This window comes from Ostrinia furnacalis, unplaced genomic scaffold (genome assembly GCF_004193835.3).
Source record: "Ostrinia furnacalis isolate ACB-3 unplaced genomic scaffold, ASM419383v2 OfSCF3837, whole genome shotgun sequence".
Lineage (NCBI taxonomy): Eukaryota > Metazoa > Arthropoda > Insecta > Lepidoptera > Crambidae > Ostrinia > Ostrinia furnacalis.
Window position 1 is genome coordinate 29,257 of NW_021134076.1, and position 71,128 is coordinate 100,384.

At 37.0% G+C, this 71,128-nt stretch overlaps 8 protein-coding genes across 8 annotated transcripts in view; 6 read left to right on the forward strand and 2 right to left on the reverse strand.

Annotated features, from left to right (window-relative positions):
* LOC114358295 (uncharacterized) overlaps positions 1-2,373 on the reverse strand; it is a 6,252-nt gene extending 3,879 nt beyond the window's left edge. Inside the window, exons 1-2 of the mRNA XM_028312228.1 lie at positions 2,252-2,373; positions 1,450-1,682 (exon numbers count right to left, since the gene is read on the reverse strand). Of these exons, the coding sequence (XP_028168029.1) occupies positions 1,450-1,676 (227 nt within the window). The 5' untranslated portion in view covers positions 1,677-1,682; positions 2,252-2,373. The remainder of the gene's footprint in view (positions 1-1,449; positions 1,683-2,251) is intronic.
* A 6,045-nt stretch (positions 2,374-8,418) lies between these two features.
* LOC114358293 (uncharacterized) lies at positions 8,419-14,239 on the forward strand. Its single transcript, XM_028312219.1, has 5 exons — positions 8,419-9,105; positions 9,877-10,018; positions 11,199-11,419; positions 12,725-12,832; positions 13,990-14,239. Coding segments are annotated over exons 1-5 (651 nt in total). The 5' UTR covers positions 8,419-9,103; the 3' UTR covers positions 14,168-14,239.
* A 4,422-nt stretch (positions 14,240-18,661) lies between these two features.
* LOC114358282 (uncharacterized) lies at positions 18,662-20,858 on the reverse strand. The gene is made up of 4 exons (XM_028312198.1): positions 20,657-20,858; positions 20,000-20,160; positions 19,157-19,258; positions 18,662-18,779 (listed from the first exon to the last, which is right to left on the reverse strand). The coding sequence occupies exons 1-4, from the start codon at positions 20,804-20,806 to the stop codon at positions 18,662-18,664; spliced, it is 531 nt and encodes a 176-aa protein (XP_028167999.1). The 5' UTR covers positions 20,807-20,858.
* A 1,604-nt stretch (positions 20,859-22,462) lies between these two features.
* LOC114358297 (uncharacterized) lies at positions 22,463-29,460 on the forward strand. Its single transcript, XM_028312230.1, has 5 exons — positions 22,463-22,616; positions 24,150-24,354; positions 26,518-26,748; positions 27,983-28,093; positions 29,322-29,460. The coding sequence occupies exons 1-5, from the start codon at positions 22,463-22,465 to the stop codon at positions 29,458-29,460; spliced, it is 840 nt and encodes a 279-aa protein (XP_028168031.1).
* A 6,040-nt stretch (positions 29,461-35,500) lies between these two features.
* Positions 35,501-41,930, forward strand: LOC114358314 (uncharacterized). The gene is made up of 5 exons (XM_028312245.1): positions 35,501-35,783; positions 36,548-36,758; positions 37,234-37,449; positions 38,228-38,335; positions 41,794-41,930. Exons 1-5 carry the CDS (start codon positions 35,612-35,614, stop codon positions 41,918-41,920), a joined length of 834 nt encoding a protein of 277 aa, XP_028168046.1. The 5' UTR covers positions 35,501-35,611; the 3' UTR covers positions 41,921-41,930.
* A 4,023-nt stretch (positions 41,931-45,953) lies between these two features.
* On the forward strand, positions 45,954-50,058 carry LOC114358298 (uncharacterized). The gene is made up of 5 exons (XM_028312231.1): positions 45,954-46,130; positions 46,536-46,749; positions 47,584-47,790; positions 49,044-49,151; positions 49,944-50,058. Exons 1-5 carry the CDS (start codon positions 45,959-45,961, stop codon positions 50,056-50,058), a joined length of 816 nt encoding a protein of 271 aa, XP_028168032.1. The 5' UTR covers positions 45,954-45,958.
* A 1,260-nt stretch (positions 50,059-51,318) lies between these two features.
* LOC114358311 (uncharacterized) lies at positions 51,319-57,814 on the forward strand. The gene is made up of 4 exons (XM_028312243.1): positions 51,319-51,524; positions 52,155-52,339; positions 53,258-53,368; positions 57,670-57,814. Exons 1-4 carry the CDS (start codon positions 51,378-51,380, stop codon positions 57,812-57,814), a joined length of 588 nt encoding a protein of 195 aa, XP_028168044.1. The 5' UTR covers positions 51,319-51,377.
* Positions 57,815-62,481: 4,667 nt separating this feature from the next.
* Positions 62,482-65,577, forward strand: LOC114358299 (uncharacterized). Its single transcript, XM_028312232.1, has 4 exons — positions 62,482-62,634; positions 63,452-63,633; positions 64,561-64,671; positions 65,436-65,577. The coding sequence occupies exons 1-4, from the start codon at positions 62,482-62,484 to the stop codon at positions 65,575-65,577; spliced, it is 588 nt and encodes a 195-aa protein (XP_028168033.1).
* The last annotated feature ends 5,551 nt before the right edge of the window (positions 65,578-71,128 follow it).

Sequence of the window (71,128 nt, forward strand, 5' to 3'; positions counted from 1 at the left end):
GTTTATTAACTACAAGTTATCTAACCGTCAATAAAATTAAATGTTTTTGGTTTATTAATCTTATTTTTGACTTGATTATAAGTTGCCAGCGTGCAAAACAAAACTTAGGTACTTTACATACTATAAATAAACCCAAAAACAAAATTATTGAGCTTACTTAACGAAATCGCGATAAACAACAACTCTCAAGTTGTAAGCCGTGGCCTGTCCGTAAGTTATGCCTGGCTTCCACCAAGGCGGAGCAGTGCGGAGCGGAGCAGAAAAGGTTTTTGAATAACGAATCAGATTCCATTATTTGCACATCTCTACTCCGCTCTGATTCGGTGGAATAATGGATCGGCGGATAAGTTTCTGACTCACTTGTTTTTCTATAGAATTAAGGTGCGGAGAAGGGCGAAGAAGAGCGATTCACTTGTTTTTCTAGAGAATGAAGGTGCGGAGAAGAGCAGAGAAGAGCGAAGAAGAGCGGAGAAGAGCCGAGAAGAGGGGAGAATAGCGGAAAAGAGCGGAGTAGTGCGTAGATGTGCGGTTTTTCATAGATAGCAATAGACTGTCAGCTGACAGCTACGCACAGCTTACACATCTCCTCTCGTCTCCGCACCGCTCCGCTCTTCTCCGCTTCGCTTTGGTGGAAATAGCCTGCTAGCTTGCTCCACAGCACCTTGGTGGAAGCCGGGCCTTATTTACTCTAACAATAAAAATGTTATTCTTCCATTCGCAATTTAAATACCAATTTATGTTAATGAACAAAGTCCAACGCTGAGTTAAACAAACGTTATTATTATTCCGTTGAGTAAATAGCAATAAATTACCTACAGTATGACATTCGGAAAATGGGAATCGACTAAATAAATTTATGTGAAAATTGCTTCCCGACGTAGGTATAATTGCTGGATATATAAATCGACAGTATCTTTCTGTTGATTTAAACCACAATTCAGAGAGGAGCAGAAAAATCCATTTTGTTTTGATTTGTGAAGAAACAACTTTTAGGTAAACTCATATTTTTAGGCGAGTCATGGCAATTTTCTTAAAGACTTGGTGACATTTTGGTATGAAAATGAATTAAAAAAATGAGCGAAAGCCTTCACTAAAAGCTCTTCTACACATTATTAAATGGATTTTTAACTTATTCGAGTGGTCTTTCTGTGTAGTTATAATTTTTGTTAAGAGTTAAAACAGGTGTACTGATAAATAATAATCCATCAATGTCTATGCTCATGCAGATGCGAATTCATATTTTAACTTTCTGTCCATAATAAATTGTCAATATTTATTGACTTACAAGTCCAAGTGATAAGGTAGCAGGAAGGTGCTGGATGCAGGCCGCTACCAACCGTGCGATGTGGAAGTCATTGGGGGAGGCCTATGTTCAGCAGTGGACGTCCTGTGGCTGAAATGATGATGATGATTGACTTGCAAAGAAAAAGTCGTAATTTTTTCACTTACCCATCCAAAGCCCCTTCCACATACTTGTAGAAATGGTACAATCTGGAATCATTTTCATAATCGCCTATCTCATCCTCTCTCTTTTTCCTAGACGATGTTGTTATTCCATTATTTGCGACCAAAATGTCAAAAGGTATCTGAGATCTATTCCAAGGCAGTTGGAAGTTGGCCTGGAATGCCCAGTTGACGTTTATAAGCGCAGCAGGAGACGGCGTTCCAATACCCATATTGAACTGAAAAATAACAGCCAATGTTGGAGCCAATTGGAATGAGCAAATGTTTGGTCAAATGCTAATGTTGGGGGAACAATCAATCAATGGACGTCACATTTTAACAGTCCCGCGGGTATCATTATTTGGTATTGTGGCGATTATGGCAACAGGACGATGTCAAAGCTTTTGATTTTATGCATTGTGTGATTTGATTTGAAACTGATTTAGCAACAGTAGAGATAGCTATTGGTAAAAGTAGTTTAGTAGCCCTTGCCTTTAAATAATCTTATCATAAAACAATTGGCGAATAATCGGGACTTAGGTCATAGTTTAGTCTAAGTGCGACCTATATCCATCAGTCAAAAAGATTACAGCGGCGTGTGCTGATTCATAATCAAGATTAAAGACAGAACAATAGGTGAAATTCAGTGAGTAAAAGTACCGTCAAAACAATGATTAGCATACATTTCCAAATCAAGCTCTAATAAAGAGATCGTGATATCAATGAATTTTTAATTCAGGACATCAAACCGGATGTTAGGAAGGATGCAGACTTAACGGTTCATAAAAAATCCGTTAACTTTATTTACCTGTAGCAACGTAGAATTTGGAAATAGTAGTTGCCTCTTGCTCCTATGTATTGGATCGTCTATCGTCGTCCCACTCACACAGCTGACGAAAAATAAGATATTTGAAAGAATTAAGAGGTTATTCTTCATGGTGGTGTACGAGCGACTAAACCACGAGTGAGATTGTGAATGGCTAAGATGTTTGCATTCCGTGTTGCAATGGAGATAGCCATTGGCTAATGTATTGTATACATTACTGTTAGTTTACAAGTTCAAAAAATAAAGGCGGATATATGTACATAGACTTGGTGGTGTCTTCGCAAACATTGATGATGGATATTAGGTATATTCTTTTTGAAAGTTGGTTTTCAGTTTCATTGGATTTANCAGCCGCAAATAATGTAAATTAATTAGTAAATTATAGTAGTGTGACATAGTTTTACGTGATGATTGACAGATCATGTACAGCCACGACCTACTCACTTACCTACATTAAATGTATTTAAAAAATACTTTACATATAACTTTATGCATATTGTTTCTTAAGTAGATGGATAGTAGGTAAGCGCAAGAAATTATTTAGCGCACTGGCTTAGTTTTTTCCATACATACGACGACGTAAGATGACAATGGATGGCACATGATTTTTCCTCACTTTAGACGAAGCGCTTGTATGAGGACTATCCTCTCTATCTAACGTATCTATCTAGGTGTTAATCTAAGCTTAAACACTTCAAGAAAGTGTAATCGAATTCGATAATTCCTATTCCATGTTCCTAACTTAAGTCATCCAAATGATCATTTCAAATTGACCTCGACGACAGAGCGGGGGCAATCAGTAATGTATAGCCATTGTGGATTAATCAACGGGGCAAACGAGGCGGTTACCAACCCATCAACACGCATTATGATGTGGCCAATCAATTCACTAGCAGGTAACAGACATGTAAGTACGCCTTGGTTGAGAAAATGAAATAATTAGAATTTTTCTGGATTGTAACTTAGTGATGTAAATTCTATGATACCTATTAATTTTTAGGGTTCCGTACCTCAAAAGAAAACGTTAATACGTCATAAATTGTAAACCGCTACGTTTGTACGGCGGAACCCTCGGTGTGCGAGTCCGACTCGCACTTGGCCGGTTTTTTGAACATAATTAAGCTTTTGTTAAATATTTAATGTGTTGGCTTTGAAGCAGATACAGTGTAAATGCGATCTTTAATGAAGTGAGCTTGCCTAGAAGATTTAGATGGTTGAAAATATTTCGAAAGTCAGATGCAGTGTGGTTTCGGAAAAGTACCTATAATAGAACCAGTCACTCTACACGTGGATATTGTAAAAGGCGAATAAAGGACAAACATGCGAACATCAGGCGTGCCCAATGCGTTTTTCCAGCCTGGGATACTTCAGTTGCGTTACAGTGGTACGCGTGTCCCATGATGATGATGACTATTATGAAAGGGAATCCTAAAGATGTAGAGCGTTTTATAGGTACGTCGACAGACCAGTTATCTTGCAGTGATGGTCTGTACTTTTAACAGAAAACATGAACGTAAATAACTCACTTTAGAACATAAGCAGCTATCTCATGCAGCAGATCATCGTCTGTAGAGTGTAGTGGTTCCGCTCCAAGTTGACACAGCGTCCGAAACACGCAGGCGGTACCGTTGTGACCGAAACTGGAATGAATACATAAACATTTGCAATCATTGGTGAGGAATATTTAAAAAGTACGTCTAACGAGCTTACCCTACCAAATATCTTACAAGATTATCCATCATCATCATCATCATCATTTCAGCCATAGGACGTCCATTACTGAACATAGGCCTCCCCCAATGATTTCCATGGCCGGTTGGTAGCGGCCTGCATCCAGCGCCTTCCTGCTACCTTTATGAGGTCGTCGGCACGACAGGATTATTACTATAAATAAACATTTATTCCTCGTAGAAACTGAGGTCTTAGCGGTAGACCTCGAGTAGCCACTTCAGATTACAAGATCTTGTGTAAGTAAACTGAAGATCTCGCGAAGGTCACTAGAATCACCTGGACGCATCCAGACAGGGAGCGCAGGACGGTTGATGTGGAAAACCTTGTAGGCGATCTTTATGTTAAAACTGTGGTCTATGTGAATGAAGTAAAAGATCTCTTATAAATAGATATGTGCACAATAGTTTGTAGTTTGTTTATAACGAGTAACCTAACTGTTAATAAAATTAAATGCTTTTGATAAAACAACATTTATTTATTCATCTTATTTTTGACTTGATTATAAGTTGCCAACGTGCAAAACAAAACTTAGGTACTTCACATACTATAAATAAACCCAAAAACAAAATTATTGAGCTTACTTAACGAAATCGCGATAAACAACAACTCTCAAGTTGTAAGCCGTGGCCTGTCCGTAAGTTATGCCTGGCTTCCACCAAGGTGGAGCAGTGCGGAGCGGAGCAGAGAAGTTTTTTTGTATAACAAATCAGAATCCATTATTGCGCACATCTCCACTCCGCTCTGATATGGTGGAAATGTATAGGCGGAGAAGAGCGGAGAAGTGTCGGACTCACTTGTTTTTCTAGAACTTGACAGCGGTGGCGGCGCAGTGCGTAGAGTGCGGAGCGGTGCTGTGTTTCATAGATTTTTTTATTTTAATGTAAAGATTAATTAGTAATTTCTTTTTAAACAAATTACTAATAGTCTCATTAGCCCCTCGTGCTAAACTAAATATGCTTGTATCACGAGTGGGCTAACCACAATAGTTGAGCGGCGGAAACTGTACCCGCGTTCCCCGGATCACGAGTCGGCCAGTCCGATCCCTTCACCGTTCGGCTATCGTGGCATACGTGGCTTCAAGCGATAGATAGCAATAGACTGATAGTTGACAGCTACGCACAGCTCACACATCTCCTCTCATCTCCGCACCGATCCGCTCTTCTCCGCTACGCTTTGATGGAAATAGCCTGCTAGCTTCACCGCACATATTCTCTCGTCTCCACAGCACCTTGGTGGAAGCCGGGCCTTATTTACTCTAACAATAAAAATGTTATTCTTCCATTCGCAATTTAAATACCAATTTATGTTAATGAACAAAGTCCAACGCTGAGTTAAACAAACGTTATTATTATTCCGTTGAGTAAATAGCAATAAATTACAGTATGACATTCGGAAAATGGGAATCGACTAAATAAAATGTGAAAATTGCTTCCCGACGTATAATTGCTGGATATATAAATCGACAGTATCTTTCTGTTGATTTAAACCACAATGCAGGCAGGAGCAGTAAGCTTCATTCTGTTTTGGTAGGAAATGAATTGTTCTATCATCCATTATCTTTACATTCCTTAGAACTTTTGACAAAAAGCTTTATAGGGAAACTTACATAGGGATTTTTGTCTGGATTTTTTGTCTGAAAATGGGCGAAAACCTGCTTCACATGTTTTTTATTATTCTGAAAAAGTACTAGGTATGTCTAAACGTTAATGGGTATTCTATTAATAATTAGACATACCTAGTACCTACTTTAAATTAGTTAAAATATTTTTTTATTAATAATTTAAAATTTTTACTTTAAAATAGTACTTCAAACTTGTACGACTGGTCTTTCTGTGTATCATTTTTGTTAAGAGTTAAAACACTGTTTTATAATAGTTAATCCATCAATGTATTCGATGGTTCTGGTGCAGATGCGAATTCGTATTTTAATTTTCTGTCCATAATGAATTGTCAATATTTATTGACTTACAAAGAAAAACACGTAATTTCACTTACCCATCCAAAGCCCCTTCCACATACTTGTAGAAATGGTACAATCTGGAATCATTTTCATAATTCCCTATCTCATCCTCTCTCTTCTTTCTAGACGATGTTGTGATCCCATTATTTGCTTCCAAAATGTCAAAAGGTATCTGAGATCTGTTCCAAGGCAATTGGAAGTTGGCCTGGATTGCCCAGTTGACGTTTATAAGCGCAGCAGGAGACGGCGTTCCAATACCCATATTGAACTGAAAAATAACAGCCAATGTTGGAGCCAATTGTAATGAGCAAATGTTTGGTCAAATGCTAATGTTGGGGGAACAATCAATCAATGGACGTCACATTTTAACAGTCCCGCGGGTATCATTATTTGGTATTGTGGCGATTATGGCAACAGGACGATGTCAAAGGTTTTGATTTTATGCATTGTGTGATTTGATTTGAAACTGATTTTGGCAAAAGGGGTCAGCTATTGCTAAGAGAAGTTTTGTAGTTCTTGCCTTTAATACTTGGACAAATTACCAAGCATTTAATACTCTTAGCATAAAATTGGCGAAGAATCGGGACCTGATATAGTTTAAGTGTGACTTATGTTTATAAGGGTAGATTCGATCAAACAAGAGTAAATATTAAACTCAGAATAAATCGTCAGTTTTGACCTATTTTCCATATTGAAAGTTATACCAGGAGTTATTCTCAGATAATAGTTTGGTCGAATCGGGCCTTAGTAAAAAAGAAATTACAGCAGCGTGTGCTGATTCATAATCAAGATTAAAGACAGAACAATAGGTGAGGTTCATTGAATAAAAGTACCGTCAAAACAATGATTAACACACATTTCCAAATCAAGCTCTAACAAAGAGATCGTGATATAAATGAATTTTTAATTCAGTACATCAAACCAGATGTTTGGAAGGATGCAGACTTAACGGTTCATGAAAAATCCGTTAGCTTAAACTTTATTTACCTGTAGCAACGTAGAATTTGGAAATAGTAGTTGCCTCTTGCTCCTATGTATTGGATCGTCTATCGTCGTCCCACTCACACAGCTGACGAAAAATAAGATATTTGAAAGAATCAAGAGGTTATTCTTCATGGTGGTGTACGAGCGACTAAACCACGAGTGAGATTGTGAATGGCTAAGACGTTTGCATTCCGTGTTACTATGGAGATAGCCATTGGCTAATGTATTGTATACATTACTGTTAGTTTACAAGTTCAAAAAATAAAGGCGGATATACATAGACTTGGTGGTGTCTTCGCAAACATTGATGATGGATATTAGGTATATTCTTTTTGAAAGTTGGTTTTCAGTTTCATTGGATTTAATGGTGGAATTGAAATACTCTATCTTATCGATTAATAGGTAGGTATTTGAAATTATATGAAATTTAGGTGAATCCTAGATAATGATAGGGCAAGCTAATTATTATTATATTTGGGACGTGTAGAAGGGTCCTGAAATTGGCCTTTGTGAATTTGAATTTGATGCACAAAGTGGCAATGACATAATTTGCGTATTTCCAAAGTTCTGCAGTATTTTTTTGTTAAAGAACATTTTGCAAACTATTTATGTACTAATATTTGAAAGATTCGCATCCCCATGGTAACGTCCCGCCAACATTCGTGTAATTTTATATTGTTTTACGTAAAAAAGTCATCATTTAATCTCCATCAGTATCCATTACAGCTCGCGCACGTAATGTATCGGCTTAACAAGCACTCTTCGTCTCGTGACACGTCGGATGTTGGTATAACGAATTAGTGAGATACTGAGCGGCCAGTCATGTGACAGTTAGGTTCGGAGATTTGGTGAGCGAGTATATTGACCAAAGACAGAGGGCAAGAAAGCGGATATTTATTTTTCAGGTGCAGTTGAAGCGCGTTTCAAGCAAATGGAACAAGGTGCGTACACATCGCAGTTAACAGTTAACAGTGTTAATGTTATCAGTCATCAAAATCAATGTCACTATGCAGCAAAGTAATTTAATTTAGCAGCTCAAAAACTCGCGTCGATCGCGATGGCTGAAAAAACTTGGGCCCTAGGATACGAATGTAATGCGAGTCTGTTGTTATATAATTAAAGCCGAAGAACTGATGGGATAAATGGATACTAACATAAATTTCAGTCAATTACAGATAAATAATGTTACTCGTACTTACTCATTTTCTCAAAATCAAAAATCTCGAAGCTTTAGGGTATCACACCATACAAAACTGACAAATAAATGAAATACAAAATTTTAAGAGCACTATAATAATTTAGGCGCTGTCAATACTCAATAGCTGTTTAAGTTTTTTAGTTCCAGTTATCAAAATACGCCGGATAGCTGAAAAACTCGCTCTCTCTTATCAATAAAACCACATCCTTATTGTAAGCGTTTATGCGCGCTGCCCCAAAGCTCCGATCAGCCATTGTGACGTGCGTTATGGTCAGCCATGGCTCGGCCGTTACACTGATTTAATAGTGCATTACCGTAAATTAGTTTGTGGTTTACAAGCGGCTGTGCGAACAGTGGTGGGGATGGAGTGGTTAAAATTTGAAAATCAAAATTGAACGATGTGATTTGTGATGCAAAAATGAAACTGTAATAAACAACAAACCATAGACGGTCATGTAAAGAAAAAAACTTTTATGGAATTATTATAATTGGCTTTAGGAACGAAGGACTCATATCAAACTTTGCAATTATTCTTATTATAACCTAAGTGAAAACTATCCTTACGCTATATTAAATATGTGATTGGTATCTTAGTTTTATAAACTAAAGGCTAATGTCGAGCAACTTTTATTAATTCCATAAAAAGTATATCGAATTGAAGATCTTTATCATCGTATATTAATTATGACGTGATGAATCCATAATCCTGAGCATTGATTTGGAAAATTGCTGACGAGAAAATGATAAGTTATAACTCAGAATGTGTGAGCAATCAGTCAGTTGGATAACTGTTCGAAATGAGATATAAGTTAGCACATAATATCCATTCCCTGCTACACGTGTATCACGTTAATTCTGACGCTTATGTAAATCATTCGACGTCGAAACAGTTTTTTCGAGCTATTCGAAATATTTTATTCGTTGGATCTGAAGCTGACATAAATACATTTATTGCTGAATCATGTAAGTTAATTTTCAATATATTTTCCAGTGTTTAAAATACTTGATGTGTTATTCAGGCTGTAGTCTTATCTAAATGGTTTTGTGATCGACGGGAAACCCACAACCCGACCTAGAGCTTTATATTGTAAAGTAAGAGTGTCTGAATTCCTATGATCCCTTCTGAAATCGAACCTAGGGCCTCCGGTATTAACGTTTACCACTAATAAACGTATTGTCAGTCATATTTAGTTGGACGCTGCATCTACATAGATATGACAAATCCGTATTTAGAACATTGTTAAATACGTATATTACGAGTATGTAAAACAAAAGATTTCCGTATGGAATTTTGACCCGGATCTTTGGATTTGTGACGCATACACAGTCAAATGAAAAACATAATTTGACTCAATCACTACAGATGATAGTAAATCAATTCTAACCGTTGCATATTATGTACATTGTTGTGATAATGCAAAATGCTATCAACTTCACTATCACTAATTTACTGTCAGCCGTTTTGGTGTAGTGGTTCAGAACGGACTACTATGGCGAGAGGTCCCGGTTTCGATTCCCGGGCGGGCAGAAATTGAAATGATGGATTTAAATTTTTGTGACGGGTCTGGGTGTTACTATGTATGTATAATATGTATGCATTTAAAAAAAGTATATAACTAGTATAGCCGTTAAGCTAGCAGCACCCATAACACAAGCATTAAGTTGCTTACTTTGAGGCTAACTGGCGCTGTGTGAAACTGTCCAAAGATTTTTTTATTTGCCTTTTCTTTTCAGGGTAATAATTGTGTTGATGTTATGTCTCGTCGCAACTCCTGTTTACTTAGAAACGTTTCCGATTAAAAATGAAGAGGAATTCCGAACGAAACGACAACTAAACTCTTTACCCTTAATTTATCCTTATGGAGCTACATACAAGGTAAATAATCTGTCTAATAAATNATGTAATTTTAGGTATTTAATTTAAAAGCTATTGTTTAGGAAACTAATTGAATTCATGCTTATTTCTTTGTAATGTAAGTGTCCCATAAGGGCTATCTTTTTATAGCTACCATGATTATGGCTGGATTGCATCACCTTAACTTTAACCGTAACTGTAACCGGTGTTTTTGTATGGAGTTTGACAGATTTTTGACGTTTGTTAAAGTTAAATTGCACCATTAGGAGGACCGACGATCTGGTGAAGGTCGCGGGAGGTGCCTGGATGCGGGCGGCGCAGGACCGGTCGTGTGGAAATCCTTGGGGGACGCCTTTGTCCAGCAGTGGACGTTATTTGGCTGAAACGAACGAATGAAAGTTAAATTAAGACTGTGCAACTCAGGCTTACGGTTCCATCCATCCATTTAGTAAGAAAGAAAGAAACATTTATTGCCATGGACATCACAAAAGACAAAAGAGGTAAAATAAAAAAAAAGCAAATAAGACAGAGGTGACATAAAACATACAATGAATGAGCAAGTAAACTAAGCAGTGCTACCCTGTCGCACAGCGATGCCCATCGCAATGGGACCCAGCGTTGCCAGTTTTTTTTTCGCCAAGTCGGGACTTTGGTACTTTTTGAGTGAAAATAGCGGGATTCTTCCGTCAAAAGCGGGACATAGTAAAGAAAACGTATATTATCAAAGGTTTTCAAATATTTATCTTTTTATTTGATTTAAAATTACGTTTACGTGACAGTAGATAGCAAAAGTAGCTATAGCAAATGTATTTTAACAAAAAAATAATATTTTAAATGAGATTTGCTCTATCGGTTAATTCGCCATTAGAATAAAAAAAGAAAAAAAATTAAAAAAGTTTTATTCTTTAGAATAATATGGCGTTTCAAACAATAGTCTGGTGAAGTGAGTGTCTCTCTCCGAAAAGCGGGACAGAGCCTGTCCCGCGCGGGACATTTAAATTTGATTTCAAAATCGGGACGTCCCGCCAACATCGGGACGTCTAGCAACGCTGATGGGACCCCACTCAGCATATGCCGTGGCCCCCGGTGAGGGAGGCCACGACGCTGGTTTTTAGTGTTACCATTTAGGCAGCATCGCTATCAGACTTTGAACCTCTAATACTGTATAGTTTATGTACAATGTTTAAATTCACATTTCCAGTTCATCATCGGCATCAGCTGTCCCATAGCGAACCGGGACAACATCCAAGTGGCCTTCGCTGCCAACTTCCAGTACCAGTACACACATTTCACGAACATCTCGCAGCTGTCCCAGTATTACCCCATCAAGACGGTGTCCCGGGAACAGAGGGACGCAGATATGCTCCATAGGAGGGACGAGCGGATCGTCTTCTATAGGTCATTGACTGAGATGCTGAATTCGTAAGTTTTGATCTAAATTATTATGTTAGCTGCTTTTTCATAGGTAAACTAGATCACCCCATATTTTTCAGACAATCATCAAGTTCCTTTGCAGTCATATGCCCATAGCCAGGCTTCACCCACTTGACTTTTCTTCTAAAAGTCTATAATACAATATTATATCTATACTAATATTATAAAGCTGTAAAGTTTGTTTGTTTGTTTGGTTGAACGCGCTAATCTCAGGAACTACAGGACCGATTTGGAAAAATATTTTTATGTTGGATAGCCCGTTAGTTCCTGAAGGCTTTAGGCTATATATCATCACGCTAAGACCAATAGGAGCGGAGCACCAACGAAGAATGTTTCAAATCAGTGATTTTTTTTCCTTTTGAGAGCTGACGCTGCGTAAACGGTTAAAGCCTTTTTATATAGCAGTATTATAGTTAGTGTGGCTAAAAAGGTGATAGTGACAGTTAGTGTACTATAAAAATAATCAAGAATATAACATAAACAAAATTCGAAAAATCGACTAGAATCTTTGTTGTCAAAGAATGGACATTGCAACTTCTATAGTGTTACTTTGATTACGAATTCAATCGTTGAAAATAATAGAAAAACTATTTCTATCAAAGACGTGTTCCAATAGTAACACTTTATAGCGCTTCAGGCGAAGCTTTGAGAGCTTTGGGTGAAGCTGTTGATACGATTGTTTGGTTGACTAGCTGCACAAAGTTTGCTGCGAAAGCCTTCCAAAGTACCTGTAGAATGCGGATCTTATGCTGCGAACTCTATGCAAATAATAATAAAACTCAGTTTGGCATATTAGAGGTCGGTTTTAATTGTGCGTTTAGTTTTGCATTCGTTAAGTTAGTGCATTGTTCGATCAAAGCAAATCCTTAAGATATTCCTCAAGATAACTAACAAAAGGTCACAACGCATGTACCTATCTAGACAAATATTTAAGTGTTTCCTTTAATTTCCTACACGCTTAAACTTGGCAAAGTCAATTCGGTTGATATTTCCCGAGGAAAATATTTTAATACTATGAGTTCTACACGTGCTTTTAAATTAGATAGGTAATACAATAATTTAGGTATCTTAGGTGACTTGCGAATCAGTCAACGGAACTCCAGGGTGCAGTGATTTTAGACTTTTAACCCTTTACTTTTAGGTCTATTCCAAAGTCACGAGTAAACTAAACATCTGAGCAAAATGAATGAAAACCTTCTCTATGTTTGCAAACAAAGAGGTTTTACGCATGTTGAACGAGTGCAGGATTGAATAAACCGCACAATAAACTGAAAGCTATATTTTTATTTGCAGCAAAGGCATGAATGGATACGATTGCGTGCTGCGCGCGATATGCGAGGCGGCGCAATATCCGGTCGAAGAGGAGGGGCTGGTGGGGGAGATATTGCACATCATTTTAACGTAAGTTGCATTGCAGATTGCAGGCTACATACTAAATAAGAACATGCATGGAAAAAAATATCATCATCATCATCATTTCAGCCACAGGACGTCCACTGCTGAACATAGGCCTCCCCCAATGACTTCCACATCGCACGGTTGGTAGCGGCCTGCATCCAGCGCCTTCCTGTTACCTTTATCAGGTCGTCGGTCCACCTTGTGGGTGGACGTCCCACGCTGCGTTTTCCGGTGCGCGGCCTCCACTCCAGAACCTTGCTGCCCCATCGGCCGTCAGTTCTGCGTACTATGTGCCCTGCCCATTGTCACTTCAGCTTGTCGGGCTATGTCAGCGACTTCAGTTCGTTTACGGATCTCCTCATTTCTGATTGGATCTCGTAAACCGGGTAACATGGAAAGCATTGGAGGAGGCCTATGTGCAGCAGTGGACGTCCTATGGCTGAGATGATGATGATATTAGAAAAATACTATCATAAAGGGCGTAGCACACTTACGAGTATCAACCTGGAAAGGGATCGTAACCGTATCAACTCGAGGCGGTCAGTGTTCTTTAAATGAAACTCCATATTGCAACGCACACTTATCCGCACCGCAACGTAAAAGCCACACCTCGCGGTTGACAGAGCGTGAAAGGCGATGACAGCTCGTGACAGGCAATATGGGTCCGTGGCCGAGTCCCCCAGTTTTCGACGCACCCGTGGTCGACGCCCCCGGTAGTCCAGTAGAATTAGCTTTTAAATCGGAAATAATTCCTACAAANATGGTGTTGATCCCTTTCTGAGTTGATAAGTCTACTATGACTTCATGCCTTCTCCTTTTTTAAGTCGGTTAAAAAGAAGGGTATAGCCCCGTGGTTTAGCACTGAAATTATGATGATGATATGAAACACGTCTTTGGGTTTAGTCTACCTGAGAGACATGGTGTTATAAGTACCTGTTCAGACAGTCCTTAAGACTGATAGCAGGTACTTATAGCAATTTAAGAAGTAATCAGTAGGGCTTAACCATAGTACGTATAAAAGCGCTCACTAAAAGCTTTTTTGCAAAAAATAGATGCCTTTTATTATTTCTAACATTACGTAGAGTTAATAAGAGGCTGCTTTCAGAGTGAATGATGATGATTGATTTTCCATAACCTTTGCCACATTTCTCACGTTTCAGTCCAGATTACGGTCGTACGCCCTTCGATGACGTGGACCCGCACTGGGAGGAGGCCATATCTGAGTACAAGGACGCCGCCATTGCTGGGAGGCAGATGTTCGACTGTGCCTCCATCTACGAGGGATGTCCAGAGGGCCAGGGAGTGATGGAACTCATATCGGTTCTTAGAGATGCGTGAATAAATTGTCATGATGTCAATTCACGGGTTGAAGTTACAGAAGGATTTTTTAAGCCATTATTTAAGCTGAAAAATGTTTGGTGTTATTGACAACTGTTAGTTCCTGCTTAAGAGTTACTATATTATAAAAAAACTAGTAATAGAAATTGATGTATTAGCAATTTTATTATTATTATTTTATTCAAAACTAGCGGCCGCCCGCGACTTCGTACGCCTGGATCCCGTTTTACCCCCTTAGGGGTGGAGTTTCGTTAAATCCTTTCTTAGCAGATGCCTACGTCATAAAATCTACCTGCATGCCAAATTTCAGCCCGATCCGTCCAGTGGTTTGAGCTGTGCGTTGATAGATCACTATGTCAGTCAGTCAGTCAGTCAGTCAGTGACCTTTGAGTTATGCGAAATAACTAAGTGGAAGGTCTAGGTAGCTATGTTCCATGTTAAAGGAACACAAAAAGGCCAACACACACATACAACCAGTAAGTGTATTAGTTTGTTACATAAACACAATAAAAATACCGAAATGATTGCTCAATAAATTCGTTCTGAATCCAAATCTGTGCTGATTGCCCATCGAGCCCGCGGGCCCACATTGGTCCCGGTGGCAATAGAAACCGATGAATGGCCCGATCGGGCACAAAGGTGATATTTTGATCACGCACCAGTGGACCGATTTGACACAATGTCCGAAATTCGCGTTTCGAATTTTTGGCTGTTTTTATTTGGAGGACTGAGTGGCAATGGCTCTTGGGGTGATATTTCAAGTTAGGGGTAATTCAGCTCTTCTGGTTTTAGAAAATTTAAATAAGTTTACGATGGTGCATTGTGAAAGCGAGAAAAAGTTCGCTTTTCCGTACAATTTGCAAGCAACTTTTTGAATGCAATGGTTTTTTTTGTAGGCATCTAATCCCAAGTAAATGTTGTTCAAATCATGAGTGACTCTACTAAACTTTGGCAACTATTTTAAAAATCATTCTGTATAGCACAGAAAAAAATTTCTAAGTCACTTCATTCTTTTTAAACTTGCTAAGAGCATGTCTAATCATAATATACTTAGTTTAAATTTTAAAGTAGGGGATAGAATGGCTACATTTTAAAGTACAGTTGCACGCAAAAATATGTTGTTTTTATTATTACAAGCTTTATATTGACTTCACTTGTTAGTATGTGTGGGACAAATCTTGCAACTGAATTTAAGACCACTTCTCCTCAACCGATTGAGCTGAAATTTGGAATACTTATGTAAGTACGATGACAATGCAATGTTATGGTACCATCGAGCTGGTCTGATAATGGAGTCGGGAGGTGGTCATATGAACTCCTAAACGAAACGGCGGAATCGCATCGAATTTGGGTTCGTTGGATTTGTCTTTTTAAGTATTATGGTGCTAAATGATGACCAGGGCCCAGATTGAGATACAATACAACTAAAAAGTATAAAATAAAATTATAATAAAAAAAACTTTTTTAAAAACAAGCTTTATTCTAAAATGCAGTTGTACTAAAACGAAAAAAATAATTGGAAGCAATGTTCAAAATAATTTCGAAAGCTTGTAGCGCAAACAGAAAAATAAACAATAAATTCCATGCGCGATACAAGCTTTCGAAATTATTTTGAACATTGCTTCCAATTATTTTTTTCGTTTTAGTACAACTGCATTTTATAATAAAGCTTGTTTTTAAAAAAGTTTTTTTTATAATAATTTTTATCAAATTAAACTCCAGGAGTTGTAGTTGAGAATGACTGATCTTAACTTAGAAACCTTGTCTTAGAAAGGGTATAATTTTTTTCTAAGGGAAAGTTATTTGCTATCATACTTGCAAAATTCTATCTACTTACTTGTAGCATTTTCGAATTTGAAAAATCTTTGGCTGAGTGGCACTATCTTATTTTAACCGTAACAATAACAATAACCGGTGCTTTTTGTATGGAGTTAGACATATTTTTGACGTTTGTCAAAGTTAAAATAAAATGGTGCAGCTCAGCCTTATAGATTAACTAATAAATTGCCGGAAATAAATCATTTTGATTGATTTAGAGTTATATCACAGCACAGTAGAGAGAGTTAATTGAGATTCGCACAAAAATATGAATGTTACATACATTCAAATAACACCTAAATGGAACTTCCAAAAATATTTCCAGTAGAGTTGTATAAAATACACTTCGAAGAAAGAAAAAGTAGAGGAAAAATATATTTCCCCACCTGACTGTACGTACCTCTCTACAAATTCTCCCGCGTCCCAAAGTCGGATCAACTTAATGAACGACTTAACTACTTTACCCTATATGCATTCTAAGCATAACTCCGGCGTCGAGAACCAGTAGTGGTTGCATTCTAAGTCAATGTAAATATTTTGCGGGCGGATTCACACGATGGGATACGATTATAACAAAAATAACGGGCCATAGCTTCCTAATAATAATGTTAGCAGCATTGTAGTTTTCCTAGTCGGAGGTAAGATAGTTCTTCTGTGATTGAGGGTTCCGGGTGAAGCTCTCTTCCATCTTCGGTCTGATCATTAATTCCCATCATCATCATTATCTTATAGTAAGCGTACCGGAAAATGCAGCGTGGATGTCCACCCACAAGGTGGACCAACAATATCGTAAACGCTGAACGCATGCCGCTACCAACCGAGCAACTTGGAAAGCATTGGGGGAGGCCTATGTTCAGCAGTGGACGTCCTATGGCTGAAATGATAATGATGATGGTTATCTTACAGTTGCTTACGACAAGACCCTNTAAGGACTCGATACAAGACCCTTTTCAGAAATAAAAGACAAATCATGAGTGATTCTTAATGATGACCAATTGACCATAGCCACTCTAGCAAGAGTGTACCAACTAGGAAGAATAAGTGACGAATAATGAGTCATCATATCGCGTGTTATAAAAGATCGTTATGGGAATGATCGGGTTGGTTGCAGAAGAAGATACGACCTTCTGGTGACTCCTCTTGGATTGGTACTGGTAGAGATAAATTATTAAAATACCTACACATATTCTGAAAAATGATTTAGTAATCAAAAGTGTCATTCAAACTGAGCAGCTGAAAGCCACTTAATAGTGAAAGAAAGAAATAAAGAAAAAATGTTCATTTAATAGTGGTGGTCGTATCGGGAGTTGTAAATGAAAATTATGCTAATCATTGGTATAAATGCTCACACCTATACCTAAATCAATTATATGAATGTGTGCTTGTAACGCTCAAGAATTAAGAAGTTTTTCTTGGAGGTAGTAGTTATGTAGTAAAGTAAATAGCGTGTCACGCGAAAATCTCCGAATTAGCTGCTTCTTCAAAAGTGGAATGAACTAAGTTGTATCGGCGACTAAGGATGAAAAAAATAGGCAAACATCAGGGCTGTAGGTCTGTCTGTACCTATCTGGCCGGGGTGAGGAGTAAAGGCCAAATATTTTTTATTTATTTATACTTTTGCACATAAAACTGTACAGTGGCGGACTTAATGCCAGGTGGCATTCTCTTAAAACATTAAAAATATTCCATTTGCCACTCCAATTTACTAGTGACAATTGAAGGAGTCGAGCCACTACAATGCAGGATGGTGGTACAAATGGAAATTGTCTCCCGCCACACAGATAGATCTTGGCTTCCAGTGCTTGCCATTTGATGACCTGGCAGAATGCGGGCTCGTAGCCACTTAATCAGTCAATAGGTCGTGTCGTGCGTTGTAAACGGCCACTGGGGGAAAGATCGTCCGCACGTGACCAGCACCTATATGAGATTTACTTAATTTGCCGGCGACGTGACGCCGTCTAAGCAAACAGCGGCCATTGTGGGACACTTTAGTTTCGCCTCTTAACGTCCTTGGGACGGTATTTATTTTTGCTCATTTACTCCGCACATATAAGTCACGGGCGCTTTTGTTTCCGATATGTTGGGACATAAGATATTGGGGTGTAGCGTGAGTAAACAAATTGAGGGAAATATTACTGAAATGAAAGTTTTGTATTGCCAGATCGATCTGGATCAGGTAAAATAGTCCTCGTGAATAGAACGTTTAAAATAAAAAAGAAATTCATGACCAATCTTGTGTTATTAACTCTATTTTTTACATAAATACTTATAGTTATTATATTCACAATTTGTATTGATAGGAACACATTCTCAAAAGCACTAGCAGTCTTGTTCAATTTAATAATTATGCAACTTCGTTGTGAAATATGAAGACAAAAACTATTGCTTGCTGAAACAGACACTAATACGAACCTAGAGATGCCTATGATCCTTATTAAGTCTACAATAACGTATTCACAAACATTACTATGAGGTCTCACAGTGCGCATGGACGCACAGGGTGACACGCTAATCACAGAGCTCTATTCAACGCTGTGCGTTCGATTTGCTGCTTTATAAGCAAGCATCGTTTGTGAATATTGGCGTAAGTGTCAGTAGACCAAGGTTTCCGCAACATGCCACACGTTAAATTATTTTAATCATAATAATTTAATCTGATACTTATTTACTTGAAAGCTATAAATCCGTGTATTGAGATATGTCCAAGAACGAGAATGGACATTTGGTATAAGTTACTAAGCAGTCTTCTTTGGTGGTGTTGTTGTGCCACTTATCGGTGTCCGACGATTGTTTCCTGCAAAATAAAGTATAATTTAAAACACTAGTAATAATATGTACATTTCATGAACCATGAAACATGAAACTGGACTGGGGTCCATTCTACTCTTTCACACCGAAAGTTACAGAACGGATTTTTATGAAATTTTACAGTATTATCGTTATTATACACAGCAGTTTAACATGAATGCCTATACTGCACAGACGACAGGATGTCTTTAGCTAAACACTTTAGCCAGGCATTTTGCAACAAAACTAAAAACCCATGCGGATAAATATCTCGGGCAAAAACTAGTTTACCATAAAAAGTTGTGTACACCATTCCAGCAAACAAAAAGCGATCGTATTTAAATATTTCACGAGAACATCTAAACCAGAGCCGCACATAGTTACCTGAACACCATTTTTAAAATTTTGTGGTATATGCCCCGCGGGGCGCGCGCTTCCATCTCGCAAATGGCCCGCCGCACGCATTGGTGTCCATTCAACCCCTGCCTGCAAGCAATCAAGCATTTTTGCGTGAGTTTTCTAGTTTTAGTAATGTATTGATGGACTAAAACGTGGGTGTATGCTTCAGACACTTATGCCTGTAAATCGAGTGAAGGATTTGAGAGGTGTCGCTCTAGAAACAGATTACTAGACTAATAATACTCGATAGAGCTGTTTTTTTAATTTTCCATCTCGCAAATGGCCCGCCGCACGCATTGGTGTCCATTCAACCCCTGCCTGCATTTTTGCGTGACTTTTCTAGTTTTGTTAATGTATTGATGTAGTGGAATAGTAGCTGGGATAAGGAATTGTTTTTAAGGCTTTAAAAGTTTATGATTGGCTACAGATTGAGCGAGAGGTTTTGGACTTGTACCCAAAATACTCGATTCAAATACAGCATGCTCTAACATTCCGTCGTCAAACTATCATATTGGTATGCAGAAGTAGCTGAAGACGCCAAGTAAGTATTAATCAGCAAAAGAATTCGTGTAAATCAACATAACGTAGATAAAAATATTTATTTTCTCTTGATACCTATGACCTGTTTAATATTTATGGCAACATCACTGTGGTTCTTTACAAGTGAAAACTTAAACGATTACTGCGAAAGGCTCTTTGTTTAGGTAAGTATGCTGCATCTTTAATTTTATGTTATTTTAATGTTTTCTTTCAGTGCCTCTTAGGAATATTATGAGAATTAAAAACTCGTGGAAACCAGTTTTGCTTATTATAAATTTAAATAAATACCTGTCAAGTAAGTGCTCCAAGTGGTTATAAACGCTTCGTCTGGAGAAGTGTTTGTAAGGATGAAAGGTATCAGGAGGCGCGTCCCAGTTCATACGGAACCCGAGCGCTTGGGCGAATATCTGGGTCCATGGCACCATGTTAGCTTTGAAGTTGAGACGGAGCTGCGGATAAAGGTGTCAAATAATTAAAAACTTTTAATCAATTTTCAAGAAAAAAGAAGATAACATTTGAGAATTTCTACCTTTTTTTAAAGCAGCTATCTATAAGACAGTGTTGCTAACAACCATTGTAATAAAGGGAAAGTTTTAAATATAAGCCTTTTTGTCTCTACATAAGCTTGTACCTTATATCATAAGTAGAGCCGACAAAAAGTCTTATGCCCGTTTTCACCATCAATCCCTAATTTTTAAGTGACCCTATGAAAACGAAATTCCTGTTTTATGTGTTACCAAAGGGGTCACTTAAAAATTAGGAATTGATGGTGAAAACGGGCATTATAATATCTAAGATTTTCATCTCATTAGGAAGACTCCAATCCAGACGAGAAAGTACTTTTTAGTAAGAGTTTCTTATACTCTTTTTCATCTTCCTATTACGACGCATTCATATGACTATACTATACATCAATATTAACAAATTAAAGATCTATCTACTTACAAAAAACTTCGTTTTATTCTTGAAGCTCAAGTATCTCCTCTGTCTAACATGGTTATTCGTTTTCTCTTCGTTGGCATCCCCCGATTCAATTAAAATGAAAACAATCAAACAAATGTAGCACAGCAACACTAATTGGAATATTTTGTTCATATCTATATCAACTGCGTAGGTTGTTGTTGTGCTCTGATTTTTTTCCCATGGCAATGGATCTGAAATAATTAAATACCTAGTTAAAAATAGGCTAGTATCCTAAACATTGTAATAGAACTACCATTTTAATACAAGAACTGCACAGTAACCAAATCAATCCAAAATGTCTGATGGATTCTCTTGCTAGATGCATCAAGATACATACATTATTAGCTATGTTGATAACTAAATCTTACTAATATTATAATAGATATCTGGATGTTAACATGTTTGTTACTCTTTCATGCAAAAACTTATAAACGGATTTTGATGAAACTACAGTATTATTGTTTATAATCCAGAATAACATATAGGCTATAATTTATGACAAATTTCACGCGGGTGAAGCCGCGGATAAAAGCTAGATAAAACTTGATGCCACAGCTTTAGGACAACAATCCAATAAGACAACAAAATTGGCAAAATCACTAAGGCTGGGTTGCACTATCTTACTTTAATTTTGACAAACGTCAAAAATCTGTCAAACTCCATACAAAAACACTGGTTATTGTTGTACCTAGTTACGGTCAAAGTTAGGTGGTTCGACTCAGCCAAAGATTCACGGAAGAAACAATGTCAATCAATAGGTACGTACCTACCAGGAGTAATGTAATTTCGGTGAAAAATTACTGTGTCAACAAAATATGGATGGATAGAGTAAAAACCTAAATATCAGTTCACAGTTAAGTCTTTTAAATCCAAAAAACGGCACTAATTTTACAAATACCTGACACGTTTCCGACCGTAATGAATTTCGGATACTGGTCAGAAAACGATATGAACCAAAACTGATATTTCAGAAAATGTAGGCCCTGTTTGGATTTGCAATTTGTATGTCAACCACGATGACCTGATCCAGTTTCAATTTTTGAACTCCTTAGGTGTGTGTGGCAGATTTTATACAGGGTGTTCTGAAGACCGTACGTGTAAACCCAACAATAATTGTCAGGTAAGTGCGTTTTTATGAGAATAAAGAGTCTTTATACCGATATTGAGTAGCTTCAAAAAAGTGTTTTTAGTGCAAAATATGAATTATAAATATTTTTTATCTAAGTCTTAAAAAGCCTCTCTTTGCTATCAATGTGTGCCTTGACTGTGCTGTGCGTACTTAGACGCTGGATAGTTCCTGCACCTTTAACCTTTTTGCACTCAAATGAGCATATCATTATAACATAGTAATATTATTATCACTTCTCATGATTGTCATAGTCATTGCCGTTAAAAAAACTATCTGTACAAAACTGCTTTGAACGTGGTGCGATGTTTATTAAGAGAGGCGATTTTCATATTCTACAAGAATTTAAAAATGAATATTTTGCCAGTCTATTTTTTTGTAATACGACCCATAAAGCTTTGAAATTTGAAGCAAAAAATAATACAGTCTGGAAAAGTTGGAGCGCAAAATATTCTAACAAACAGTTACTTCGCTCGTTAGAAAATTGGTAAGCTAACATCCATCCTGTACACTATACTTAACGGCATTAACTATGTTTGTAGATCGTGATTAACGGTGCTTCTGATTCTCCAAGATAATCTGTGGTCATTCCCCAAAATTCTTGCTAGGAAATGTATCTATTCTCATAAATTGAACTGAAATGCTTGGAATAGACTCCCGAAATGGAAATTCTAGTTAAATTGGCCTTGATTGCAATCGCGCTGGTTCAAGTCGAAAGTGAATTGAACGCGACCAGTGATGTTGATAAGAAAAGTGTAGTTTTGTCTCGAAGGAAAAGGTTTTTAGTGTTCCCTGAGGGAAGTTCTGTTCAGTTGGGTAAGTTATAACTAAGTTATTGTCAATCATTAACCTTTGGCTTCTGTTATGAGAATTGTTGTTGCCTTTAATACTTAGCTTCCAAAGGCGTATGATATGTCTGGATCATACTGTTAGCATTTAGAACTAGATATATAGCATCTTTTTTTACCATTAATATTGACTATCTTAGCTAGCGCAGTCCACTGCTAGACGTCAGTCCGAGCGAGCGCTATAAAAGCACGCCCTTGTCCTTTTGTCAACCAGCTGTTACGAACTATTCGTTATACTTGAGATCGTCGGTCTACGTAATATCCTAATTAATAATCACATCATTTTCCTACATAGTTTTTCTACTTGGAACTTTAGAATTGTGATCAATCAATACCAAACAACAAGCATCTAATTTCACAATATTTAGGTAAATGTCCCTCGAAAGAACGGAACACCCTGTATTTATTAAAACAAACGGTTCGTAAAAGACAAAAGAGGTTCGTGATGAAACAATACGGTAATCGACGATTTATGGAAGTGTGAATAATATTGAAGTATTTGGGAGAGCACGTGAGACATAATGCAAGTAGATAGAGTAAGGGCACCACTCCGTTCCTTTGCAAGTCAATAAAAAAATTACATAATCCTGTGGATCTTGGCTACACAAAAGTTCAGTTATCGGAACGAGAGGTGGAAATACTCGTAGTCCCGATTGCATAGTTGTAAAAATAATTAGAACTCTGTTCAGTTTTTTATGTTTTAGTGCTAACTAAGACTAAGTACTAATGCGTAAATAGTCGAAAATCCTCCATTTCCCTGCTAAGTTAGACAGGGTAGTCCTCCTGCAGAGGAGAATAAATGATGAGGATATAAGTTTTAAGTGATCTTCCTGATGCTGTTGATGAATATTGCGCGTGCGTGACCTCATGTGAGGAGTGTCATTAAGTATAACTTTGATTTTTTTCTCTTGTTCTAAAGTACGCACGTCGAATCGGCTCGTCAAAATAAACACTGTGAAATCTCATGCAGTTGTAATACGGGCGATATTGCAATAAAAATTTAGAGTCAGAAGTGCTTTTGTCTTACAAGTATACTTCATTTGTACAGTTGCCATGACGTTCGATGCATTGACGTTACAATATCGATCCATTTCCTATAGATCATAATAGTGCTAATGAAACTTCATGCGTTGGTCACATTTTTGTTTGTTTTCGGATAGTTTGGGGTTTTTCAACCCCTTATACTGTATCTAAGTGGTTCTTTTAGAGATGATGACGATGATGATGATAAAAAAAATAAAAGAAAAGAATACAGAGCGTTCGATAAATTATTGAATTATTTTCTCATTAGAAGTAATAATGTCGCCCTATAGACTCTACCAGAAAATATCAGTTTGACCTCTGTCATTGCCTTTGCATTCATTCCATGAAAACAAAGTCAACTGCTTAACATAATAAAAAATATTTAAATTATGTTTTTATCAAAAATTCATACTTGTTTTTCACACCACAGTTAACAGGCGATTGTAAAATCAGCTTTAGCTAAACAATATTGTTTCAGTATTCTGCAACACTTTCCCCAACATATCCCCACAAGGGGACATCGTGCTATGGGGCTACACCGCTGCTTTGGCCTACGAGTTGCCCCAAGACCCGTATTCTCCCTTCAACCATAAGGCAGACCCATTACATAGAAGAGCTGATAGCAAGGCCATATACTATACTGATGAGGATGGAAAAGTCATTTATAAGAGGCCTTATCAAAGGTATAAATAAATAAATTATAATTTATTAAAAATTGTTATATGAAAATCTATTCTNGTTTCGTGATGAAACAATACGGTAATCGACGATTTATGGAAGTGTGAATAATATTGAAGTGTTTGGGAGAGCACGTGAGACATAATGCAAGTGGATAGAGTAAGGGCACCACTCCGTTCCTTTGCAAGTCAATAAAAAAATTACATAATCCTGTGGATCTTGGCTACACAAGAGTTGTAGCGATGGAGATGAGAGGTGATAAATATTGTAAAAACTATTAGTAACTTGGCAGTTTTAACCGCCTCTGTGGTCTAGTGGTAAGACCACCTGCTTCAGACGCAGAGGTCCCGGGTTCGATTCCCAATGGGGGCAGAATTTTCTGTTCGGTTTGGTTGGTGGTAGGGCTTGTTCTAAGTCCGCCTGGCTAGCTACCACCATCTTACCTAAGTCTGTCGCCATAACAACAATCTTAACAGCATTGTTGTGTTCTGGCAGTTAGAGGTAAGATAGCCAGTTCCTCCGTGGTTGAGGATTCCGGGTGAAGCTCGCTTCCACCTTCGGCCTGGTAATCACTTACCATCAGGTGAGATACAGGCCAAGAGCTTCCTCGTTGTGGATAAAAAAAAAGGTTTTGATATTTTATTGCCTTGACAACTTAAAAAGACTAAAGAGTAAATAATATTTCGCAATCGCCCCTAGTAACTTAGAGAGTAGTCTTCCTGCTGTGGAGACTGATGAATGATGAGGAAATCAGTGATAAGTCAATTAAGTGACCTACATGACCTTATCTGAGGAGTGTCAAGCTAAACATTTTGGTCTCTTATGCAAATAAGGCCTAGAAAACACGGTGAAACGCAACTGCAAAAACTGGTACGAAACGAAACTGGTTTCAAACTGGTCACGTCATGTGTTCTCTCAACGGAATCTATGGCAGAAACTTAGATGCAACTCAAAAGTAACTAGAAGTTGCAGTTTCGTTGCAATGCGTTTCACCGTGTGTTCTGGGCCTAACAGTAGTGTAAGAGCAATCTTGCTACCAAAATGTAGAGTCAAATGTGTGACTGTTGTATGTTCAAGTGAATTGTAAGTGTGACCCTGCTGTATTTGTTTCTACAGTTGCCATGACGTTTGATGCATTGACGTTACAATATCGATCCATTTCTTATAGATCATAATAGTGCTAATTAAACTTCATACGTTGGTCACATTTTTGTTTGTTTTCGGATGGTTTGGGTTTTTTCAACCCCTTATGCTGTATCTAAGTGGTTCTTTTAGAGATGATGACGATGATGATGTTAAAAAAAATAAAAGAAAATAATACAGAGCGTTCGATAAATTATTGAATTATTTTCTCATTAGAAGTAATAATATCGCCCTATAGATACCAGAAAAAAATCAGTTTGACCTCTGTCAGTGCATTTGCATTCATTCCATGAAAACAAAGTCAACTGCATAACATAATAAAAAAATATTTACATTATGTTTTTATCAAAAATTCATACTTGTTTTTCACACCACAGTTAACAGGCGATTGTAAAATCAGCTTTAACTAAACAATATTGTTTCAGTATTCTGCAACACTTTCCCGAACATATCGCCACAAGGGGACATTGTGTTATGGGGCTACACCGCTGCTTTGGCCTACGAGTTGCCTCAAGACCCGTATTCTCCCTTCAACCATAAGGCAGACCCATTACATAGAAGAGCTGATAGCAAGGCCATATACTATACTGATGAGGATGGAAAAGTCATTTATAAGAGGCCTTATCAAAGGTAGAAATAAATAAATTATAATTTATTAAAAGTTGTTATATGAAACTCTATTCTTTATTTTTATTTTTCTCTTTAGAAGATGAGAAACTTAAAAATGTCAATTATTTTTTGACCTCAACAAGATAAATAAAGTTCAAAATAATGTAACTACTATAGTACCGTTGACTGGTTGAGGGTTAACATTTCTTTTTTCTACAAATGAGTTAGTAGCTGGCATGCATTCTCAGAGAAACAAAAATAAAACAGCTAAAAAGAAGAAACAAACATTTTCTCATTACAAACTTCATTTTCGATAATAAACCAGCCAGTTAAAGCATAAAAAATAAAAATCCACGAAATCGAGTTATCGAACCTCATTGCATCAACATTAACACTGGCTGTTTACAAACTTGCAGAAAGTTTATCGTAAATCCAGCGTTCGCAAAGCGGAGCGTTGACGGTGTGCTTCCATCGCCCCAATTCAAAAAAGGAACGCGAGAGAAATTCAAAATAGACAGGAAGCAGATGCACGCTTCGAAAAACAAACGGCAGTTTTTGAAAAGCGAATGCATGGAGGCCGGTAACGTCGAATTTCACAGAAGTAACCGTGGGACTCTTTATCAGAAAATTGAGGCGGCTCTCAGAGGGTACGTATCACAATTCACAATACTACAGCACATCAATGTAAACAATGTATCTTATGTAGTTGTAATTAGAGCGATTTTGCAACAAAAATGTAGGTATAGTCTGATGTGCTGTTACTAAAAGTATACAAAAGTGACCATGTAAATTTCTTATTGAAATTAATAACCTAATTTTCAAAGTAAACTATGCTTTAAATATTTAGTAAAAAAACAAGCATGCCACGACACTAAGGCTGGGTTGCACCATCTTACCTTAACTTTATCAAACGTCAAAAATCTGTCAAAAAACACTGGTTATGTAATCAGAATGTAACCAACTGATGACCTATTCTATCTTTAACGGTAAGTTTATTCAAATTGGTGGTGCAACTCAGCCTAAAAATATGATTTCGATTTAAAAAGTTAGGTTTAACTCAAACTGAAGCCAACTATGAAAATTGTGTTTACTTTTAGTCCGAATTGGAATCGATTCCAGTTTTTCAGTTTTTAGACGAATACCAATAAACTGGAATGTAATGTAACTGAACACTTATAAAGTTACAAATCTAAACCTTTAATCGAATTTTAAAATAACAAAATTTTCATCTCTTTCTTTATACTTTAACTTTAGCTGTTCCGAAGCGAGGAGATTAGTTTTTAAATTGGTACTAAATGAATTGTGTTAATCCTTAGACTGATTCACGGTGTGTCGCCACCTTAACAGGGACTTGTTGCTTCAATTTATTGTTTGTATTTTGTTTGTAAGTTGCAATTTAAAGGTAGAAGATAGAATAGTTCTTTACTCTGCTGCAGTAGAGCTGGGATGCGCGCCATGATTAACTTTTGTCGAGGCATTTTATCGATTTTACGCGATAAGTCCATACATTTGTCATCTAAAATGCTCGATAAGATTTTATTAAGGCGCACTGCCTGGATTATTTTTTAATTAACTTAAAAAGCAAAATGATTTTTATGATGGCTAAAGTCTCATGCTTCAGTTTTTATTTCTGTGATCTATGAAATTACTGAGGTCGCAAAAACTGTTTTGTTTTAAAACTAAGTAGTAATGTTGCTTTAAGCACTTTTCAGTACAAATTAGTTAAGTAACAAATCTGTAATGTATTTATAACCTAAGATAGTTAATTTGTAAATTGTTATTAAACTACAACGTTTATTTTCCTTCCAGTCATAAGTGCCACTTGTGGTCTAAACTGCATAAATATTTTTGATTTGATTTGATTTGATTTGATCCGTTCAGTCTTGGCGCAAACGGCAAGGAGTGTCTGCTGAGGACCATATGCTTGGTTGGACAAGCACAGCACCATCCGCAAGGAGAGTTCTTACAAGAGATTATGAGAGCTGTGTTCACGTGAGTTCTCGTTCTCTCGTTCACGTTTCAGCCAAAAGACGTCCACAGCTGGACAAATGCCTCCCCCAAGGATTTCCACAAAGACCGGTCCTGCGCCGCTCGCATCCAGGCACCTCCCGCGACCTCCACCAGATCGTCGGTCCACCTAGTGGGAGGCCTTCCCACGCTACGTCTTCCGGCTTACGTTCACGTATTTGTCAAAAAATATTGCACAGGAAAAAGCCGCACAAAGTGTGAACTTTTTATACCCCGTTCAGTTTTTCTGTCAAAATTGGGATGAGGATGTTGATTGTTTTTGTATTCCTATCGCTACACAAGTGATAGTTCGAGGTAGCCTTTGTCTTGTAATGATCCAGAAGTTCTTTGCCCCTTTTGCTCTAGGAATCAGATAATGTTTGCAAGACCGCACACTGGATAGTAATATTATTATTATCTACAACTTATACAATTCCCAGTCCTGTAAACGGAAGACTAACATCCGCATTAAAACGTCTTGATTCGAAGAGCCCTTTTTATTAGAAAAAAGTTACAACAAATTCAAAAGTCGCAAAAATTTGCCTGAGCAGTCACAATTTACATCTCAAGGAAGCAAAAATTGCTTTAGAACTATAATGAATGCAGCGGAGTATCCAAATTTATGTAAAAACTCTCAAGGAACCGAATAGCTTGGAACTAAAAACGTCAGCCTAAAAGGGTATCGGTTGCGAGCTTTGAGAATTCCTTTGGGATGTGCCAGGCAGTAACATGATTTGACTTCTTTGCTCTGACAGAAAAATGTCGGCAAATGTACTCTCTTTGGTACTCTGGTAATAGGAGGAAGTACAAGATGAACTTTGAGCTTTTTAACCTCTTATAAGGCAGTAGTCAAAAAGGTCCCATCACATTTTGACAATCGCAAAGGTTAATTAGAAGATAGCTATTTTTTTTTAAATAGACGATTCCACATTGAAAGCAGATATTGTCACTTAACAAGGACTATCAAAAGTTTCTGTCACAGAAATGACCGTGTTAACAGGATCTTAGGCTAACTAAAAAGCTGAAAGAAAACCAGTGAAGACCGTAGTCCCGGGAGAAAGTTAAACTGTCAGTCCAGTTGTATATCCATTCACAAGTACCTATATGTATCAAGCTTTTTCAGCTTAGGAATTAATGATGAGAACAAAATAGGAGGAGTTTTGTCCAATAACCTCTTCTAGATTTTTCTTACCATTACAATTATATTCCACAGAATACCAAGCAGCAAATCTGCGTCTGGTGATGACTACAAGGAGTATGATGAAGCCTTCAGCCAAACGAAGCCGTGTGCAGAAGTTTATCCTGACTGCGAAGAAACTGTTGAAGAGAATATACCATCACTGAGCTTTTAAGTGTGGTGTAGCTCGTAATATTTGTTAAACAGTAGTTACAGGCAACGACACATCAACCTACACATTTGGCATGCTTATGTACTTATTATATGGCGATTTTGCATTAATAATGTTGTTGTGTTGTCGTCTCTACCACAGAATAATAATAAGTTGTCTCTTCATAGAAAAACTCAGTCACACCATTTTCTTTTGTATTGTTATGATGTAACAATTTTGAGTAAGTTTTTTGGAGCTTCAAGCGTAGTACCTTCTTACGAGTACATCTTATGGCCACTTATATAATACACACATACGATTTTGTTATAACATTGTATAATTTGGTTTGCTCGAAACTGTACATAATCGAAATACCAAGATAATGTTGTATTATAGATAATCAGTTTATTTTTATAATTAGAAACGGCATTAAAACTTTTTCAGGCTGCGTAGTAGCACTATGTAAAGTAATTAAACTTTTACCATTATTTTTTACCTAATGGGTGTAAATATAACTTAAGAATGTGAAGTTATTTAAGAAAAAAACGGGTATTTTAAATGATCAGTTGTTATAGTAACTAAGAGTAGCAAAATATGTAAGAAGATTAATTAAGATTAATTGCTGGAATTTCAAAAATAAAATCGTAAGTTTTGTCTAATAAGTAATACATTTTGTCTACTAATTAAGTAATATTAAATCCTATTTCTAAGCAACCAATGTTATATAATATTTTAAACTATTATGTTGCATTTTTTTTTTTTTTTTTACTATAAAATTATCACTTCACGGGATTTATTGCAACAATATCTATTTTAACGGTAAATAATATTTACCCTCCCGACGTTTCGGCTCGGTTGCACGAGTCATGGTCGCGGGCAGACTGAAGAGATGNTTTCTTATTGAAATTAATAACCTAATTTTCAAAGTAAGCTATGCCTTAAATATTTAGTAAAAAAACAAGCAAGGCTGGGTTGCACCATCTTACCTTAACTTTATCAAACGTCAAAAATCTGTCAAACTTTATACAAAAAACACTGGTTATCTAACGATGACCTATCCTAACTTTAACGGTAAGTTTATTAAAATTGGTGGTGCAACTCAGCCTAAAAATGTGATTTCGATTTAAAAAGTTAGGTTTAACTCAAACTGAAGCCAACTATGAAAATTGTGTTTACTTTTAGTCCGAATTGGAATCGATTCCAGTTGTTAGACAAAAACCAATAACTGCAATGTACTTGAACACTGTTATAAAGTAACGTATAAACCTATAATCTAATTTTAAAAACAAAATGTTCATCTCTTTCTATACGCTTTAGCTTTGCTGTTCCAAGCGAGAAGATTAGTTTTTAAATTGGTACTAAATGGATTGTTAATCCTTAGCGACTGATTCATGGTGTGTCGCCACCTTAACAGGGACTTGTTGCTTCAATTTATTGTTTGTCTTTTGTTTGTAAGTTGCAATTTAAAAGTGTAAGGATAGAAGAGTTCCGATGATTTTTTCTTTACCTTTTCTTTACCAAAGCTAATATATGAAGCAAAAAAAAAAAGATTTTATTAATCAGTGATTATTTTAATTATTATTTTTTTTGGATCTTTTTCTCAATCACCGCGAAATTAATTCTCTAAAAACCCTCCTTCTGGTGCAGTCGGATAAGAAAGTACCTTCTCCAGTGGTATGGTCGTAGGAAATCTGTTTGTATTAATATTTATTAATGACGCTCCATTAACTGAAATATGGTTTGAAAACCTACATAGTTTGGATCTAAAAAAGGACAGTGCCAATCCATGTACTATGGAAGTTGGACCAAGTACTGCCCAGAATGAAACCATAGTGCATTTTGTTTTTTAGGCCAATACTAATTTGTAAACCGGAGCGCACCGACATCTATCCCTGGAGTTAAGAGAAAAAAAGAGTTTTGTTTTGAATTATTTGTACATACAAAATATCATCGATGTATACGTACTAAGAATAAGATGTCGCGATTTTGGCATTAAATAACCTCGCTATGTTGAACTTATCCATACTGCATCCGCCCACCTTACTTTAGTACGACTTCGACATTCTTTATAAGCAATCAAGCGCTGTTGCAGTAGTTTGGTTACTTGACAGAAATTAATTATTTCCAAAATGGAGCAAGAAGTTTTTAGCTTACAATAACTTCAATAATCGATTGTAATACACCAATAAATTGTTTTTTTGCAAGGATAGAAAAATAAAACTTCTTGCTTCATTTTGGAAATAATGAACTTCTATCAACTTACCAAACAATTAAAACAGCAATAGACGTTTATAAAGAATGTCTAAATCGCACTAAAGTAACGTGTATGGATGCAGTATGGTTAAGTTTAACATAGCGAGTGTTATTTATGCCACAATCGCGAAATCTTATGCGTAGTACGTATACATCGATGATATTTTCTATGTAAATAATTCAAAACATAACTCTTTTTTTCTCTTAACTCCAGGGATAGATTTCAGTGCGCTTCGGTTTACACATTAGTATAGGCCTGAGGAACAAAATGCACTATGGTTTGATTCTGGGCAACACTTGGTCCAGACCCTGGCACTATCCTGAACAATCTGAAACAACGGAAATCAAAATTAATCATAAATATGTTCACTGAAATACACGTCACTTTATGGATAGCATTTGACAATTTTCCTAAAACTTTTAATTGTTATTTTCCGTTCAGTCTTGGCGCAAACGGCAAGGAGTGTCTGCTGAGGACCATATGCTTGGTTGGACAAGCACAGCACCATCCGCAAGGAGAGTTCTTACAAGAGATTATGAGAGCAGTGTTCACGTGAGTTCTCGTTCTCTCGTTCACGTTTCAGCCAAAAGACGTCCACAGCTGGACAAATGCCTCCCCCAAGGATATCCACAAAGACCGGTCCTGCGCCGCTCGCATCCAGGCACCTCCCGCGACCTTCACCAGATCGTCGGTCCACCTAGTGGGAGGCCTTCCCACGCTACGTCTTCCGGCTTCGTACTTGTCAAAAAATTTTGCACAGGAAAAAGCCGCACAAAGTGTGAACTTTTTATACCCCGTTCTGTTTCTCCGTCAAATTTGGGATGAGGAGGTTGATTTCTTATGTATTCCTATCGCTACACAAGTGATAGTTCGAGGTAGCCTTTGTCTTGTAATGATCCAGAAGTTCTTTGCCCCTTTTGCTCTATGAATCAGTTAATATTTGCAAGACCGCACACTGGATAGTAATATTATTATTACAACTTATACAATTTCCCGTCCTGTGAACGGAAGACTAACATCCGCATTAAAACGTCTTGATCAAAAAGCCCTTTTTATTAGAAAAAAGTTACAAGAAATTCAAAGTCACAGTTCGCAAAAATTTGCCTGAGCAGTCACAATTTACATCTCAAGGAAGCAAAAATTGCTTTAGAACTATAAAATGAATGCAGCGGAGTATCCAATGCACATATACTTGCCTGTATATTTATGTAAAAACTCTCAAGGAACCGAATAGCTTGGAACTAAAAACGTCAGCCTAAAAGGGTATCGGTTGCGAGCTTTGAGAAGTCCCTCGAGATGTGCCAGGCAGTAACATGATTTGACTTCTTTGCTCTGACAGAAAAATGTCGGCAAATGTACTCTATTTGGTACTCTGGTAATAGGAGGAAGTACAAGATGAACTTTGAGCTTTTTAACCTCTTTTAAAGCAGTGGTCAAAAAGGTTTTATCATTTTTTGACAATCGCAAAGGTTAATTAGACGATCGCTATTTCGAATTTCTTTTGTTTTTTTGAGTAGACGATTCCACACTGAAAGCAGATAGTGTCACTTAACTAGGACTATCCAAAGTTTCTGTCACAGAAATTACCGTGTTAATAGGATCTTGAGCTTGATAGACAGTAAAAGAAAACCAGTGAAGGTCCGTAATCCAGGGATAAAGTTAAACTGTCAGTCCAGTTGTATATCCATTCACAAGTACCTATATGTATCAAGCTTTTTCAGCTTAGGAATTAATGATGAGAACAAAATAGGAGGAGTTTTGTCCAATAACCTCTTCTAGATTTTTCTTACGATTACGATTATATTTTTCCAAAGAATACCAAGCAGCGAATCTGCGTCTGGTGATGACTACAAGGAGTATGATGAAGCCTTCAGCCAAACAAAGCCGTGTGCAGAAGTTTATCCTGACTGCGAAGAAACTGTTGAAGAGAATATACCATCGCTGAGCTTTTAAGAAAAAAAAAATCAAAAATATTTATTCAGTTTAGACCACAAGTGGCACTTATGAACGTCAATAGAAAATAATAAAAAAAGAAAAGGTAGCCCTTATGGGGCACTTTACATGTCTCCTTATCTTTTGGGCCCTACCAGCGCTTCGAGACAAACATATGGCAAGTGCTGAGAAGAAACGCCGGAACAAACTCAGTCACCACTTATTGCCAGGAGTTATCTAACGGTAAGAATAGTCAAATTTAAGTACATCAAATATGTGCAGACTGAACTGACCACGCATCCTTGTCATCAATATAGTCTCGAACCTTGTAGTACCCTTTGGACATAAGGGTATTTTTTAATGTATCTTAAATTTGTTTGTTGGCAATTCGACAAGGTGGCATAAGTGTGGCATAAGCTCGTAATATTTGTTAAACAGTAGATACAGGCAACGGCACATCAACCTACACACTGTGGCATTCTTATGTAGTTATAATAATGGCGATTTTGCATTAATGATGTTGTTGTGTTGTCGTCTCTACTACAGAATAATAATAAGTTGTCTCTACATAGAAAAACTCAGTCACACCATTTTCTTTTGTATTGTTATGATGTAACAATTTTGAGTAAGTTTTTTGGAGCTTCAAGCGTAGTACCTACTTACAAGTACAGTCGCGGAATGAAAAGGTTCGTCACCTTAGTGTCGGTTTTTGCTTGCACTAGGTACTGTAAGAGTCAAACCTGCCAACATAATCGTGCAAGAAACAGTGCTGCTAACATTTAAATAAATATGACGTTTGCTAACGAATAAGGTTTTGCTTGATTATTTTTCTATCCCATCAGTGCAATGTTACAAAATGTAGTTTTTTTATTTAATAGATAATGGCAGGTTGAACCAACAAGAAGGTTTTAGTTTATCAATCATAATAATTTTCTTGACAAGTAAATCGTCAAACAACTTTGATCTGAATAATTTTGAACTTTACTGACGAACAGTTAAAGATTATTTTCTCTAACTCGAGATTATTCTGTAACATAGTTTCAAAAGGTAATATGTGCTCGCGATTCGTTGAAGGAATCAATTTGAAAACTGACGAACCTTTTCATTCCGCGACTGTACATCTTATGGCTTCTTATGTAATACATACGATTTTGTTATAACATTGTATAATTTGGTTTGCTCAAAACTGTACATAATCGAAATACCAAGATGATGTTGTATAATAGATAATCAGTTTATTTTTCTAATTAGAAACTGGATTAAAACTTTTTCAGGCTGCGTAGTAGCACAATGAAAAGTAATTAAACTTTTACCATTATTTTTTACCTAATGGGTGTAAATAGGTATAACTTAAGAATGTGAAGTCATTCAAAACAAACACGGGTATTAAATGATCAGTTGTTATAGTAACTAAGAGTAGCAAAATATGTAAGAAGATTAATTAAGATTAATTGCTGGAATTTCAAAAATAAAATCGTAAGTTTTGTCTAATAAGTAATACATTTTGTCTACTAATTAAGTAATATTAAATCCTATTTCTAAGCAACCAATGTTATGTATTAAAAACCTCTTAATAGTTAATTGTTTTATGTTATATTACCATAAATCAACAAATTGAGTGCTTGATGTAAAACAACAAATAATTGAAATAAATAAAGTGTTCAAATAAAATGCAACTTAAACAATTTTCTTCATGAATTAAGTCAATTAAATACTGCCTCTTTTATTTCTTCCACGCTCAACAGACTACCTAACATGTCTCATACGGCGCGCCAGTCTGTGACGCCGAAATTCTCTCATTTCCTTTTTAGTGCTGAGCGCATACAATTTAATATTTCAAACACGAAAATAGCTGTAAACCTGTTGACACCGAACTATGTTAATTGACGTTTCATTTTCAAACCAGCCTCCAATAAGTGCGGTCTCTACTCTAAATCGAATTCCCACACAAGTTTCAACCATCAGTGAAATGTGTCTACAGTTGATAAAATGAAAATTAACCGATTTACTTTGGTCGTCACGATAATTCTCCAAACGTTTGTAAGCGATACGATTTCTAAAGGAAATAGCACATCGGATTGTTTGGACCAAAGCAGTTCAAAAGTCTTGTCGAGAAGAAAAAGGTTCTTGATATTTCCAGATGGAAGCTCACTTCAATTAGGTTGGTAAATAATTCCATTTCACTTTGATACTGCGTTAGACAAAGGCCTCTTTTAGAATAATCGTAATTTTAGTCCCAGTTTACGGAATGCCAGAGGCGAAGCTCGACTTTCAGTTGGGTAAGAAATTATTATTTAGTTAACTGACCCTCAAATTGTGGCGAAAGTTGTAGTGTTTGTTGACTGCTGTAATTGTTGTGGGTTATTTTGAAACAATAGAGGAAAGCTTATTAATATCCATGCCTTTAGGTGCACAGACTAAGCATATACTCTTATATCCCACCACAACAAAGTTTTAGTTCAAATTCTGAGACGTGGTGAGCCCACACGTTGCAGTATTAATCAGTGTAAGATATCCGTCACTGCTCACAAAACAGTCTATGTTTAGCTAAAATTATAATAACTGAGTATTAAACTTGGTATTATTTTTGTTTTGTTTGATGTACAATAAAGAGTACTTTAAGTTCAAAGCGAGTAGTAGAAATAGGTTATAAGTTACCCTCTTGCCTAAACCTATGTCATGGTTACACAAAATACCTCTCTTTGATGGTGGTTTGCGAGTTATTTGAAGGTAATGTAGGTAAGATAGACATTTAGTAAGAAATCTTGTAGCAGAGAGCTGACACTGTGTAGTCGACACGATAAGAAGAAGAAGTAAGAGGTCTACCTTACTAGCATTTCATTGTGAATAATAAAATATGAAGTGACGATCACCCATCTCTTGCCAAACACAATTGATTTACCTATTATCCTTCATATTTTCCAGTATTTTGCGTCCAAACATCAGCTGTGATTCCCATCGGAGATATTTTCTTATTCGGGAACACGGCCGCCTTGGCATGGTCCTTACCAAGTGATCCTCAGTTCTTCCATATGCTGAAAGGCGATAAAGAAGCCATGAGAAGGGGAGACTTCAAGAACCACATATACTATGTGGATGAGAATGGGAAAATGGTAGCAAAGGTGCCTTATAAAAGGTGAGCTTTATAGTCATCATCATCGAAATTAGATCGCTAATTTAGTCTATACTGCAGGGTGACGAACTGACGACTCTCTCTAATTCAACAAAGATAGAAGGAAAATATCTACTTATTCCAAACCAGTCGCATTGGGGAAGGATTGGTAAATTATTATTCCCTATTTGTCTCTTACATAACAAAAGTCAAAAGTATGTCAAACTGCACACAAAAAATACCGGTTACGGTTATAGTTACGGTGGTGCAACTCAGCCTAAGGCTGAGTCTAAGCCTTAGACACTCTACAGAGCACCATCTGGTTCCAAATTAAGCAAAACTTTTACTTTGAACACAACATATTACTTATAATACCAATTAAAATTATCACCATGCACTCAAATGTTGTTTGTATTTTCTCACAGCTTCTGGCAACTCTAGTCCTAATAAAACTGATAATTTTAATCTTCATCTCATCATATGTAAATTTCAATTACAGGAGCCGTATCATCAACCCAGCGTTCGCCAAAAGAAGCATCGATGAAGGCTCTACCTTCAAGGACAAATTAAAGGCACGGATAGAGCGCCTGAAAATGCACGAGAGACAGAAAAGAAGGGATTACCTGAAAAAAGAACACATGGACTCTAACACAGTAGAGTTTCACAGGAGCAGTAGAGTGGAGCTTTTCGAGAAAATCGAGAGGTTATTTACAGCGTACGTACAAAACTCTACTGACAAAAAAGCATAGTAATTGAGAATATAATGCCCGTTTTCACCATCAATCCCTATTTTTTAAGTGATTACTATGATACTACTTGGCAGGAATTTTGTTTTTATAGGGGTCACTTAAAAATTAGGGATTGATGGTGAAAACGGGCTTAACTCTAATATTCTGTGTAGGATAGTCTTATGATTCAATTGACATTGCTTCTATAATTTTGTAATAGCAATAAGTAACTAATTACGTCTTACAAATGCAATATGCAATTCTGGTTTTTCAGTTCTTAAATGAATGAATAGTGTTTTTAAAAGATTTTCTTTGGTTTCATTGGTTTTTAATTGGACTTACAGAACAGTTACCTTTAAATAAAGTTACTGTTTCTTACATCAGTTAACAATAGTCATGATTATTTTGGCGCTGGTAACCTTTTCCAATGACATGGCATCAACAAAGGAAAATTAAATCATTATAATAAAATTCTAACACAATGTAGTCAGTGCCTATTTTTGTAAAAATACCCAAGGGCAGCGCAGGACCGTTCATTGTGGAAACCTTTGGGCTTTGGGGGAGGCCTTTGTCCAGCAGTGGACGTCATTTGGCTGAAAACGAACGAACGAACCCAAGTGTGTCCATTTTGTTACAAATCACACAAGACCCTCCCAAATTCAATTTAAAATTCACATTAAAATCGAACCGCTAAAGTTTGCAAAACCTCTCCACAACAGACTTCAAAGGGGACTTCATACAAATTGAATTTTATAATCTTCGCAGACTGGGACAAGACGGGAGGCAGTGCGTGCTTCACAAACTATGCGAGGCGGCGCGCTCCGCCCCACAGCAAGGCACATTCTTGCAAGAATTCCTACGGACTGTCTTTACGTGAGTGTTATAGTTGTTATTTTGAATCAGACTTTTTATAAAATGACTGGACGTTGAGCAATGGTCACAGAACTCGTCAGATAATGTATCTGAATCAATTTACGATATGACGAAATCTTTGATGATGATCTTTAGAACACGTCATTGAACTCGAAAACATCAAAAACTTTAGGAAGACTAGTATGGCGGAAGATCGCATGAAATACTATCATAGATACTATCTCGCAACATAGTATAGTTCGATGTGCTGGAGGATCTATATTGTTGCATGGATGCCACGACTTTAATAGTCATATCAGGTAGCCAGTGATTGGCGTCATTCTAGGTACTTGTAAAAGCCCAACACGCCTATTACTAAACTATGTACTCTCTCAGAATGTCCTTGGATAGTAAATAGGAGGTATGATTTATCATTTACTACTAGGTTTAGTTAATTCGAGCAAAATTACTAACTTTGTTCAACAGTGCCTGTTCCTTTCAGCTTCGTGTAGCAACAACTTCATTACGCGACTTCAAATAAAGATGGCGTTTTAATCACTAAAATACTTATAATAATAATGACTGTACTAAGTCCATTTGCATCTCCTATTTCCATATTGGCACGTAACAAACGAGAAAAGCGAACCGAACCGAAGTTACACCCGGGCACTTTATTTTTCAAACTAACCACTACAGTCATATTCCAGGAAAATACGTTTACATTGGCTCAAGTCGCCAACTAACTTATATCTCAAGACCTCGCTTTGGAACAGGGAAAATTCCACCAGGGATACCCTGCGGCGGTTGGCACGTTAGCGTCGAATGTCGCTGGCACGTCGGCAAATCGGACATTCGGAAATGTGGCTAATCCGATTTGTTACGCAGGTGCTTATTAATAAGGATTCGGTTGTGTGATTGGGACAATATCTTGTTATTTGGGGTTGTGAGCTGGGAGCGTAGTGTGAGCTTACTTCAAACGCATTTGATATCAAATGCGTAAAAAAGTGACATTTAATATGTATGACGGATTGTACAGCGCCTCTAGCGGAAACTTTCAAGAACTAAAATCTTAAATATATATAATTCAAAGGTGACTGACTGACTGATATAGTGATCTATCAACGCACAGCCCAATCACTGGACGGATCGGGCTGAAATTTGGCATGCAGGCAGATGTTATGACGTAGGCATTCGCTAAGAAAGGATTTTACGAAACTCCACTTCAAGGGGGTTAACCGAGATCCACACGTACGAAGTCGCGGGCGGCCGCTAGTCTTTATATTTTTTTAACGCAGTTGATATTGAATGCGTTTAACGTAAACTCACACTACGCCCCCGTCTTAATCTTATAGAATGGGTTATTGGAAGGGTATTAACAATATTGTAAGCTTGGAATAGAGAGATTCAATATCAACGAGAATTTGATAAAGACAGAAGTTTACAGTGGGCTGAGTGTGAGTTGAGCTATGAAAATTTTAGTTTTTGAACGTTTTCCGCTAGGGGCGCTGTACAATCCGTCATACATGTAATGTCATTTTTTGACGCGCTCACTAGTGAGCGTGTTTGATGAACTTTGATGTAAACTCACACGAGGCCCTCAGGATAATATTATTGAAATCTATATATCTATANTTTTGTTACGCAGGTGCTTATTAATAAGGATTCGGTTGTGTGATTGGGAAAATATCTTGTTATTTGGGGTTGCATTAGTCCTGGGGGCGTAGTGTGAGCTTACTTCAAACGCATTCGATATCAAATGCGTAAAAAAGTTAAATGTATGACGGATTGTACAGCGCCTCTAGCGGAAACTTTCGAGAACTTAAATCTTTATTTTTTTTTAAGCGGCCGATATCGAATGTGTTTGACGTAAACTCACCCTACGCCCCCGTCTTAATATTATAGAACGGTTTATTGAAAGGGTATTAACATTATTGTAAGCTTGGAATAGAGAGATTCAATATCAACGAGAATTTGATAAAGACAGAAGTGCTTACAGGATAATATTATTCAAAACTAGCGGCCGCCCGCGACTTCCTACGCGTGGATCCCGTTTTACCCCTTTCATGTATCTTACGCGGTTTAGATTTTTTCATACAAATGTTTTTTCCCGCTAACTACCGTTCCTGTGAGAATTTTGCAATATGCTGTTGTAACTAAGCTTTAAGTTTACTAAGGTACCTGCATGCCAAATTTTAAGCATCTAACTCAAGCGGTTTAGATTTTTCATACAAAAGGATTTTTCCGCTAATTCCTGTTCCCGTGGGAATTCCTAAGTATACTATATTCTAACCAGGAGTATGATAATTGTACCAAGTTTCGTTAAATTACGTCGAGTAGTTTTTGTTTCTATAAGGAACATACAGACAGACAGACAAAAATTTTACTGATTGCATTTTTGGTATCAGTATCACCCCCTGATAGTTATTTTGAAAATATATTTCATGTACAGAATTTACCTCTCTACAGATTTATTATAAGTATAGATTTTCACAGATCCCAACACACTCTAAAGTGTGTGTAGGGACTTCATTAGGTATGAAATTTCATGCTCATGCATTTGGCAGGACATAAAGAGCGTTTATAAGAATAGTTTAGATTTCACGACCGTAGTTTTGATGGCAAAATGCGCGATAATGGCTTTCTGAGAGACCTAATGCATGCATGCTGGGTAATGGACATGTTATAAAAATAAGAAAAGTAAACCAAAATTATCACCACGCTTAGGCCGAGTTGCACCGTCTTACTTTAACTTTGACAAACGTCAAAAATTTGTCAAACTCCATACAAAAAGCACTGGTTATCGTTAATGTTATGGTTAAAATAAGGTAGTGCAACTTAGCCTTACTCTTCCCTTGGATGTCGTCAAAGGCGACTCTCCAACCGATTGGCCAGAGTGGGTAGTGTAGGCTCCCTAATGGGTCCAATGACAGTTTAACTTTCCCCCGGGACAAACTTGACCTTCATTGGTTGGGTTTTTGTGGCGGTCAAGCTGTAGATCCTGGCTACGCAGAAGTTGCAGTGGTGGGAACGAGAGGTGGGAATAGTCCCGTAATGGTGCCCAACAAGCTGGCCAGATGTGGAGTATAGGCTCAAATGGTTCTTCAGTGGAGACTAAATGACCTGATGATGAAACTAAATTATTATAGATCTAGCGCTTAGATCTTTAAATATAGACCCAAAATACTGAACTGTCCTATCTGTGACATTGACAGCGGGGCGCCACCGTCAATACCGAATCGCTGGTTCCGATTTTTGTCATGTTAAAAACTATATAGTTGAACGATAGTGGCGCCCCTCTGTCAATGAGTTTGGTGGGACAGATCAGTTTGAGTCATGGTTGGTCATGGTCATATGCTTCAGATGTATAGGCTCTGTCACATCATAACATGTCAATGTCACCCCTACCATGCCGACCCCAACCTCAGGTACTGACTAAGTCAAGCAATAGACCTTTTAACACCACATGTATACTATTTCAGGTTACCAAAGGGCTCTATCTTCGACAATGATGATCACAAGGAATATGATTCTGCCCACACGCTGACTGATGACTGCGCCATCAAGTACCCTGGATGCGAAAACTTCCAACCACCCACGGATTCGTGAATAAAATAAAAATGTTATACTGGTGTTTTCTATCATTTGAACCTACTTAAGCACTTCAGCAGGTCCGCCACTAGGTGGACCGACGATCTGGTGAAGGTCGCGGAAAAAGTCTGGTTACGGGCAGCGCAGTACCGTTTGTTATGGAAATCAGCAGTGGATGTCATTTGGCTAAAACGAACGATAAAATTTCAACGTGAACCGTTGATAGCTGGTAGAGGTTTTTTGCCTGAAAAGAAAAACTAGATTAATTTAAAAACTATTCAAGATAGGTTTTCCTGTGAGTTTTAGCTGGTAGCAAAATGCTAGACTGCTAGAATAATAATATTATAAGTCACTACTCTAGTGTCAAACTTCACAACCTGATATAAGCACCTGACAAAGCTCAATCGGATATAGTGCTTAAAGTAACTTAATAGGAATTCAATGAAAAGAATAATAAAACGATTGATTCGAAATAAAAAATGTAGATATATTAAACTTAAGTTGACTCTACTTTTATTTGTTTTTTATTTCTTACGTAACGAGTTAAACCTAATTTACGGTATTTCGATAATTTTATCTTGCCTTGAATACATGTTACTTTATCGGCTCATTAATAAATGTATAATAATAATACATACCTCTATTACAGAAATTAAAACTCATCTCAGGTTTGTTTATAAATTCTACCATAATGTTAATTGAGTTGGGATTGAGAAATGAACAGTGTTATATTATGAGAGGGGAAGTGTCAAGAAAATAAACAAATTACAACGACAGTATTTTGTTTTTCTATCTAGAGTGGTAGATAACAATTCATTAGCTTGATTATAGAAAAAATAAAAGGGTTTGTTTTAAAATGATAAAGGTAAGGAACAAACTCTTTCCCTGCAATTTTTTCTCGTGTTCAAGTGCTTAATTATTTTTATTATTAAATTAATTATAAAATATTTTGCAGTATAATAGTTCAGCAGTAACGATAGTAAGTTTGAAACTACGAGTAATTCTATCTGCGTCTAAATATAAATTAGAAATAATTTAATTACAACAACATGAACTGACTGAATGTCTACTAAATAGGGAATATGCAAGATTTTTTTACTTCTCACATTTCAGTAATGCTAAGGCATTATCAAATCAATAATCAATCAAATAAATTTCAAAAGATACCTAAGATATAGACATTAGAGCTCTCATGACGTCATTGGTTAGAACGACACGCAGAGTCCCATACAAGTTACCATAGGCGGGTGACATTTGACATCACGCTCAGCTATTTCTATACAAAGATTAAACACTGGTAAATTTTTATTTCCTGTACGATTTTAATAAATTTTTTAAATAGTTAATTTATCAACTTTTAAAATCGATGCATATTTCTTGATACAAACTGAATATTCAAAATCAACATTCTCGTAGACAAAGCCAAATTCATCTAGAATCGAATTATAAACTTGTTAGTTGTTACATTTTTCTGTTGTTTATCTTCACAAACAATTTGGAACGGACCTCTATTTGTCGTATCCTCATTTAGCACGATTTCACTGTTTCAAACGAAACAGTTAACAATTAGTATCACTGTGTTTCTTGTAAGCAACATGGCCCAGTTCAGTGTGGGTCTCCAAAGAAGTCTGCTGTATCTATACTAATATTATAAATGCGAAAGTAACAGGAAGATAGCTTGAGTCCCGGGAAAGGACATACTAGGATAGTTTTTATCCAGGTTTTTGAAACAGGGAAAATTTTTCTGTGACAGACAAAATTCCACGCGGGCGAAGCCGCGGGCGGAAAGCTAGTTAGATTATAAGACCAGGTGAGTTGCAGCTGTTGAATTGGTTGTATGAAAATTAATTACTAGTTGTTACTTAAAGTTAATTATTAAAAGTCTTAATTACTGGTGAATAAGGTGCTAATTATGTTCATGTAAATGTTATGTAATTGACGCAATTCTTGCAGACTTAAGGCTTTTTTACACTCAGTAAAAAAAGTCTGTCTTTAAAATAATCCTACTTATAATATTATAAATGCGAAAGTTTGTGTGGATGTCTAGATGTCTGGATGTTTGTTACTCTTTTACGCAAAAACTACTAAACGGATTTTGATTAAACTTTACAGTATTATTGTTTATAACCCAGAATAACATATAAGGCTATAATTTATGACGATCTGTGACAAACTAAATGTCACGCGGGTGAAGCCGCGGGCAAAAGCTAGTGTTTATTAAAATCGTCAAAGATATGAAACCAAATATCAGTAATGCCAACAAAAACTATTACTTTACATTAATCTTAACATAATTATTAAACTTTCCAATATCATTTAAAGTTAAGTAAGCTGATTATTATTTAATGAAAGCTTTAAAGCTTCAATTCCAACGAAATTAGTCAGAAAATTGCTGTTACAAAATTTTACTGTTCATTGCAAACACGTATTTTGACGTCCAACGTTGTTAAAAGTAAAACAAATAATTGTGTTAATATTGAATACAATAGGCATTTTATACAGGGTGGAAACGATAAGTGATCTCACTCGATTATTTCTAAACTATACAAGATATCGAAAAACTGTTTATTGATCCTGAAAGTGCTTCACAAGCTCTTTCAAACGGTACCAATAATAGGTTACAGACTAAACTAGAACTATCCGAAAATTCAATGTTTCCAGCTTCCATACTAAATGTATGCCAACCACACAATATTAGAAGTGTAATTTATTTATTGTTAAATAGTAAACTTAAAAAGTTTGTTAAAATACTCATAACTTGCAAATTATTTGTGGAAAACATTAGTTTTAGGCTTTACTTGCTATAATATTATCAAGAGATGAGTGCCATGACTGTGATAGTACTAATTGTATGGAAGATGGAAACATTGAATTTTTGGATAGATCCAATTTATTCTGTAAGCTATTGTTGATACCGTTGGATAGAGCTCGTAAAGTACTTTTAGGATCAGTAACTAGTTTTGCGATATCATGTGTAGTTTTTAATATTATGAAACTTTACCAAATGTATGAAAGCTGGAAACATTGAATTTTCGGATATTTCCAGTTTATTCTGAGACCTATTATTACTACCGTTTGAAAGAGCTCGTGAAGCACTTTCAGGATCAGTAACCAGTTTTTCGATATCTTGTATAGTTTAGAAATAATCGAGTGAGATCACTTATCGTTTCCACCCTGTATAGCTCATCGGTTCACTGTGTAAATAACAAACAAGGGATTAAAAACTATTGACGTGATCGTATTTAACTGTTACAAATAAGTACATGATTATTGAGAGAGATTAAAGTTTGAATTCGCATATTTTGGACAAGGTTTTTTGTTATATTTTAACTGATCTTTATTTACCATTAAGCATTCATATTCATACGAATTACAATGTAGGGGAGACAGAGGTGGGTTGTAGTATAGAGCGCTTTTAGTTCAAGTCTCGCGCTACCAAATGCGCACAGTGCGAACTCGCTGATAAATGCCATAAATTAATAGGTTTTAAAAAATTTACAATGTCACAACTCTTCTCTGTTACAACTCACCTCGGTCTAGGGATTTTATGGATATGTAGTTTCGGTTATGGTTACGGTTACGGATATAGGAATAATATTACCTACCGGTTTCGGTTACGGTTACCGATATTTTTTTATTTCGGATATCCGAAAGTTTCGGATACGGTTACGGATATCTGTGCTTTAGAATGCAATTTTCAATAGTTGTTTAACACGGTTCATTAATGGCCGCACTTTACATCGTATAAAAAGTAATAAAAAAATAAAAATTGATACCTACTAAAGCCTGGTCCGTGAGACACTTACTGCGGGCGCCCGTCGCACAGTCGCGACAGCAACATAATTACGCGCGAGCGATAGGGATGGGTAGCTTGGGGTCATTGGTGCTCTTCTACGTGCTCACGGACCAGGCTTTAGATACTGTTATGCCTTTTTAAACTGCCTACATTCGAAACTATCCGAAACTTTTGAATGGGTTACGGTTTCGGATATCCGAAAGTTTCGGTTACGGTTAATAAATTGTAAATTATTTGTTTTTATTACAGATTCATCCGCTATGAAAAATATACTTGTGCTTTGCACTTTTTTATTGATCGGTGTAGTTTATGGGACTGTTAATAATGGGACTAGTTATGAAGTAAAGGAAGACTCCATCGAAAGACATAGCAAAATACTGTCCAGGAGGAAGAGATTTTTGATATTCCCCGATGGCAGTTCATTTCAATTGGGTAATTATTTTAATGTAATTAGACTTTCTAAATCGTTACATTGGATGGTCCTTGTGGTCGGGTGATCAGTTACATAGGAGTATTGGATAGTCAGGTGCGAGTTCGAATCCCGCAATGATACAACTTTACATCCATCGCATCCATTATAAAAGCTTTTTGATGATAAACTCCTGAATTATGAACGTAAAAAATTGCTTTTTACTTGAGTTAAATTCAATGATTAAACATCCTAACGTTTCCTAATTATTTTAAAATTTTTGATCATCAAAATATTTCCTTTCAGGTCTGAAGTTTCAGAACTCAAACAATGACTTTCACTATCTTAGATCGATTTTTTTCACATCATCATAGACATTCGAAACTAGTTTACTTTTTAATTAAACCCTGTGAAATACTTCCTTCCAGTATTCTGTGCCCAAAACCAGGGGTACTTACAAATAGGGGACATCGTCTGGTTCGGAAACACCGCCGCTTTGGCGTGGGAGCTGCCCTCAGACCCGCAACTCTTTTATATGTTGAAAGAACAAAGCAAGATATACAGTACTAGAAGAGAGGATACGAAGCATATTTATTACCTGGATGAAGCTGGCAAGGTCCTGAGTAAGGTGCCGTATAGAAGGTAAGCTAATTAAAATACTTAAAATGGCAACGGTGGTGCCACCACGGTACTTTTTAAGTACTTTTCATTACTAGAAAGTTTGGGATACGCTACTTAAGCTAAAAAAAAACATAATTTTGTCAAAAATGTAAGCTTGATGAAAATATCTTTTTAGACCTATTTTATAGCAGTAAGTAATTTGATATTCGCAGTTTTTGAAGATTGAAGCAGGGTGCGATTAAAATACTTATAGAAATGATAAAATCAGTAAGAGCACGCAAAGGAACTTAGGTAAACAGATCATGAGTTAGATCTTTGTTCAGCACTGGGCTACCATGAAAAAAAAAAACAATAATAAACCCTCTGATACGTCATATAAATCATCAAGGATATCATCAGTTTCTACTGTATCGTGCTCTATTATGTACAATTGTACATACATGCGTATCTCTTCAATATTATACAAGTTCAGGCAATTACAACACCCTTTGTCTAATGAAATTACACGTGAATCTAATTACAGTAACTAATTACTGTGGAGCTAATATACAACTGATTAATTAAAACTTACACCATTATTTTTTATGCAGTATAGGTTAGTCTCCGTGACTCCCACTCGGCATGGGGCACACTGAAAACCAGCGTCGTGGCCTTCCTCACCGGGGGCCACGGCATATGCTGAGTGGGGTCCCTTTGCGTTGGGCATCGCTGTGCGACAGGGTGGCACTGCTCAGTTTACTTTATCTTCCATTGTATGTTTTATGTGTTACCTCTGTCTTGTTTGCGGTTTTTTTTTATTTACGTCTTTTGTGATGTCCATTGCAATAAATGTTTCTTTCTTTCTTTCTATTTTAGGAGGCCTATTGTGAATCCAGCCTTTGCTAAGCGGAGCATCAAAGGAGTAACTCCAAGTGACAACAATTCGACTGCACCATGTATCAAGGATATGCACGAAAGAGAGAAACGGAGAGATATTTTCAAAGAGTTAGAGAAGGACAGAATCGAGTTTCATAGGCAGTCGAAGAAGAACTTCTATGGGAAGATGGAAATTGTTTTTGAAGGGTGAGTGCACTATATGAGTAACACAATAACAGTATAGAGTACAAACGATACCGGCTAAGTGCGCGAGGACGCACAGGGTGACACACGAACCAATCACAGCGCTCTATTCAGCGCTGTGCGTTCGACCATCAATCCCTAATTTTTAAGTGACTCCTATGGTAACACATAACAGAAAGAAGAACGGTCATCTGTGACCCAGGCCTGACAGAAACGAGACATACCTCAGTCTTAATTAGTTAAATTATATATTTTTTATATTCGAAATCTATGTATAACACCAAAATATTACCCTTTGTTTTTGTTCAGGCGTTATACAAAAACTAATACAAAATGCCTATTTATCCCCAAAATTGGTAAATGTATGTACCTAAATGTTTAGTACAGCTGCTATGGAATATATCTAGGTGACCTGGAGATACAGCCGGATTATACAGGGTGGAAACGATAAGTGACAAAATCCAAAAATTCAATGTTACCAGCTTCCACAATCTGTAACCTATTATTGGTACCATTTGAAAGAGCTCGTAAAGCACTTTCAGAATCAGTAACTAGTTTTTCGATATCTTGTATAGTTTAGAAATAATCGAGTGAGATCACTTATCGTTTCCACCCTGTATAATCCGGCTGTATCTCCAGGTCACCTAGATACATTCCATAGCAGCTGTAATAGACATTTAGGTACATACATTTACCTATTTTGGTGATAAATAGGCATTTTGTATTAGTTTTTGTATGACGCCTGAACAAAAACAAAGGGTAATATTTTGGTGTTATACATAGATTTCGAATATAAAAAATATATAATTTAACTAATTAAGACATAACAAAAAAATTGAGGTATGTCTCGTTTCTGTCGGGTCTGGGTTTTTTTTGTATGGGGTGTGACCGTTCTTCTTTTGTTTTCAAAGGGGTCACTTAAAAATTCGGGATTGATCAAAACGGGCATATAACTCCCACTAACAAATCTGAAATTCATTACCAAATGGCGAAAGTTTTAATTCGTTATAATCAAGTAAGTACCTAAGCCTTAAATTCTTATAAAATAACTACCGGCCGCCCGCGACTTCGTACGCGTGGATCCCGTTTTACCCCCTTTTCCCGAATTTTCTTTGCTATAAACCTCACGGAGCCCGAGACCTTTCCAACGAATGCAAAACCGTGGAAATCGGTTCGTGCGTTCTGGAGTTATAGCGTCAGGGAGGAAAACCCGACTTATTTTTATATAGTAGATGTTTTACTAATTGTTATTACAGGCTTGGCATGCATGGTAAAGACTGCGTTCTTCGGATGCTATGTCAATCAGCTTATTCAAACAACGTCCAGGGATCCTTCTTGGAAGAAATTGTAAAGGCGACATTTACGTACGTATCTTTATTGATAGAGCTTATGCTCTAGCAACCCTTGTCAAAAGAATCCAACAATAAAATAGAAATTTCAGCTGCCTAGTTTAGTGTCATTCAGGAAGTAACGCCCGTATTCACAAACATTACTATGAGGTCTCACAGTGCGCGTGGACGCACAGGGTGACACCCGAACCAATAACAGAGCTCTATGCAACGCTGTGAGTTCGATTTGCTGCTTCACTTAAGCATGCATCGTTTGTGAATAGGTACGGGCGATAGTCGGCTAGTTTGGTGCCAAAAGTTGTGATTTTGATCCTAACACAGATCAATATTTATGACAATGTACCTGTAAGTTTTGCCTTTGTCCAAGGATTTCTATCATTTTATTTTTTACTAGCTTTCCGCCCGCGGCTTCGCGCGCGTGGACTACATTATCTACATATTTTACGAAACCCTATTTTTTTCCAAAATAAAATTTAGCCTATGTTACTTGTGGATAGTGTAGCTTTCGAATGGTGAAAGAATTTTAAAAAACGGTCCAGTAGTTTTTGAGCCTATTCATAACAACCAAACAAACAAAGTTTTCCTCTTTATAATATTAGTGTATACTGCCTGTGTTTATATTCCATCGAAATCACATTGCTATCAGTCATTAAAAAAAAATCGAGTTTAAAAATGTGAATCACGAAATTTAGTTCGTGCACAATTTTTACAAACTAAAAAGTAGAAACGAGTGAATCTATCTCTAAAAGTGGACGCTTGTGTACTATAAATTTTTCTCAGCGAATTCAGTCTCATAACTTATTTCAGATTGCCCCGAGGTCGCGGGTTTGATTCCGAGCCGCATAAGCAGTACGATGTAGCCCATGGGACCGGCGGCGACTGTACCCAGAAGTATCCGAATTGTAATATTTCTGTTATTTGAATAAAGGATTTTCGAACATACTTTACTTCTTGCCTTACATATTTTAATACTGCCCTAGTTTTGTCTAAAGAAAGTAACAAATGCTAACAACAGATAGCGTTGATTGGATATTGCTTCGCGCTCAGTTAAATCATTCATGAATATGACAAATACCGTTCTTGTTTTCTCAAGAAATGAACCAAAATCCCGTCTGAAGATTCGTACAAATGTAATATTTTATTTCGTAACGACATTGTTACAAAAACTGAAAAGACATTTGAAATATTTTATTTACAAATCAGAGCATACCGAATCACGTATGCACACAATTTCAAATTAGACCGTAACTAAGTCCAATAAAGTTGAATATCCCGTGGCATGTTTTGCTTCCCACTCCAATGGAATTTCAACCTAAGTGGGTGTTCATAAGGTTAAAAATTGAGGGATGTGTAAAAGTTACATCGAGCTACGAATCGTCGTGACTGAGCTAATGAGTGGAGGCGGCGCAGGCAGTCTAATTTCTCGTGTAAACATCCTGGGTCAGTGAACAGCGCAAGCGCTCCGTGACGAGTGCTGTGCTGGCGTGTACTAATGTGGACATACCCAATAGGACTAAAAGGATAAGTCGTTATTTTGAATATTTTTGCCGACCGACCTTAATTGGCCGATAGTTGGGCGCGATTCTAATTTGTATGAAGAATCGGCCGACACCAAATCGGTGTAATGTGCGTACTTTCATACATCTCCACACTGATCAAGATCAATAGCCTGACACAACTATCGGCCAACTAAAAATCGGTGGTCTGCGCCTAGGCTTATTGTTGCTTGAAATTAACCCGTCAAAACAGATTTAGAACATATAGGCGCATTCAGGTATTTGTAGCAATTTAAAATGGGTCCTAAAATGTTCTTGTAGAGAACCTATCTTTTGAAGCCGAGTCACTTGAAGGGTTAATTTTTCGGAATTTTAGTGGGTAGTGTGAAACTGTTAGTAATCCTACTAACATTTTCATGTAAAATGTTACGAGACGACAGACAGACAACGATATCATGTGGTTTGTAATGTGAAAAGTCAAGCTTCTAACTCTACTCGCCCTAACTTCACAAACTCCATTACTTCGTCAAATTAACTGGCATTACATTTTAAATTCTAAACGAATGTCAATAAGGCTCATAATACCTCAGCATCATTGCTATTTAATCTGTTTAGTGACGGAATGATCATGTCCACACTAATCCGAGTGTGACTGCGCTTGTAAAAGCGTCAATGGATTTTCTTTTGGAATCCATATCTAAATTAAACATGCCTTTGTCCATATGCTCACTGTCCATTTCAAGACATGCATCAGGTGATTCTAGTTCTGTTGTTGGTGTTGGTGACGATTGATGTGTGCGAACTGGTTAACGATTGTCCTAATTTGAGGACACCGTTGAATTTGATGAGGAGGAAGAGGTATCTGGCTTTTCCTGATAACAGCGATGTTGTGGTGAGTGTTTTGATGTGATTATGATAAGACGGGATAAGTAAACTAGTCTACTTTTTATATTCTAAAGATTTTTATGCATACGTAAGTATGAATAGGTAATATGAAGTCGGTTAGAACTAGACAGTGTGATTACAGTGAGATTTCAAATAAAAAAAAAACAAAATTTGAAAGTTTAAAGTTAGATTTCTTCGTTGTATTCTTTTTCGTCTTGTTGACCTTCTGGAAATTATGTAACCTTCTTTGTTTGACCATAGAGTCAGGCTTAACAAACCACCATAATATTATCACTAATTTTAAATCTTTCTTTTCTATACTATTATTATAAAGAGGTAAACTTTGTGTGTTTGTATATTTGTTAAATTGTAAGGGGTAATCTCGGGATCTACTGAATCGATTTTAAAAATTAGTTCACCAATAGAAAGCCACATTATTGCTGAGTGTCATAGGTTATATAAAAAACGTAAAAATTCCACGTGGGCGGCAAGCTAGTGTTATATAAACAGATGATTTATCATCCCTGTAGACTGCATATCATTTCGGTGACACGCACATTACTTTATTTATTTTTCATATTACGTAGTAGTGTAATTTCATAATACGAGTAGCACTAATTTCTAATTCTTTTGACAGTTGACAGCATCCCTACTGACAGCCTTCCTGACTCACATACCAGCTGGCTGGAACCTGGCTTTAGAGATTGACGTGCTCTTCCCGCTACCAGACCTGAACTTTACGGTGGCGCACGCGCACAAGAAGAAACTCCATCACCGGCAGAAGAAGGAGCTATGGACGCGGTTTGAAGACGCGTTGTCTTTGTAAGTAGAATATTTCGAGTAAATAATAGTATGAGAGCGTTATGCAGTTGTGAACGATGCCAGATTTTACAATATGCCAGAACTTACATCAGTTTTTAATCTATACTATATATTATAATTTCTTTCAAGGCGAGAAAAGCTCACAAGTATTACATTCGAATCAATGCTAGTGTAATTTTTAAGATCCCACAGATTAATTTATTCAGTAAATAGAAATGTCGAATAACGTAAGACACTTTAAATCAGCATCACAGGTTTACCAGTGTCTCCATAGCACAGTGGTCAGAGTTATCACAAGGAAAAGGCCTCGGGTTCAAATCTTACATGGGGCAGTCATTTTTTTTAAACTTGAAAAAATCTATTTTTATTATTAACAGTTATGTCAGCTTTTAATGATAACGAAACAGAAGTTTAATGATAACAAAACTTTTTAAACAACACAAGAATTAACTTGATTATCGGAAATATTCTTACCGTTAGATAATTCCTGGCAATAAGTGGTGACTGAGTTTGTTCCGGCGTTTCTTCTCAGCACTTGCCATATGTTTGTCTCGAAGCGCTGGTAGGGCCCAAAAGATAAGGAGACATGTAAAGTGCCCCATAAGGGCTACCTTTTTCTTTTTTTATTATTTTCTATTGACGTTCATAAGTGCCACTTGTGGTCTAAACTGAATAAATATTTTTGATTTTTTTTTTGTGCTATTCTATATCTGAGGCTCTATTATATCATGCATGCTTAATTGAGAAGTCTGACATCAACTTCAAATTTCCACCCACTCATATGTCATATCATCATCAATAATGAATCTACCTTGTTAATTTCAAATCAAAGATTAAAAAAGCATTCCACATCCCTCCACTGTGCACCATATACACGATAAAATAATATCCCCAGCTCATGTTATCCGTTATTTTCAGTCACAATCTAGACGGGCGTGCGTGTGTGCTTAAAAGCATATGTGAAGCCAAGGTCTACCTAGCGCCTCCAGGGAAATCACTGGTCCATGACATATTAAGAGCCGTATTCGCGTGAGTACCTTGTTTGTCTTAAATTTGATCGATGGGCACATTTGCACCGTGGTTATTAAAGGGGGAAGGTGGGAAGGTGGGAAGCTTATTAATCATTGCTTTTTCAGGGCTCGGATGGGTTACATATTGCTGGGATATAATAAAGGGCGGTGATAATGTGAGATATGGGTAATTTAAAAAAATATCTGATGAGGAACTCTGTAATATAGCAAATGGGCTATGAGTTTGAATAAGGAAACGTATCAAAACTCTTCAGCAAAAACATAGTAAAAACAGTTTTTTATTCATTCCTAGATATTGCTTTTTCTTGCGATGGACAAACAGAAATAAATTCAACTCTTACATTATTACCACAATGAGTTTAAAACATGTTTGCTTACAAAAATCTCACAAAAAAAACGTTTACTGTCAAAATATGCTTGAGCGGTTCATTTCATTCAGACACCATTTTCAAATAATGTAGCGCTGTTTGTAATGAGACACGTTAATAATAATTACACACAATAGAAAATCAATGTAATAATCTGCCAAGCAAATACAGCTGTTTCTGTCCCAAAGAAGCAACCAGGGGTGCCATAACTTTAGCATTAGGAACTGGTTCGTAGCAATAAATTTACCGCGCCGCAGGGGGTTCGGTGTCTGGCTGATGCATCGTTGGCACTTTCACTTGCTTTTACTGTCTTAGTTTTTTGTGTCTTTATGGGATTAGTTACTTAAGTGATGGGTTTATAGGGTACATTATTGATTATTGCAGTTTGAGCTGATTAAGCTTTATCAAAACTGAAATGAGAGAGACACTCAGTTCTCTACATTCCCTGTGGGGTTAAATGGCGATTTTGTATGTTTACTGTTTCATAGAGTATTTGTACCTAATTCTGGTATATTTCAGAACCAATTATAAAGAATTGAAAATAATGTCATTTAAGCCATTATTTTTGACCCACTGATCATAGTCTGTGATTAAGCCCAATTCCCAAAGATTAGTAGGTACTTCTAGATTTTTTATAGCTTCAGTTGATTTCAATGGAAAATGATTTTCTTTGGCTTTTCTAACTCACAGCTTTGTTTGCATATCACGTCTATAAAAAGGGTGAATTTCCTATAAAACGCTTGTATTTCTAACATTTTGTATTTTATTTTCGATAACACATAAACAGATACACTAATGGGAACGGTCAATATTTCCTCCACTCGATTTTAATGTCATTAACTGTTCAGTAAATCAATCAATGTACGTACAGACAGCACAACAAACTAAACACTATGACATCTATCTAGTTGTGATAGGTGTTATTTTGCAAGAGAAATGTGTATACTCTAAATATGTAGACTGTATTTTCGAAACGAAATACCCAGAGGATCCATGTTTTTGATCCCTTGACTCGGCCACAAACTAATTACATGTAAGCAAGTGTCAATTAACCTTAGTTTATTGAGTCCAGCAAACAACCCTTTGGCATCAAATAAATTATATTTGAAATCGGAATCAAAGTTAGTTTGACGCTTAAAAGTTTTGATACGATTTGGAACGGATAGTTTTAACGTAGCATGCATAATATTAATTTGTATTATTTGTAGGTACATCAATTTAAATTTTAATTCGTTATTATCTATCTAGCTAGAAATGCTAGAATATTGATTGAAGCCGGAAGACAGCATGGGTAGGCTTCCTACTAGTTGGACCGACGATCGATACTAAAAGTACTTTACGACGATATTAAAAAAGTACTTTAATGAAAAAGGGCTACTATAAAGTCGATGATTATTTAAAAGACAAAAATGTTTGGGATGCGTTACTTCCTAGCTCGCATAAATATTTATAACTTTGTACATTTTAAAGCCTGTAAACCTTTGAAAAAGAGGCTGACAATAGTGACTGAGATTCTTGCGCTGCTTCTTCTCAGCACTGGCCCATTTATTGTCCTGAAGCAGTGGTAGGGTTAATACTGGGACGTGTAAAAGTGCTTTTTTAAGCCTATTTACAGAAATAAATGAGTTTTATGAGTTTTTTATGATCTGGTGAAAAGGTCGCAGGAAAAACTTAGATGCGGGCAGCACAAGACCGGTCGTTATGGAAAACCTTTGGGAAACCTTTTTCCAGCAGGACGTCATGTGGCTGAAACGAACGAATATCATATTGATATTATTCATGACAATACCGAATTGAATTTAACAATGAGTTCGTTCGTTTCAGCCAAATGACGTCCACTGCTGGACAAAGGCCTCCCCCAATGAACGGTCCTGCGCTACCCGCATCCAGGCTCTTCCCGCGACCTTTACCAGATCGTCGGTCCACCTAGTAGGAGGCCTGCCCACGCTACGTCTTCCAGCCCGTGGTCGCCACTCGAGAACTTTCCTGCCCCAACGGCCATCGTCTCTACGAGCTAAGTGCCCCGCTATAGTAACAATGAGTAGGTATTTACAATTACTGAGACAACTTTACCGGACATTTACGTCTTACAATTTTTTTCTAAAAAATTGAAAAATGTCTAAGTGTCTCGCCTAAGAAGGTGAGTGAGTATAGACTAGTTGAGCATAAGTACTTGTAACAGAACAATCAGTTGCTCTATGATTTGTTCTAGGTACACCCTTTGACGAACCAAACGTTCATTTTACCGGTATTGTACCATCCGTGAGAACGTTAAATTACATAGAAATGCTCTCATCTATACTCACCTTTATTCACAAAGTTGTGTTACAATTAAATTATAAGAATTTGTATGCCATAATCAACGAAATTAAAACCGGGCCTTTTCAAGGCGAGAGTGAATAGGCATTACAGGGCAGATATGTACCATCCCAGACTGAATCTCACTTAACACCAGGTGCGATTGCGGTCAAATACCTGCATAAAACTACTTGTCTTGCATAAAAAACAAACAATATTTCAGATCCACTTGACACTTTTCTAAAGTTACGCTAAAGTTTCTCTATTGTTACATTTATTATTTGGCATAAATGTATACCTGCTTGTTTCAACGTCCTGTAATAAATAATACACACAGGACAGGCTGTTAGAAAAGCCACTACGATTGTCCCGAGAACTAATTTTGACGTACATTGCAAGGCGTAAGCATAGCAGGCGAGTAAGAACATCACCAATTTTAGTTCCATGGACTTGGACAATGGTATCTGCCTACAATATGACCTACAGCGCCAAAAGGTGAAACTCAAATATGCACAGAAATGTTATTACAGCAGCCAGTGCAGTATGTAATAATACAGGTCAGTGACTTATTTGTACAACTTGATAGGCGTATAATTATTAAGACAAAACTAATTTAACGATTACACAGCGAATAACAAAATAACAATAAAATTATCCGGCACGCCACTATCTATTGGATGATCGGATAGTCGTAAAATTTACGAGGCTGTATAGTTAGGCTGTATGGCTTTAATGTGTACGCTTTAATTGTCTATGATAATAGAACATGAAACCGGAAACTATTTTCAAATTAGATTATCTGTATCGCTGCTTCCGTTGTTTTAGTAGGGTAGTAAATTAAATAGGTGTTGTGGTGATTTGTTTTTCGATTAGTTGGTAGTTTGTTTTAGTAGGTAATGGAATGGAATGGCTTATGATTTAATAATAAATAATGAAATTTATATTCACAGGTTTGCACTCATTGTAAAGTTTGTGAGTTAGGCTAAATGAGGGCTATCGTTTTTATACTTAACAGTTGGCACCCCTGGCGATTGACAGGACCTTACTCTACAGTGGCGCCATCTTGATGAGTGCAAATGCGATAGTCCTCCTACCACTTTAGCGCTCACCAGTTGGTGCCACTGTCTTCGCGACTAGCAAGTGACAGGACCTTACTCTACAGTGGCGCTAACTGGTGAGCGCTAAAACGATAGCCCTCATTGCACCACCTAACTTTAACCGTGACTATAACGATATCCGGTGTATTTTGTATGGAGTTTGACGTTTGATATAAAAACAAACGATTTCAAACTTAAGCTATAATTAACTAACCGTTCGTTTGATTAACTACATAATTATTTATGCTGAATCCATTCCCAACACATATTATTTAGCTTTCTGGTTAATGGCTAGTTACTGAAAATGAAAAATGAAAATGAAAAAACATTTATTCAGCATCTTTGAAGTTAACATATTGTTGCAGGTGGCTAGGGTCTCCTTTTAAATATAATACCTGTGTTAGGAGGCCCCGCTCTTTCTTAAAGTTACAAAGATACATATTATGTTAAACAAGCCACAAAAACAAAAAGTTACTAGTAGGTACCTTTAAAATGTTTTGGTATATTTGTTAAAAATGATTTTTTCTAAATTCCAGAGTCCCAGAAATGGATCAAGAATTCCGTAACGAGGTGGAAGGATTCTACGATGAGCTTCTGACCCCCGACTACTGTGAGAAGATAGGATCCTGTCCTGTGTCCCTACTGCACTTTATTTTGGTATTAAATGAGAGGAAGCATTAAACTGTGTTTTATTTATAAAATAAAAAAATAAAAAAGTTATTATGTATTCGTTGTCTAGTACCCCTAGTAAAAGCTTTGCGTAGTTTGGGACTAGAGGCGCAGTGTAAAATGTCCAAGGATATTATACTTATTAGGAATCATTTTTATGTCTGACGGACAAAATAATTTAGTATAACTTCGTAATGATATACGCAGTGATACTTCATAGGTGTAGGCCGCTAGGGCAGAAAAGTTCTCGAGTGGCGACCACGAGCTTGAAGACGTAGTGTGTGCAGGCCTCCCACTAGGTGGACCGACGATCTAGTGAAGGTTGCGGGAGGTGTCTGGATGCGGACGGCGCAGGACCGGTCTTTGCGGAAATCCTCAGGGGAGGCCTTTGTCCAGCAGTGGAGGTCATTCAGCTGCAACGAACAGACGAACTTCATAGGTGTAGTAGTGTAAGCACATAACGATGTTTCATAAAGCACCATGTAAAACTGTATATTAAAAGTAAAATAAATAATAAAACTTGCTCAGAAAACCATAAAGGGTTGAAGCAAGATATTCATTGATCTTTGATAAGGAGACATTACGTACGCTCAAACGCGCGCGCCTCCTCGTTATATTTCTAAGTCAGATGTAAAATGAAGATGTCGTAGGTGTAGGCTATAATGCGTATTACTAGTACATTCACTTAAATATAGATGTCATGGAGGATGCATTCATGTACGGCAAAGACATCCACATATACGCACACAATAAATAATCTTATATCACTTACAGCAGGGGTTACCAAAATTATTCTGTAATTTTATAAATAAAAAATAAATAATAATAAAATATAATAAGTAAGTCTGATAAACCAGCATGCGTGTGTTGGAACTTGTACAGAACAACCTCAAAAAAATGTTTGCGATGTCCGTATCTGGCATCCGTACCAAAAACAAAAACAAACAAAAACATCATTTTAATTATAATACAAGCTCTACATACGAGTAAGTACGTACTAACCTTAAAAAGACATTAAGTGGCAGAACATCAGACTAAAAAAACACTATGGCATCTTACGTTGTTATTCTACAACCCGGTTGAGATAACTGCCTGCCTACCTGGCAGCCGCGACGTCACGTCGGCGCTCTAGTACGGACGAGGCACAGTAGATAAATCAAACAGTNGAAATAAATGCTTTTTATTCATTATTTAAGTTTATGAATTTTGAAAAATAAAAATAATGTTGTACTTTTAAAGGAGCTACTTTAGAGTAGTTTAATTCTCATGGGTAATAGATTTTGACGGATAGAGACTTGCGACCTTGTTCGACGACCACAACGATGGGTGCATTCAGAGAGTTCTGAATATGTTTTTGTATAGCCCATCTTTTGAAGGCGAGTCACTCGAACGGTCAATTTTTCGGATTTTTAATGGGTTGAAAAATATTAGTATCCTACTAACATTTTCATGTAAAATGTTGCGAGACGACAGACAGACAACGATATCATGTGGTTTGTAGCGTGAAAAGTCAAGCTTCTAAGGCCTCAGCCTCGAACTTAGCGGGCAGCGGGGCGGCGGCGGCGGCGGCGCGGGAGCGGCAGGATCTTATGCGTAAAATCAAATGGACCGGTTCTCGAAAACAGCGCCGGAGCGGGCAACGAGCGGGCAGCGGCGAGGGAGCGGGCAACGAGCGGGCAGCGCACTCCTTCTTCTGCCCACAATAAATCGAGCGTTAGGAATAAATTTGAATCGAAATAAAATTGTCGCCGTTGTTCAGACATTTCGTTTGCGAATAAAAACCAAATATCTTGACAACACAACCCCGATCACAACACTTCGCCGCTAAAGCGCCGCGCGAGCTGCCCGCTTGTTTCGAGAACGGGTCTGCGTTGCCCGCCCCGCTCCAGCGCCGCCGCCGCTCCCGCCCCGCTGCCCGCTAAGTTCGAGGCTGAGGCCTAACTCTACTCGCCCTAACTTGACAAACTCAATTAGGTACTTCGTCAAATCAATTGGCGATACATTTTAAATTCTAAACGAATGTCAATAAGGCTCATAATACCTCAGCATCATTGCTATTTAATCTGTTTAGTGACGCAATGATCATGTCCACACTAATCCGAGTGTGACTGCGCTTGTAAAAGCGTCAATGGATTTTCTTTCGGAATCCANAACGAACTTCATAGGTGTAGTAGTGTAAGCACTTAACGATGTTTCATAAAGCACCATGTAAAACGGTATATTAAAAGTAAAATAAATAATAAAACTTGCTCAGCAAACCATAAAGGGTTGAAGCAAGATATTCATTGATCTTTGATAAGGAGACATTACGTAGCGTACGCTCAAACGCGCGCGCCTCCTCGTTATATTTCTAAGTCAGATGTAAAATGAAAATGGCGTGGGTGTATGCGATGATGCGTAGTATTTCTAGTACATTCACATAGATATAGATGTCGTGGAGGATGATTTCATGCGTGGCATAGACATAGACGCATACGCAAATAATGCACAATTTTATATTAAAAAAAATGATCGCAGCAGGGTAACCTTTAATCTGTAATATTATCTATGAGCTGTGGTTTCTGAATAAATAAAATAAGTAAGACTGACAAACATGCGTATAATGGAACTTAAAAGGTTACAGAACACCTTCTGTAGACCAACTTCTAAGCCTCAAAAAAAAGGTAGTGACGTCTATTGGAATCCAGCCTTATTTATGACAAGTAACAACAATTATATTTTAATTAGATGTTAATTAGAGAGGTTAAAGTTAAACATACGTTATAGTTCAAATGACAGCACAGTTCGCATGTACACACAGTATGGCATCTTACCCCGTTTACTTATCCCGTTTTACCCTCTTAGGGGTGGAGTTTCCTAAAATCCTTTCTTAGTAAGGCTGTGCGTTGATAGATCACTATGTCAGTCAGTCGGTCACCTTTGAGTTTTATATTTTTTGATTAATATTTAAATAGTACTATTTTGCTACAAAAATAATTATTTTCTGGGAGTTGACTACGAATGTGAACTAGAGACGAGTTTTGAAAGACGTAGAAAACCGCGGCCCTAAGTTAGTTTTTAAACTAGCTAGATCCCGAAATAATTTATGATTTCAGGATTCAACTACGTCACTCTCGCATACAAATTATCACAATTTCTATATGCTATTTTTAGCGGCTCTCGTATGCGAGTGTTATAAAGCTAACTAATGATAATGTATCAAACGTGGTGTGTTAGCCTTGATGATGTCTACTGTCGTTAATGGAAATAGAAACGATATGACTACTACTTACTATTTCTTTGTATCTAACGCCCGTATTCACAAACGATACTTGCGTAAGTGAAGCAACAAATCGAACGCACAACTTTGAATAGGGCTCTGTGATTGGTTCGTGTGACACCCAGTGCGTCCACGCGCACTGTGAGACCTCATAGTAATGTTTGTGAATACGGGCGTAAACGTAGCTTATGTGCTGACCCTGCAACCTTTCTCCTAGAAAGGTTGTCAAAAGGTGACAGTTTCTTGCGCTGTTTTTTGTCAGCACTGGTCCATTTATTATGCTGGAGCAGTGGTAGGGTCAATATAATACTGGGACAGTGAAAGTGCTTTTAAAAAGCCTATTTTCCAAAAATAATTTTCGTTTATTACTCGTACTTTTAAAATGTGTTACACTGTTCCCTTTGCGACTGACTTGGTGGACCGTAGATAGGCGTATGATTTCGTCCAAGTAGAATAAAATGGAGAGGCCTGGTCGACGCACCCTGGTAAATAAGAGCGAGTCATGCTTCTGCATTGTACTAATGACTTGACGATGAAAATGATGGACAGAATTCCGTAGATTAAAACATAATTATACTTTAAAAAGCTTGATGACAATGCTCATGCATAGGTATTGCCGACTCTATTTTTATCTTGAAACACTTTTAAACTAGTATTTTTAAACTGAATAAATATCCGATGGGAGGAAGACCATTTAGGCTCAAATTGTTCAGTTAACACGCATCTTTTATAATAATTTCTATTGTATATCATGGGCAAACATCCTGTGTCAGTAAACGTGGTTTTCAAAACCACAGTAAAATGTAAAGTATAAAATTTACATGTACATTCACCGTGGTTTTCGAAATCATAAAGTGGATATAACATTATACGCAGCTATGCCTCTTTATGAACCTCTGTTTTTTATACGATTCAGATTGAATCGCAGAATGTGGATTCGAACTATTTTTCACATAGGATATAAAATGTTTCACATTGTTTTAATTATAAATTCTTTGGGAATACTTTAATGGGATAGTACGAATTGTTAGTCCAGAGCAATGATTATCTCGAACAATCTTATAAAGAGGTAAAGTTTGTAAGTTTCTTTGACAAAAGTAATCTCCGGAACTACGAGTACAGAACCGCTTTTAAAAATCCTTTTATCATTATAAAGCTACATTATTCTTATTCTTGATGGGTGTAGGACCCCAGAAGTAATATGAAATCGTACTTTATAATCATAATATTATTTCTCTGATTTCAGTATTTGACTGTGCTCGAACGTTTATAGATCATTCAGGCCATCGACTTTTCAACTATAGAATCGATCAAAAACCCCGTTGATCCACACTAATACTGACGCACACCATTCTGACGTTTCTCAACAATTATCATATAAATACTTTAAATACCGTAATGTGATATAATATATTTGAACATGTTTTCAGTGAGGCTGCTCGTCATTCTGGGATATTTAGTGTTTAATGTGCGAGGGGTGGATAATAGTGGACATTGTCCGAATGTGAAGGCGCCAATCAGTTCTGTGCGGAAAAGGAGATATTTGACTTTCCCAGATGACAGTGCTGCTGCGGTAAGTCTGAATCTTTTATAATTAAAATATTGTGAAATGTGTTACAAAGTTAGATTTTGAAAGTAAAATATGGTATGTGTGAGATGAGTAAGGAAGTATGAGTACTTACCACGTGTCAAGGTGATGTGACGTAAAATGATGATGATCAGGGCGTTACTTGTTTTGTAGAAGTAGCTCTTACATTTTTAAATATTGACTTTAGAAGAATTTAAGGCTAATCGGTCAGCTGCTAAAAGCGCGCCGAAACGTATGAGTTACATACATAACATTGGGTACTACCCGTACTCAATAGCATGTCAGCGGAAAATAAGGGATTTTATAAAGGGGACAAAATAGAAATGCTGCGCAAATTCAAAAGCGGTTAAAAAGTTAGATGGAGGAATATACAGTAACGTGTCTAGAAGTATTTGAAAAATATCTAAATACCTACCGGAAAACGCAGTGTAAGACCTCCACCCACAAGGTGGACTGACGACCTGATTTAAGAGCAGTAAGGCCCAGAATAGACGGTGAAACGCAACTGCAACCAAACTGCAACTTTCTGATCATTCTGATGAATGAAACTGAAAGTTTCAAACTGGTCGCGTCATGTGTGGTCTCTCAACGGACGCTATGGCAGAAACTAAGATGCAATTCAAAAGTAACTAGCAGTTGCAGTTGCGTTTCACTGTCTGTTCTGGGCCTAAGGCGCTGGATGCAGGTCGCTACCAACCGTGCGATGTGGAAGTCATTGGGGGAGGCCTACGTTCGGCAGTGGACGTCCTGTGGATGAAATGATGATGATGATGATGATCTAAATATTAATTAACATTTTTAGATAACAATAGATTTGGCCAAAACCTTCCAAACGCACGTGCCATCAGGCTGGTACGTGACCATGGATTTAGATGTGATATTCCCTCTTCCCGACTCCAAGTTCACCCTGGAACACTCCAGGAGAAAGCTGCATCATAAACAGAAAAGGGATATGTGGGAACGAATAGAAGAGGCTGTAGGATTGTGAGTTATCTTTTTGTTATTTTTTACCACACCTACTAAGGCAGAGTTGCACCACCTTACTTTGACCGAGGCTACAATGATAACCGGTGCTTTTTGTATGGAGTTTGACAAATTTTTGACGTTTGTCAAAGTTAAAGTAAGATGGTGCAAGGCAACCCAGTCTTAGTCCAGTCATTTACTGTACTATCTATATTCTATACTAATATTATAAATGCGAAAGTAACTCTGTCTGTCTGTCTGTCTTGCTTTCACGCCTAAACCACTGAACCGATTTTGATGAAATTTTTCATAGAGATAGAGTCCCGGGAAAGGAAATAGGATAGTTTTTATCACGGTGAAATAGGGACGCGCGCGATATAGCCTTTCTGTGACAGGCAAAATTCCACGCGGGCGAAGCCGTGGGTGAAAAGCTAGTAGTTAATAAGACGTTACAACATGTAGTTTATTAAAGTTCTGAATATGGTACTTCTTCAGCTTGAAATAACTTGAGAATAGTGTTACTGGTATAAACATTTAATTGTTTGTTTGTACGTCATCAAACCCTATAAGGTCCTGTAGGGACAAATCCTCAAAGTTCTCGAATCTGAAAGATTGAGGAGATAGAACCCTTCAAATTTCATTTTCTGAGTTTGGGGGATTAGTGTTTTCTTTTCAACCCAGTACTCCTTCAGGAGTCACTACTAAAGTACGGCCAACGAGAAGCGATACCAAATGTAAACAAACCCAACGTCATAGGTGAACCCGTCTGACTTTGACATATTTTGGCGGGAGAAGTAGACATTACGACAAATACACAAGATGGGAAGAGACAGACTATATTGTCAACTCAACAGTCGTATCGACCTTTTTTGTATCGCTGCTAGTTGGCCGTACTTTAATTACCATACTTAATTATCATACCAAATAAATGAAAATACTCGATTTCAGTCACAATCTGAATGGCCGAGCTTGCATCCTGAGGAGCATCTGTGAAGCCAAGGTGCATCTAGCGCCGAAAGGAAAGTCTCTGGTACACGACATACTTAGAGCTATATTCACGTAAGTTCTTATTAAGCAATTTTTTTATTTAACTTTTTTTTAATTTATTTATTGGCAACCAAACCTCTCTGGGAGGTTTATTTCTGCCAATTTCGAGTGAAAAATTGACTTAAATTATCAATAGAACGTGATTGTTTCAGTTCTATTGATTTTTCATGGATTCCGTGGAGTTAAGTAGGTATGCCCGTAAGCAGGTTTCAAAACTCCACCGGGTCCAAAGCGGGTTGTTCATACGACAACCCACTCGACACTCGATGCGCGCTCAAATTCGAAGTGTTTCAATGTTTTTTTTTTATAATTTATCACATCACTGTACTTTAGAACACAAAATAACACCAAAGTAAACTAAAGTCCATTAAATAATAAATTGAAACCATTAAAACAGATCGACCATGCTTCCCGTTCAACTACCCTCCATGGAACTTTTAACTTTTGCCTACAGCTTGTCACGTGATTGTTTCAATCTAAAGCCTCCCCGAAGACCACAGACTTTTAGTTGGCCCATAGTTGGGTCGGGCTGTTGATCAGTATGAACATGTATGGAAATGCGCACACGGCCGATTCTTTGGAAGTTGACCCAACTATCGGCCGACTTAAGTCTGTGGGGTAGGTATCAAACAAATGAACTAAGGCCGACCTCAAAGATTCAACTACAAAAATGATTAGTATTGCAATTTGTAAACTCCACCTGATGTTTTGTTATGTTTTTGTTTTTATTATAATGCGTTAGTGAAGTAATATTTTTTAAAATTATATTTTTTCAGGATTCCAGCCTTCGAGAAAGAGTTCGAAGACGTTATGAAAGAAGGTTACGATGACGTCATAGACCCCCACGTTTGTGACAGGATGCATGAATGTCCATTCTCGTTGTTACATTTTATTTTGGATATGAATAAACCTAGATAGAGAAGGAAAAACTGAAAGCGTGAGGTGCCTTTACAAAGTCTAAAAACCAAAATGTATGTCTTAAAAGGATAGTTTTTGGGCATTCCCAAAGATAACTTGTTAAAATTAGTTTTTTTTTTACATCGTGAGTAACACAGATTCACCTTTCACGTGAGCTGATCAAAAATTGTAATCTAAACGTGTTTAGGTATTTACTAAAATACCTATTTCATGTTATTTCATACATAATTTTTAAACTTTAATGATTGTTTGTACCAATCAAAATGACATTTGCCTATAGCGGGACTTGAATCAGCTATCACTGGCTTCTGTCCTATGATCCCCAGACCAGGCGACTGACAAAAAGTAACTTAACCACATGAAATTAAGACTGAATTTTGAATTTTACACGAATTTGTACTCAAAAGCCTGTGGAGTCGGTCGTAAATCATCTAAAGTTAATTATTTTATGAAAAGGGTTTGTGTAACACCTAAATAAATAGCAGCTGATACTCTGGTTAATCCACAATTAATAACTTCCCAAATCCGAGACAATAGGGAATAAATAATACATTGATTTTAAAAGTTAATAAATAAACACTTTATTTAAATACTTAAAACCCTGTAAAATGAGTATTGGAATCGGACGGGAAACAAAGAAATAAAGCATTGAAACTTTTACAGCTAATCGTGACGTCACATGACTTATAAGGTACTCTGCGTATTTTTCTAGCGTATTAAGTGACGTGTGACGTCACGAGGTTTCTAATGTCTATATGTTCGGTATTTTTTGATATTTTTGTTACAGAAAAGCACTAAATGATTCAATGCCAAGGTTACTGAAAGGTGAGAAATAAAAAAACTTGAAAATTCTCTATTGATCCTATAGGCATTACGTAGAAACTTTAGGTCTAGAGATCGTGAATTTGAATTTCCGAAGAAAATAGAGCCTTAAGACAACTGGCGACGGCTTGATATATGCCCGCCATAAATCTCGGGAGCTTTTAAAACTGAGGATGGGATGACTGTGGGGGGTTAAACCCTGCTAATGTTGGGGGAATGCGGTACTAAATTATGTTAGCACTTTTGCAAATGCACCAGAAATTTCGTTAGGTGCGGAATTTTAGGTTGAATTGTTAGGGTAAGTCAGAGGAAAGAAAGAAAGCTAAAATGTAGGTTTTCAGATCACTAACATGATTTTCACGATCACTAGCATTGTTGTGTTCCGGAAGTTAGAGGTAAGATAGCCAGTTCCTCCGTGGTTGAGGATTCCGGATGAAGCTCGCTTCCACCTTCGGCCTGATCATCACTTACCATCAGGTGAGATACATGCCAAGAGCTTCCTCGTTGTGGGTTAAAAAAAAATTATCAGTTTCAGGCTTTAGATTTAAAACCTTTGGCGTCCGTTTGGGCACAAAATTTTCGAGAATTATACTTGTCTTAAAACGACACTAACAAATAAAGATCTATGATGACTGGAGGAAAATGCCGAAAGGCATTAAGTCCGCCTTATGTACACCGTTCTATGTGCATATAAGTTTTAAATAAAATAATTAAATAAAATATGATACAAACTTTTCTAGTTTATCTGACAGATAAGACTCATAATAAGTTATCAGGGACTTAATCAGCAAGTGGGAAAACTTTAGCATTTGACAAATAAAGTTCGGACGGCTCTAGCGTGCGGCCGAAACAGTCATGATTTTATCCTCTGGGTAATGGTAGTCACTTTTTGTCCCAGTTTTAATGCACCTAGCCACAGCTCGACATAAATCAGCCAGCAAAGGAACAAATCATATTTAATTTTGTGTAAAAAATGTAGCGGTGGCGCGCATGGTTAGCTCTTTAGTGAGGAACTCATAGCCAGGATTGTAGTTGCAAAAGATTAATCGAACCTCTATTTTTTTTAAATAGATGAGGGTAAACTGTCTTTGAGGTTCTGAGTATCCTCTTATGAGAAGCGAAGAACAGAGTGGATATGCTACTCATTACCCAAACTGCTTTTATGGGCAGGTCCCTAAATTTATTAACGCTGAGTTGCACCACCTTATTTTAACCGTGACTATAACGGTAACCAGTGCTTTTTGTACGGAGTTTGACATATTTTTGACGTTTGTTAAAGCTAAAGTAAGATGGTGCAACCCAGCCTTAGTTTATTGTAAGTATTATAGTATCAGTACCTACTATTTTGAAGCCAATAGTACATTGTCTAACTACGTAGTAAAACCTCTATTTTACTGTGAACCTCAATTTACCAACGTTTCGGCTGAACAGAAGTGGCTGTTGTACTCCACCTGTGGCCTAATGGAACGGCCGCGATCTGTCACCGGCCCATTCACCCTACCGCCAATATGTGAAATGTTTGTCATGTCTGCCCAAAGCTAGGTCAAGAGTTTGTTAATTTTTCATTTGATTGATGTATGAACTGATTTTTGAGACGAAATTAATTCATCGCGGATTGTATCTTTTTTGGCAGTCTATTTTGTGAGTTACTGATATTTTAAAAGACTTATTTTGCTGTTGTTTTCTTTCTCATTTCTGTGAAAACGTAGACGTTGAGTTGTACCTCAATTTTATTACTTTGAAGTTACAATAAAATCAATGGAACAATGATTGAAACTCGATATCGGGTTGAGAGTAAAGTTTTAGGTTATTATGGATTCTGCATTACCTAATAGATCCAAATATTGAAATTTTATTTTTATGTAAAATATTAGTTTACTTATATTTTTCATACATGCAAATCATAAACAGGTTTAAACTCGAACGTTAAACCAAACATCATTATCGCGACTCTTCATACAATCTCCATGCAAAAATCGAAGCTCGAAAACACTTACCTTCGTAAAAGCAAATTCACCCTCATCTGACGTTTGCAACACGACCTTTTGACGCGTACTTTGTCTCTTTATTTTTAACAGAATCAATGTCTGACCCAATAAATCATTGAAAAAAGCTTTTACAGCCTTTCTGCTTCAATTACCGTCGGCTCTACGGAGCGTTGTTCCTGAGATGGAAGCGACACCTATATGTATACAGACGATGGCTTGACAAGCCTTTAGGTAGTTGTGATGTATACTATTTTTTTACAAAAATGTCTATGTGACGTGACGTCTACTGAACTAACTATTGGAAGATTTTGTGCAGGTTAGTTTTACAATATGTTCGACAGTATGGTTAAGGTTTTATACAAAAACTGATTTTGTTACTAATGGAGCAATTTGTTATTATAATTAGGCTTTTAAACATAATTCAACTTCTTCAACTCCAACTGTCGTAGGTACTAGTATGATGAAATCGCATCATTGTTTTTCTAATAATATTGTGATATTTTACCTTAAGAGCTGTGGATTTTGTGTCAAAATTGAATACAAGTAGATCAATTCAGAATTTATTGCTTATTAAAAATAAACCAGTTCGGAAACTAGTTCAGTCTACCTGACCCTTATTCAAACAAATCTAGATCATGCAAGTCCAATTGGGGGTACTTAGTGACATTCTCAAACACCGTTTCAAAACTTACAGAGACACGACAATTGGTATTACCGTTACTCAGGGATTGGTAACGTAAGAACGTTACTTACTTTCATTTAGTATACTGGCCAGTTGTCACTCGGTAAATGTTAAAAATAAAAAATATGGGGAAATATTCGCTTTTCATTTGTTTGTTAGTATGCGCCACAGTGTTTTGTTTTGATTATGAAGAATACGGTTCGAAGAAATCAAAAGTTTTGTCGAGAAGAAGGAGGTATGTGACGTTTCCTGAAGGATCGAGTTTTTCGGTGAGTATAAGTGATATTTAAGTTATTATTTGTCTACTAGCATTATTTGTGTGAATTTAAATTCGTTTTACAAATAAGTACTGTCGATTCAATATTTTCGAACTTAGATTTTTTTCGAATTATAAGTTTTTCTAGAGTAATTAATGAATGTAGAATAATATGGTTTCTTTATCAGTTTCTTAAGCTGGCTTTTCAAGTCTATGAAAACTTGTCAGCAAAAGAAAATTTTCATTGAAAATTCATTTTCATCAAACATTTCAAACATCTCTTTTCTTCCCATTCCAGTGCGCCGGCTGCGTAACCGTAGGTCTGATCGGCCAGCCGTCTCCAACAACAGCTGCTGGCACCTTCACCTTCGGCCTGAATTGGGGCATAGCATACGAGCTGCCCAACGCCACCGAGACCCTGGCATACTACCACCAGAAGTATCGACTGAAGCACCAGAAGGCGATGACTCAGAGGCGGAATAGAAGGGANACGAGGCGAGCGCAGGAAGGTGTGCGGGTGAGTGCGAGGGAGAGTCTCATTCAGCGAGGTGCGCAGTTGATCGATCAGATTGTAGGTACAAAAATCCCAACTTTAATATTATAAATGCGAAAGTAACTCTGTCTGTCTGTCTGTCTGTCTGTCTGTCTGTCTGTCTGTCTGTCTGTCTGTCTGTCTGTCTGTCTGTCACGCTTTCCCGCTTAAACCTCGCAACCGATTTTGATGAAATTTGGCATAAAGATAGTTTGAGTCCCGGGAAAGAACATAGGATAGTTTTTATCCCGGTTTTTGAAACAGGGACGCGCGCGATAAAGTTTTTCTGTGACAGACAAAATTCCACGCGGGCGAAGCCGCGGGCGGAAAGCTAGTTTATTATAAAGCCCGGTCTCTGAACACGAGGATTTTTTCGTCCAATGACCCCAAGCTACCCATTCTTATCGCTCGCGCGTAATTATATTGCTGTCGCGATTGTGTGACGGGCGCCCGCAGTGAGTGTGCGAGTGCAACTATAGTTGTTGCAATTCACGAAGGCGAGTGGGCTTTACATGTGTGGTAGCTCGCTACTGTTAGTTTTTCACACGTTTTGACAGACATTACACTATCGTTATGCCCATGTACACGTACACACACAAGTAAGGCTCACTCGCCTTCGTGAGTTGCAAGAACTATACCAGATATAGAAGTTGACTCTACGAATGTAGGTAACTTGAGACGTAAAAAGGCCGCCTAAAGCTATTTAGATGATTTCAGGATTCAGCTACGTCATTCTCGCATACAAATTATCACAATTTCTATATGCTATTTTTAGCGGCTCTCGTATGCGAGTGTTATAAAGCTAACTAATGATAATCTATCAAACGTGGTGTGTTAGCCTAGATGATGTTTACTTTAGTCAATAAAAATAGAAACGATAGGATCTACTACTTCTTCTGTGCGTTGAAATGCAGCTTTAGTGCTGATCCTGCATTAGGTAGAAGAGAAGTAGTGTGGTGTTGTCAAAATATGCTACGTTCTTTTCTCTTTGCAACTGACCTTGTATGATTGATGATTTCTGCAAAGTAGAATAAACAATCGTTCTGCTAATTTATCACGGGAAGGTGAAAAACCTCTGTTAGTCTATTATAATAGTAGTGGTTTTGTTGCCAAGATATGAGACCGGTCACTGATGGTTTTCATTCTGATATAATTTTACTTTGTTTGCTATCGTAAAAGTACCTACCAGCAGTATTCCGCGGATTTAGAATGTTGAAATTAAAATAGGTTTTTAAACACATACCCTGAATTGCCCTTATTACAAAAAAGGT

Bases quoted from the DNA above. Each gene is read 5' to 3' on its own strand.
- LOC114358293 (XM_028312219.1), top strand. The intron at 11,420-12,724 runs GTAAGTTTTGAT...TTTTATTTGCAG, and splicing joins TTGACTGAGATGCTGAATTC to CAAAGGCATGAATGGATACG. The intron at 12,833-13,989 runs GTAAGTTGCATT...CTCACGTTTCAG, and splicing joins ATATTGCACATCATTTTAAC to TCCAGATTACGGTCGTACGC.
- LOC114358282 (XM_028312198.1), bottom strand. From the start codon at position 20,806: ATGAACAAAATATTCCAATTAGTGTTGCTGTGCTACATTTGTTTGATT. The intron at 20,161-20,656 runs GTAAGTAGATAG...CTTTATCCGCAG, and splicing joins AGAATAAAACGAAGTTTTTT to CTCCGTCTCAACTTCAAAGC. The intron at 19,259-19,999 runs GTATTTATTTAA...GATTGCTTGCAG, and splicing joins TTGGAGCACTTACTTGACAG to GCAGGGGTTGAATGGACACC.
- LOC114358297 (XM_028312230.1), top strand. From the start codon at position 22,463: ATGGAAATTCTAGTTAAATTGGCCTTGATTGCAATCGCGCTGGTTCAA. The intron at 22,617-24,149 runs GTAAGTTATAAC...ATATTGTTTCAG, and splicing joins GGGAAGTTCTGTTCAGTTGG to TATTCTGCAACACTTTCCCC. The intron at 26,749-27,982 runs GTACGTATCACA...TGATCCGTTCAG, and splicing joins ATTGAGGCGGCTCTCAGAGG to TCTTGGCGCAAACGGCAAGG.
- LOC114358314 (XM_028312245.1), top strand. From the start codon at position 35,612: ATGAAAATTAACCGATTTACTTTGGTCGTCACGATAATTCTCCAAACG. The intron at 36,759-37,233 runs GTGAGCTTTATA...TTTCAATTACAG, and splicing joins GCAAAGGTGCCTTATAAAAG to GAGCCGTATCATCAACCCAG. The intron at 37,450-38,227 runs GTACGTACAAAA...TAATCTTCGCAG, and splicing joins ATCGAGAGGTTATTTACAGC to ACTGGGACAAGACGGGAGGC.
- LOC114358298 (XM_028312231.1), top strand. From the start codon at position 45,959: ATGAAAAATATACTTGTGCTTTGCACTTTTTTATTGATCGGTGTAGTT. The intron at 46,750-47,583 runs GTAAGCTAATTA...TTTCTATTTTAG, and splicing joins AGTAAGGTGCCGTATAGAAG to GAGGCCTATTGTGAATCCAG. The intron at 49,152-49,943 runs GTACGTATCTTT...AACTTATTTCAG, and splicing joins ATTGTAAAGGCGACATTTAC to ATTGCCCCGAGGTCGCGGGT.
- LOC114358311 (XM_028312243.1), top strand. From the start codon at position 51,378: ATGCATCAGGTGATTCTAGTTCTGTTGTTGGTGTTGGTGACGATTGAT. The intron at 51,525-52,154 runs GTGAGTGTTTTG...TTCTTTTGACAG, and splicing joins CTGATAACAGCGATGTTGTG to TTGACAGCATCCCTACTGAC. The intron at 53,369-57,669 runs GTGAGTACCTTG...TCTAAATTCCAG, and splicing joins ATATTAAGAGCCGTATTCGC to AGTCCCAGAAATGGATCAAG.
- LOC114358299 (XM_028312232.1), top strand. From the start codon at position 62,482: ATGTTTTCAGTGAGGCTGCTCGTCATTCTGGGATATTTAGTGTTTAAT. The intron at 62,635-63,451 runs GTAAGTCTGAAT...TAACATTTTTAG, and splicing joins CAGATGACAGTGCTGCTGCG to ATAACAATAGATTTGGCCAA. The intron at 64,672-65,435 runs GTAAGTTCTTAT...ATATTTTTTCAG, and splicing joins ATACTTAGAGCTATATTCAC to GATTCCAGCCTTCGAGAAAG.